The 60948-nt window shown below is 40.2% G+C and overlaps 1 protein-coding gene across 1 annotated transcript; it reads left to right on the plus strand.

The window, feature by feature from the left end:
- The first annotated feature begins 30803 nt into the window (after positions 1 to 30803).
- On the plus strand, positions 30804 to 58659 carry loxl1 (lysyl oxidase-like 1). The gene is made up of 7 exons (XM_028014502.1): positions 30804 to 32487; positions 37344 to 37452; positions 39832 to 39969; positions 53318 to 53474; positions 54371 to 54466; positions 54835 to 54950; positions 56475 to 58659. The coding sequence occupies exons 1-7, from the start codon at positions 31428 to 31430 to the stop codon at positions 56479 to 56481; spliced, it is 1683 nt and encodes a 560-aa protein (XP_027870303.1). The 5' UTR covers positions 30804 to 31427; the 3' UTR covers positions 56482 to 58659.
- The last annotated feature ends 2289 nt before the right edge of the window (positions 58660 to 60948 follow it).

A 60948-nucleotide genomic window follows, 5' to 3' on the forward strand; every position in this document is an offset into this window, starting at 1 on the left:
GGCCAGAGCACCCACTGAGATGCTGATAAGAGAGATTAATGGTGTTGTCTGAGTGGCTGGCGTACGATCAGTGCCTGAGCAACCTAAATGTGTCTGCTATCTGAAGCATCTGTATCCCTGCAAAAGCACTGAGCTGGATGAGGCAAAAGGACGGAATGTCACATGAATAAATAAAGCGACGGGAACCGAGGAGAGGACGGGGTGGGGGGGTGAAACAACCCCGTGCCCACACATTCTGGTCAATGCACAAAACCTGCATTAAGATAACTCATGAGAAAGAGACGGAGACGTGGAGATCACCAGGGTGGGGTGGGGGAGTGGGGCATCGTGGGTTGCAAGATATATAAATATAAATAAAACAAAAGGTTAAGAAGAAGAAGAAAAACAGAGGATTTCCATTACAGTCACGCAGAATATTTAAATATTGTTGTAAGGATATTCAAAATTTGCATGGATATTGCATTTTGCTCCCATGGTCCTTTGTGTGTCGGCGTGTATTTGGTAAGTGGGATCAGGGTTTATTTGTAATCTCAGCAACATGGAACTACCAAAGCAGATTTACACATGGCCCAATCAAGTTGTGCCAAGTGCTCCGGATTGTTTAATTAGAGTAAAAGATGTTAGGAATCAGATGATGACTAAACGTGTGGAGATGCAGGCTGCTCTTAATATTTCACAGTTGACGTCTGTATGAAAAAGCTGCAGACTTCTGTTGTTAAAACATGCTGGTGTAACAGCTTCTATCTGCGTTTAAGGTTCATTTTCTGTAAAATTATTCACCTTGAGCAACTTTACTTGTCGCTTCTGCCCACTCCCCCTTTCTTCGTGCGTGCCAGACCTGAAGGACTCTGCTTTTTGAACGTTTCCGTGACTCATAAGGTGAAATCCAAGGAACAGATGACAAACGACAAAACAACACAAATTCCATGCTAAAATAAACGAGAGGGTCCCGGCAGCATTAGTCTTTAAAGCGGCCACATTGGTATGCAACTCAATTTCTATTATTTTCAAATTCATCACTTGCTCTTTCAACCTTATGCTACATTGTGAATGGATTGTGCTCCACTCGGTGCAATTTGGAAGATGGAGGTCTCAGAAAATGACCCTTCCTGCGCATTTCTCCTAATATTTATTTCATTTAAATTTCTTTATGCAATATTATTATTATTATTATTATTTCTTTCTCAAGTTGCCTAGTGTCGCCCCATTCAACAGTTGTCCGGCAGGCAACTCTTTATGTGACCAAGACCCAGCCAGGTGTCAGGTTAAAGGAACAGAACACTTTTTTTTGCTAGATTACAACCCTTTTCTTTGGTCATCCCTTACATATAAATCTAGTTCTGCTGCTGGAAACGCCATTATTAAATGTTGAAAGCATTTGGAAATAAATCCATGGGATGTAGGAAAAATAAGTCTTCGATTTGAACAAAATTCATGCAACTATCAATTTGTCTCTCTCCTTCTTTGTGGACCTTTTGCCTGTTGTGACTCCATTTCTCACAATGAAAGACCAGACATATACATCCAAACGACGCTCTTATGAGGCCTGTGCTTGAATTTGAGGTGGAAACTGTGGATGTAGATCAATGTGCATGTGACCAGTTTGTCACTGTCGTTTGTCAGTGTCTGGACCAAACCCCCGGTGCCAGTATGGAAGTAATGTCTGTAGCCATGGCGACGGACTGTCACGGCTTGTAAACAAACCGTGTGCTGCGAGCTCACTGCAACCCTCCGAACAACTATTTGGCAGATGATTGATCCATTTTGCTGCCCTTCTGGTGGCTATGAGTGATGCCAGCGTCAGGAAAACAAAAAGGCCATATATCATAAAGCAATCATTCAAGTTGTCATTTTCTGTTATTCCAGACTGAAGCTAACACAAAGAAAGGGGGCGGAGGGGGGGTAAAAACAACTTCTGGCATCATTATACTGCATATCATTTGTCGAGATGTCTTTAATTAAACGAGATTTGTTTTACGTAATTTTCTATCCCCTTTTTGTACTCTCTCTGTCCTTGAGGGTGGTCAGTGGACTAGAGGTGGGATGAACCCTGGACAGGTGAGCTGTCCGTCAGAGGGCCACAAGGTGACAGATAGGATAAAAAAAACCATCCACACACATGCAGGTTTTGAAGGAAACCTGAGCACTCAGAGAATCCATCGAGATCGCCGTACTTCTCTTATGATCCTGGCTTTACTTTGCTGTTGGGTTCTCCATTTCGCTACTACATGCTTGATGTTTTTTGCGATTAGACTTCCTGCGATGACAGTATAGAAGCTGATGGTAGAGGTGCTTTTTAACAAATCCCTTCAAGAGTAGGCGGTTGACAAAAAGAGCAAAACGTCCGTCCACATCGAAGCTTTAGTCTCATTCAGCGTTACACGTGCAGCATTAAGACACATTTTCTGACATTTCGAAAAAAACAGGCAGTAGTATCTGTTTATAAACCAATTGGTTTTTCAACAGCAACTTGGCAATGCAACTGTTTGCAGCGTGTAGTGATGGTTGTGTAGGAGCCATTGCTCCTGAAATGTGTTGTGTTATTTACCTAGTGCTTAGTGCGCTAGAGAGGAGAGCAACCCATGATATGTTGCCTTAAGTTTTAATGTCAAAAACAACAACAACAAAAAAAATCTCTCGAAAGTCTTCATCATATCAAATCAATGTTTATTCTACAAAAGTTGTTTTCACTGTCTTTGGTATTTGATTAAGATTTCCTCAAACTCAAGGTGTAATTTGATAAAATAATAATGAAACAACTGACCAGGCAGCAGATCTAGAAATATCTTGAAAAAAGTGAATGTTTCTTGTAGACTGATAAGACCATAACACACCGTTTGTGTCCGGCTCTTCATGCTTCTGTCCAAATTTTGAATCCCAATTACAGGCTCCAAATAAAGATGGGTCCTCCATAGACACACACAACACACAACACAACAACTTACGCCAGCTTACATAAACACATGCTGGTCTGGATGTAAACTCAAAGCCACGCAAACAACCCCAAACAAGACTGATGTTTTACTCTGTAATATTTTATTGTACTTCTGAGCTCCTACCACAAATACTCTGCTTTTATTACAAGTGAAAGACCACAGTTGGTATCCTTCCCCAAAGTGGACACATTTCACTTTGCCATTGTGGCTCACTTCCAGTCTCACTCATGAGATTCTCGTCGAATTGCTCCTTTGTTCAGACCAAAATAGACCCCAGATCTACCTTGGTCGGTCAGACTGAGGTACCACTGGCGGTCTTTGAGTCTCCATTAATTTTAATTTGTTCTAAATTCTGCAATTTCCCATCAGATCGCATGCCAAAACATCTCCAGTGTGTCTTGGCCTTTAGGATTACCCAGAATAAGTTTGAGAGTGTCGCTGAGGAAGGAAGGAAGTAGAAAGTCTGGTCTCTCCTCCTGGACATGTTACCTCTACAACTCTACAGTTTAATTTACACAACAGTAACTGATCATTTGACTGAAGTCATAGGACTTTTTCAGTCATACTGTCCACAAAATGCACTTTACATTGAGGACAGTCAACATTTTTTGTCCCACTGCATACTGGGAACATAAAAATCATAGCAACATTTGTAGACCTTTTCCAATGTTTTAATATACTTAAAAAGATATCAGTCTCAGTCCCTATCAGAAACAAAGTTCTTTAAAATTTAAATCTGCCAGGGGTATGAATAATTTTAGTCTTGATTTTATAAAGGATCAACAACTATCACAGTTAAGGTTTAGCAAGTGTTGAAAATGATTGTTGTTTTGCATGCTGTGGATTTTTTGGCGAGGTATAAGTGTGGAGTTTAAGTAAGTTATGTACATTTTCTTTCCAGTTGTGAAACTGGTTCCTAGAATGAAGTGCCTATTCATAGGTTTCACTGTATATTTCTGATAATCAGTTAAATTTCTGAAAGTAACTCAATGGTCACTACATTCTAATATTTAAAAGTCATTCACATTTCAACCGGAAATATAATTAGAGCAAAATGACTCGATGAAAATCCGTTCAAACTTTGCGGCAGATCTAACATAATAGAGTGGCTACTCAGATTTTGTTCAGGCTGGTTTGTTTGATAGATTGGAGGTTAAACTGGCTTTATTTACAAAGACAGAAATACGGTGGTGCTCTGTGATAAAGCTTCCTCCTCTTTGGCATATCTCTGTGTTGCTCCTCCTCTATAACTGAACTTCTAGTTGCACTGATAAAGCACTGAAGTGGGGTTGCAGTAAGATGGCTTCTGAGCCTAATTTAGCTTCGGGGGGAAGACAGCAAGTGTGCCTTTGGAAACCCACTTCATTGGTCCAGATTGATTACTTATCAATTATTTACTCATTAGACTGACATTTTCAGAATATTTAGTGGCTCATGCTACATTAGAAAATCAGCCTTTTTGTTAATCACCTGAATCCAACATTACTAAATTACATAAACGTTTAGGTTTTTGGTCTGAAAAAAGGAGAAAAAATAAATGCATGTGTGATACTCTGAATTTATTTCTCTTTTCTTTAAGACCTGATTAATACACCTGACTTATTGAACGGTTGCATATTTCCCCCCCCCGAGCGAATATAAATTATTTTCACCATTTTAATCATACAGCAAACAGGAAGCGAATCCATACCATATTTATCCATTCTTTCCAAGTGCATTCATTGAAAGGTCCTGATTATCCTTATACATTATTCATAGACCATGAATAACCATGGTCCATGGTCCATGGACCATGAGGTGCAGGGGGGGGTGTTCTGGGTTGACTGTGTGAAGAAACAGGGTATAATTTAAAAGGCAGGGAATAGAAGCTTGGCCTGTCTTGGAGTGCTGCCTAAAGAGCACATCCAAATGAAACCACCGGTTTTTTTTTTTTGTAATCTGGCTGGCATTTTTCAGCTGGATTGCTTTAATGGGGATGTCAGCAGAGGAGGAGAAGAACTGTCTTACTGAGTGTCACAGGAGGACCCACGATAGAGATGGAGAACCATGTAAAGATTCCTCCCGTATCTCCAAATTAGACCCCCAGTCATAATAAAGGGGGGCAGGAGGGTTTGTGCTCTGTTATCTGCGCCTTGTTTATCACGTTATACTAATGGCTTTATCCAGGTCATAAAAATTGATGGCTTGTTCATCTCACTTACTAACTCATACAGGATCAGTCATCATGAGTGTCCAGTGACTCAGTGTGAAATCACAGCTGGAACAATGCAGTGATAATGATGACAGATTGAATTTTGTTGACTTGACAGCCAAAACACTCTTACTGGATGGCTGTGCCACATGGGGAAAAAAAAAAAAAAAACTCCCACTGCTTCTATAAATGGTATTTATCTAAATATAAATGTCATAAAAAACACATTAGTGTAATCTGATCCAGATAGCCCACCTATGACCAGGTATAGAGGTGACAAGGATGCAATTGTTGAGTCCATGAATGATGAAAGCGTCATCTACTATAAAAAAGTTTGTAGATGACCAAGATGCAGATATAGGTTGATGATATGCTAACACAGAGAGTGAGTATTCCTCAATAATACTGAGCCTTACTTGAAGGATTACATAAGTATACTTTGAAAGGGATTATCACAGGGTTCTCAGTGGGTCTGACTGGTGGATCAGGCTGTTGATTGTTGCTTTAAACATCGTGTGAATAAACCAGCTTGTATTTTCCTGGGCTCTTTCTGGGAAGCTACCCAGAAAGAGCCCAGGATGAGGAATCGCTCTCCATGGAGATTCAGAAAAGGTTTATGGGAAACAAGTAGGGAGAGCAGTCAATAACAAGCAAGTTCCCAGTTGCCACAACACAAAATCTGACAAAGAACTCTAGCTCAGGACAAGGAAACATGTAGACAGGGCTGATTCCTACAGTGGCCCTGAGGTGCAAACCACTTCAGCAAAATCAAAAAACACAACAACATTAACGAAAGCACTACGTTAACAAAACAGAAAGGGTATGTCCCAGTTGGAGACCTGAGTAATCGCTGATTGGACAATAGTCATGAATACGTATACGCTGAGTCCTACTTACGTCACCGCCATCTTGAAAGTGGCAGTGTGGACTAGTTTCAACGGTTTTTCAGTGAACTGAAATCTAAGCACACACACATATATGACCGCACTGACCGTGACTGATGGTGAGGTTCATAGCTGGTGAGGCACTACTTAATCATAATCAAATATACAAATGTAGACCACCTGCATGTCATTGTTTACATTAGGAAATTTCGCGCATACGGACAACGCTGGAGGGCAAAAAGACAATTCTTTTACATGCCATCCATAGCCGTGCTGCTGCAGTAGAATAATTCCGTTAACTCAGTTAAACTTGGACATGTAGATGTTACTAATTTCGTGCTGTGCTCCACAGCAAAGGGAAAAACCATTGAAGTACAACTCAAAAGCTGTTAGTTCCCCTTTTTCCCTTAATCTTTCACCTACCATCCACCGCCAACATATCAGTGATCTTTAATTGCAGTTACACTTCTTTACACCATTTCAAGCTCAATGTCAAAATCACATTTATAATTTCTGTAGCTTCTCTGATTTAGCATTCATTTATAATTTTATAACCATAACTTATTAATTATACTTATTATAATCTTAATGTGAGTTATTACAGATGTTTTCTGAAAAGAAACCAAGAATAATCCATGATTCTAATTATTTGATACCAAAGTTACAGTTACTTGTTTTTCTTGTAAGTGTTCCCACAAATGTAGCTGTAAGTATTATTACAAGTAAACCAATATTAATATAAGTATTTTACTTTGAATCTTATCCAATTACTCAAAATGTTTAGATTTCATTCTTTAAAACTTTCATGCTTTGAAATAAGGAATAGTCTCAACTATTCTTATAAATCTACAGGCTGGAAACTTACTTCCTCTTTTTCCAGGAAACCTGCTTTTCCTGTTTCATGACTCTCTCTGACTGACTATGATTTCTTATGATTAGATAGAAAAAAGACGTAGAATTAAAGCAAAGTTTGCTGGAGACAAAAACAACACACACAACCAGGTTTATTTTATTGATGTTTAAGTCTACTGTAGGGCCTAGATGTCACTTGTGTGATTTAATTTTAAAGGTAACTTTATGTATTGTTACTGTTAAACTAAAATCTCCAGCATGGGGAAGTGGGATGAGCTCGATTTCCTTGACAACAGACAAGAGGAACATGTTCTCATAGAGTGGCAGCCAGTGCAGTTAGCGAGAGGTTGATCAATCCCAGGTGAGGCTCAGTTTGCTGCTGCTTCGCCAGGCGCTTCCGAGCATTTGAATGGGAAAATGCGAAAATTCAGCGATTTTGAAGAAAAAATAATAAAATGTGTTAAGCTAAATTAAAAATAAATAATTTACAGTACAAAACACAGGGTGAAAATAGAAATATCAATTATTTTATCATTATATTTTTTCATTATGACAGGTGAGGCTATGCCTGACTTATCACTTACTCATTTTGTTTTCAAGTTAAAAACAGAAGCAGAACCCCTGTCCCTTCATATCTAGCTTCTGCAGCCTGATGCAAATTATTTGTTTTCGAACCAAACCTTCTTAACATCTAATTTTATGCTACAGATATAGCATTTATACAGCATTCACCCTCTTTGACTTCGACTGTCATTTTTATTTAAGCCACCTTCCACAACCAAGTCTGCTTTTATGTTGGAACTTACTGTTTATCAGTGGGAACAAAAAAGCGTGGAGAAGAAACAGCAGTGGTTGAAGGGAATTGAAAATTATTCATAGTTTTCTTTAGAAGTAGCTGAAACTCCATGGGTTGAGAACAGGTCCACAATGCATGCAAACTAGAGAACAGCAAATGGATGTAGCTCAAGACCAGCTAGCATTTTTTTCTGTCCGACAAGACGTGACAGAAATACATGATGAGATTTTACGACATATAAAAACACATAGTGAAACCGTGATTATCTATCTGCCCCAACTAGATTTAATTTATTTTGATAACATTTAATCTACCCCAACTAGATTTAATTTATTTTGATAACATTTAATCTCACAGTCTCGTTCTTTGTTGCCAACTGTCAGACAGCTAGACCTCAGTATTTGCAGTTCAGGAAGTCTTTATGTTGTGGTAGTAACAGGGGACTACCACAGGAGACTTTGCTGTGCACATTTTGTCTTCTTTTACACTCACATTTTTTTTTCATGGTGTGTGCACAGCTTCTCTAATAACTCTGCAGTGGTGGAGCAATGGACAGAAGTCAAAAAAACAAAGTTACACTGCAGCAGTGTTCACCTAAGTGTCACAGAAAATCAGGGATATGGTGGCTATCTATATTTTACTCTTGGACTCGTTTCCTACTCAGAGTTATGATTGCGGTGGCAATTTAATACTTTTGTTAATGTTTCAGTTTTAATCTTACTGTAACACCAGGCGGAGGGAACTCAAAACAATTCCAATGCTGAATACCAGGGTACATACCAGTCATGGAAAATCTGGAAAGTCATGGAATTTAATTTCTCCATTTTCAAGGCCTGGAACGTCATGAATTTTCATTTCAGGTCATGGAAAATCATAGAATTTGCAAATAAGGGCAAGAAATTATGCTTTTTTTTTGTGTTGTGTGTATTTCTGTGGTTCTCTCTGGGTCTCGGACTCGACCGTATTTGGTCCCATCACGGTCTCGTACATTGAGGACTCAGGATTTTATTTCAAGACTGGTCAAGACCACAACTGTGCAAATGACACTAAATTGCCAGTATATCGTCCAGCTTATTTGCCAACATTCTTGCTTTTACTGAATGCAAAAACATACCCACTCAAATCCAAGCAATAACGCGACTTACTGATTACGTGTTTCTGTTACCGCTGTCACCCATCGCCTTCCCCTTTAACTCTCACGCAGCACTCCAAGCAGTGTTTTCCTCAGAGCAGGAGAAGATGTCTATCTAATCGCCGGTAATAAGCAATAAGCATCAGTGAGTAATTTTTCACGATGGCGGACAACAGAAAGAATGGCAGCAGAGCGCAGGAAAGAAAGGAAGGCATCTTTACATATTTTGATGAACATATTTAATACGTTCATCAAACGTATTCATCAACGTATTCATTGTGTGATGATGATGAATACGTTCATCATGATATTTTGATGAACGTATCTAATATGTTCATCAAAATATGCAAAGATGCCTATCAGTCTTTTTCAATAACAAACTCAACCTACCGCCTAACACAGACATAGCCAGGCTGTTGTGTTTCTTGTATTAAGCCACTCCTGAACCAGAAATCGAAAGCAAATTGTGCAATTCGTCAAAGCGAGTCGGTGACAGTCGCCCAAAGATTTGGGGAGCCTTGCTATCTGCTGTTTTATCAAATCCAAAGACAGCACAACCATCCAACAGAATGCTTTAGATCACAACATGCTTTCCTCCACCGATGACGTTTATGGGGATACTGATTTTATTTTCCAGCAGGACTTGGCACCTGCCCACACTGTCAGGAGTAGCAACGGTTGGTTTAATCACCATGGTATCACTGTGCCTGACTGACTAACTGGCCTGATCTGAACTCCACGCAGACTTCAAGTGGTTTTGTCGAGAAGAAGAAGAGAGTAACCAGAGTCGGCAATGCTGATGAGCTGGAGTCAGTTATTAAATCAAAGAGTTCCTGGATGCAACATTTACGCAGAAAATCATGGAAAAGGATTTCGAACCAAATATTGAGTTCATTAACTAAACTGTGGATGAACATAAATAACTTTTTTCTTTCTATCTTTCTTTTATTTTTACATAGTGCAATTTTAGGTTTTCATCAGCAGTTAGCTGCATTTAGGCCTGCTGATATATCAGTTAATCGCATAATAAATTATAGCGAGCTCAATCATTTGCATTTGCATAATTTCTCTTTTTTTTCTTTCTTTCTCTCTCTTTCTGCCAAAAATGGGATGACAAAACATTTCAGTCTGTTGGTTTGGTCTTAGCTAGCCCCGTTTTTTGAAGGACAATCTTGTTTGCGCCAATGTTAAATGTTTATTAGAATTTATAGTTTATTGACATTTGAGAATTTGTTCTTGCTGTACAAATTACCGTTACCATTATACTACTTGAAAATAGTCTCAAAACAACAATATTATTGTTTATTGCAATAACTTCTGGTCTAACTTTGATGTTAAAAGTTAAGAGAAATTAATACTTAAAATGAACCGCACTGTATTTGATGATTTGAATTGATAGCTGAAACACATGAGCTTTTCTAATATGCTACAATTTATTGGGATGCACATTCAGTTTTTCCACAACTAAGCTTTTATGCAATAAATAGGAACTTCACTTTTTTTTCTCTCCTATTTTTTTAAAATAACCTTGAAAAATACGAAACGGAGTCGCACAGCGGACAGCGTTATGACTTTACAACAGAAGCATGTTGTAAAGTCACGCTGCGGTCCAGAGACGATAATTATTTGTCGGGTCGGCCAACTTGACCCGAGAACAAACTTCTAAGCTACACGTCACTGCCAAGTAAGAATTAAGAGCGAAACAAAGTGGCCCTGCAGAGTGATTAAAATAAATAAATAAATAAATCTCGCTTGTTTCACGGAAACCAACAGCTGTTTGCTAAATCACCTGTTAAAGAAAGTATAGTGCCAAAACTCTGTTTAAATAGCACACACTAATGCCTCTCATATTTAATCGCTCACTGAACAGATGCTGGGGGCTTTTAATTAGGCAACTTTGTAGTTTTCTTACTTCTCATTGAGTGCTAATCTCATCTGCTTCATGAACCTGCGGTCGGAAATACTGAACATGCTATTTTCCACATTGCTGAACTGCTTCTAATGACCAGTGGATAATGGCCACTCAAGCCTTGAAGTGGGTAGAGCGCCAAGTCGACAGGTTCAATGCATGGCGTTCTGCTGGACTCTCAAAAAAAACAACTAAACTTTAAAATGTAATTTAAAAAAAGGAGGTAATGTCTGCAGATTATGACTGTACTGATGATGACCAAACAGTGGGCGTCTGTATAAGTCATATTTTTAAATTGCCTGCTAAATGGTTTTTACTCCATAAATTGTGATTACACTTCAAAAGGTGTGACAAATGTTTATCAGATTAAAAGGCAATAAATGCATGAATACTTGGGGAAAAAAAATTCACTGAGCATTACAGAAACAACTTATTATATTCTCTATTTTGATATTTTAAATGTTTTTTAATCAATAAATTGTACTTTTCTGAGGCATTACAAACTATGACATATGTCTCTGTGATTAAATTTGAAAACAATTGATACATATTTACTTATTTTCAACATCATCATGATCATAGTGTATGGCATGTTGGAATTCCCCTTGGTTCTGGAGACCCAGCAGTCCCACTCCCTGCGGTCCATGTCTAATTAATTCAAGACGCTCTTGAGTGAGTTAGGTAAAGTCATGAACCCCTGACTTTGAATTGACCCATTACAGCATATTAACACTGTTGTTTTGCTGAATTTTAAAAAAATGTTTTTCCTTAAAAGACCAGGCCTCCTGGGGTTTTTGCTTAGCTCCGCTGCTGCGGTTGGCACAGCCAGCGTAAGTTCGATCCCTAGTCTACGACCTCTGACCCTCTCCGCCCTCTTCTTGTCTGCTCACTGTCAAATAACGGCCAGTGCTACCTGAAAAATCTTTAAGGTACTGTAAATAGATCAGGAACCTTGAGAAGTAGAACAAATGGTGTAGCAGTCCAATAAAAGTCTTCGAAAGTTTAGCTTTTCCTGGCTGAGAAATGTTTCATTTAACAAATCTGGTAAAGAATGGCATTTTACCCCTTTTGGGGATCTTTCAGTTGAGCATTCAATTTTCCTTTTTTGGTCAGAGACTGTAAAGTAATAAGATAAACTAAACACTGTTTTTTCTGAATATTTCTCAAAATGGAAAAATCAAGGTAACACAAAGTTCTTTATGCAAGTGTTGGGGATGTATGGCTTATGTAGTTATTAATAATTATAACTGTCGTGGGATGAAGGTTAGGGCCGTTCCAGCTTATAGGACTTTATTTGTGCCGCCCTGAACAATGGCGTCTTGCTATGAATGCTGGCAGATGCAGTTCGCTGGGGAAATTTTGTAAAAACGTCAGCAAAACTCCCACAGAAATAAATATCCATTACAGAAGGATTACACTACAATTTAAGGGAGTACCCCCCCCCTATTTTGTGCTGAGATTTTGTTACTGCAATATAAAACAAAATGACTTCAAGGATTTTTACACATCTTCATCAGGGGTGCTAATAACAGACTATTAACAGGTACATTTTACAAAGCACTCTGTAGTTTTATTGTGATTTTTCATCTCATGGAGATGAAACATAATCATCACAAAATATAAAACTGTCTCAGTCTTAGTTTTTTCGTCAGCCAACAAACTCTTGCGTTTTTCCCTGTACAGCAGAGACACTGATTAGGACTTTGCAGCTATTTTTAACTAACTGGAGATGATTTTGACTTGATGCAAAAACAGCATTTATATAATACATTCTCTCACTTACAGCCCATTTAGAACTCAAAATGTCCATCGAACCATGTATGTATTTTTGAACACATTGGTGTAAAAATCAGTGTTTTAATGAATACCTCTGCTTAGCTTACGGAGGAATTGCACAGACAAAAACGTCATTCTGCAGCTGTATTTACATATTACCCTGAAACCTCTCAAACCTGTAATTTTTTTTAGCTGTTTAGCTTTTTTTTTTTTTAACAGTTTATCCTAAACAAGATGATGTGTTGTGCATTCATAATGCCTGTGCCCTCAAAACTTCCTACCGGGGCAATGCATTTTTTCACTCGCTTCCTTTTCTGCAATCATTTGCATTACTAATCTGGTATTTATATTCATCGATTGCCTCATTAATTAGGTCAGTGATCAAAGCAGGATTTCTCTGTCACTCGAAAAGGGAAGGGGAGAAAACGCGGATGTTTTTATTGGCTCTCTGCTACTTGCTCTGCGCAGCAACAAAGGGAAATAAAAGCAGCGAGTTTTGGGCTGAGATCTAAAACATAATTTCTTATGGAGAGCCTGCCGAGAGATACTGCACTCTTATGTAACTCTGTAACATCATTATGATGACAGTCTGAGAAGGCAGAAAGCCCTCCATATTTTTAGCCGGTTACCTCCAGGAGCTCCGGTTTAGGATCGCCTGCGCCATCTACTGGTAGAAAAGCGGAGCGTTTCTTAACCTCTCCTAATGACCACACAGGGGAGAAGGGCCAGAGGCAGACAAAGAGGGAAAAAACAAACAACAACAGTCCTTTAAGGGACTGGATAAGAGGTTTTGCAATAGTGTCGGCATGCATGATCCATTGTGTGAACGTATTGTTAGTCAGGTGAGGGAAATCCACATTGTGAGGCTGACGGTGGCGATCTGCTGCTCCTTTTGTGGACAGCGATATACAATTTTGTCCACCCTCTCGCCATTCAGCCAACTTCAACCTTTCATGAGGCTTCGCCCCGAAGACAGCTTCGAGTTTGCATTCGTGTTGCCTTGCTGACACACGCATGCACACACTGTAACCAGAAAGTACATCTTTGTAGGTCCCAGGCGCTCCTTTTCTCCAATCTCTCATCTGCTGAGGGATTTTAGAAACATCACATAAAAAAATAAGTAAATAAGAAACACTGCAAACAAGACAAGGAAGCAGAAAGTGCTGAACCACCTGTTTTATGCATGAGCAAAGCAAGAATGGTGAAATATGAACAAAATTGAAAAAGGCATGATCAATTTGAAAGGCTTGGCTGCACTGACAAATGAGTGTTGGCTTGCTTTAATTGTGCATATTGAAGTTTTTGCACCTCAGTGAGTTAAGCCTCCCATTCTCTCACTCATTCCCTCGCACTAAAATAAACCTTTCCAAAACACAGGGCTACAAATTATGCGCTACTAGATTTAAAAGTCATTCAATAAATGACCTAAATGACGGAACAAACCATATATTAACTCAGGCTTAAACTGTTGAGCCCCACCAGGTTAATTTTGACTCTGACAGTGTCAAGCAGCACTCATTTAGTGTTTCTAATAGTTTAACAAGAAGGTTTTGGTTTTTTTCTTTTTTAGATTTAACTGAAAAAGACTTAACTTTGGAGAGTTTTGAATTAATATGAGTTGCTATGACATTTTATTTTTCTTTGGGAGTATTTTTGAATTTGAACATGGTATTTACATTGGGTGCTTAAATTTGTTCTCTCCCTTACCAAGGGAAAAAGAAAAATGTGTCCAAGATTTACTCTTTTTTTCATTCTAAAGTGAAACGCGAAAGTACACGCAGACTTCCTTGCAAAATTATGTGCACCCCTTAAGCTTTTCAACGCCGGGTCACATACAAACACACACTTTAGTGTGTTTTACTGGGGTTCATGAAATAGACAGACACAAGAAATAGTGTGTACATGTGAAGTAGAAGCAAAAGAATATGGGTTTCCGAGGTTTTTTTTTTACATGCAAATATCAGAAAATTATGGCAATCATTTATAGACAACCTTCAGGAATCAATGCCTTATTGAACCGTCTTTTGATGCCATTACAGCTGAAAGTCTTTGGGGCTTTGCACTTCCAAAGGTCTCACACTTTTGTCCATTTCTTTTTATGTAAGTAGCGCATTCTCAGACAGACTGCACGAAGAACTTGAAAACAGCAGTTTTCAAGTATCGCCAAATTTTCTCAGTCAGATTTAGATCTGGCTTATGTACCATGATCTAAACTGTTTCCTTGTAGTTCTGGCTCTATGCTTACTGTTATCCTTCTGAAAGGGCTTTGCAGCCTCAAACGAGTTTCAGTTCAAGATTGCCCTGCATGCAGCATGAAGAGCTCTGATCGGCTTCATGCTGCAGACACACATTTCCCACAGCATGAGACTGTTATATAGTACAAGTTCTGTATCAGGGCGATGTGCCAGTGTTGGTTTTCTGCTACGCATTTTGCATCGGATCAGATCACTTTCCTCCACATGTTCAATGTGTCTCCCACAAGACTCCTATTGGCTTCCCTTCAATAACTACCTTCTTTTTGACACACTTCCACGAAGGCCAGACTTGAGCAATGTCTAACTTTTAGATTGTCCCGTCGACAGATTCTCCGAACTAATCTGTGGATGCAACTCTTGGCCTGTCAGTTTGGTTGGACTGCTATGTCTCAGTAGCTCTGCATTTGTGCCACACTCCTTCCTTTTTCAACCTAGTGCTGTTTTAAACTTCTGTTTTAAACATGAAGCTGATTGTTCAGTAACATCCTCTGACAAACCTCCAAGGCCTTAAAAGAGATCCAGATGGACTCTATTGACTAATTAGGAGGTTCTTAATTAGTTGCAATGAATATTATTTAGTGGCGTCAATGTAAATTGGGTGAACACAAATGCACCCCGTACTCTACTGTTTATCATTCTCCTTCTACTAAGCAATCATGTGATCCATCATGTAAAGTTTTAATAGTTTAAAATAGACAAAAGAGGCCAGAAGGACATTCTGTGGCTTAGGTGCAGAGGTGGTTCTTGATATTGGCTGTGTGGGCAGTTGTCCAGGGCGACATTAGAAAGGCATGGGGCACCCAAGAACTAAAAAAAGAAAAAACAGTATGTTTCCTATGCTTACCAGAGAGTACCAGGAGACTAGCTTGCCTGTTTTCTACTGAAAAAAACAAGCAAACAAACAAAAACATTGAATTACTTGCATGTTAATTGGTTTGTGGGAGGAGCATGGAGGGGCTCGCCCAGGGCACCATTCTGCCAAGAACCACCACTGCTAAGGTGTTAAACGGCTCTAACTTGTAAGGTGTTCGATTTAGACCAAACAGAAAGATGCCAATTATTTAGCAATAATGTGTTTAACCAGAACTGACAGTAAAACTAAGCTAAGATTATTCTCCTAGAAGACACCCTCTCACTTCAGTCTCCGCGCCAAATGCAACACAAAGATACCAATTGCAGTTTCCCGAAGACTCTGTCAATGACAAGAGATCCCAGTAACTCTTCTTCACCATGTAGATCATCTCTGCAAGTAAAAAGATGCTCATATTTAGAATATCCCCCATTCACGCTGGTAGATTCCTCTGCCACAGACAAAGGAGGGATTTATAATTCACATGACAAACTGCCATGGATGCAAGTCCTGGATGCAAGATGTAAAAAAGAACTGCCCTCTTTGTTAGCAACATAAAAAAAACCTTAAACTATTTATAAAATATACTGTCAAAATATCTCACATTCACTCAGCACTGCAGCTTTTTCAGTAAGAGCAGCCATGACTAATCCGAGATGAAATGAGCTGGAAAGAGTGTGTGAGGCCTCAGAAACTTAAAAAAAAAAAGTCGGGGCAGAGGGATGATGCCGTTCATACACAGTGGTGCACAAAAATATCCACTCATGGTTCCGCGGAGATTCTTTCACGACGCTCAAAAGAGCAGAAGATTAAATCCCATTAAATCGCCGCTCTTTCAATAAAACGAACAAAAGAAAAAAAAGTGAGCTGATTACACCTTTAGGCAGATCTGTGAATATTTCTGATTGAATGAAGGACTAAATCAGCTGACACTGTAAAAGCGCAAAGAGGGGGAACGCCGACGGAATGGCTTAAAGGGGAGGAATGACGGCTGGAGCAGAATGGCGTGCGGCCGCAGGGTTCGGTCCCACCAGCAGCAGGTTGAAGCTCCGACTGTCAGGTGAGGTGCTGAGCTGTAATTAAACTCATCAAACTCCTGCCACTTTCAAGGTGTACTTAGTTTTGTTGTCCGTCTCCGACCTTTGGGAACAACCTTACTAAAAATTTTTAAAAAAGATAAACAACCTTTTTCTTTTCCTGTTTTTGATAGATTTTTGCCATAAGAGGTACGTAACCCCAACAATGTGCCGACCAGTAGGTTCAGGCTTTCTGTCCAAAGGTTGATGAACCAATGACTGCAGTCACACTACAGACATACACTGACCTGTTGGCTTTCTACATCTTCCTGTAAAGACAATATTAACATGGAAGAGGCATTATGTCACCCTAATAAATAGTTGCTATAACAACTGGTGACACATTTACTGACACCCCTGCCGTTTTAGGTGTTTTGCACATCTCCCTTTTGTCAACAGGACAGCTCTTAAATTCCTGTCACACAATAACACGTGGCTTTTGTTTCAATAGCAAAGGGAAACGTGACTCCAAATGAAATAGGAATTGAACACGCTGGCTTATTGATCAGCAGATCAATAAGCTTGTGAATGTCTGATGGTTGTCCCAGGATACTAAAAGGCAAGACGTGGATCTTTCTGCGTATTTATAAAACTGGCTCATAAAAATGGTACTCTGTGTCATGTCATCTAGACCTGAAAAACTGAGTCATGCATTCAATATGTTAACAAAAAATTCTCAGAATGTTTTTAAAGTTAGGTATAAAAAAAAACTGCTTCAGTTACGTTTGAGTTTGCGGGAATCGTGGCGGTTCGTATAGGCGTGTTTTTTCTTAAAAGCAAGTATCTTAAAACAAAGTGCTTTTCACAATTGCATGAATTGTGTTAAAGGTGAAACTTTTCTTCCATTTTCACTGGCAAGATTCTTCTTCTACAGAAAAAGTTGAATTTATTTGAAATCTTTTTACACATTCCTACCAGGGGTGCCATCAGATGTGTGTGCATCTGTAGATGATTAAAAACAGCTGCCGAAAAACAGCTTTTTTTCCCCACAATGTTTTTCCCATCAGTAAGCGTTTGTAATCAGACAAAATGGAGGTCAGACATTTTGCTTAATGACAGTTCAGCAGGGAAGACCTCTCGCCATCACTCAGCATCATAAGTTGCGAGATAACCTGTGCAATTAGGCTGGCGAGGAGCTGAAAACTGGGTTTGCCTCTGAAAGGGTTTTTATAGGTCACTGATATTCAGTTACATTACCTTTGACCTTTATCTGGAAATCAAAGATAGATAAAATTTTTTTTTAAAGATTTCTAATCTTTTAAAAGTTACATTTTTACCGTTACCGCCAGATTTGTTTTGATTTCTCTTACACAATTTTCTTTTTGCAGATGGGGAGAATTTGCCTTATTTTCCCATGCTTGTCAAACAAGCAATATTTTAAAGCACCTAAACAGAAACTGCACAATTCTCAATGACAGTTTCTGAGGAATCTGGTAAATAATTCCCAGTTAAAAAAAAACAAAACACTGAAAACATAATTTTCTGTGTTTTGTTGACATTTTTGTTTACCACTTGTTTGGGCTTGTATGGAACATATGCACTGAGTGATACACATCCAGCAAGACCTTAAGGAAACAGGATAGGTGAGTTAGGAGAGCGAAAAAGTTAAATTGCATTTGGGGAAACACACGAAGGGCCGAGGGAGTAAATAAGAGCGCAGACGGCTGCGATGCGGCACACTGCAATAAGCAAACACATCACAAACCCATATGATTTAGTACAGGGACAAGATGACATTTTTCATTGCGGATAAGCTAGAAAGTTTTTCTTTTTTTGTCTTTCTCATTATGTTTCTTCATTTTCTTTTTTTAACTCGGAGAGCAAATCTTGGAATTTTCGTCACACATTTCTCGAGCAAAGAAAAAACCGGCGTGTTTATCTCGCGAGAAGAGGAGAATCCAACTGAGATGATGTCCTGAAAGGCAGCATGTTGGAAAAGAGGAGTGGGAGGCGGACGCTTGATAAGGACTCAATAAGGGCATCATAAAAAGAACGAGTCATTTAAAAAAAAAATTATTTACATTTAGTTGAGTATTCTCTTTGAAATTGATTAGTTTTCATCACAACTTCCTACTCAACAGGACGCATGTCTCCAAAGTATGCCTCAAATATTATTTTGGCTCAGCTCGCTGTAAAGACAGAAAGGAAGTGCTTTGAGATTGACACCTTAAAGTACTTAAATTAGTTAGCTAGAGCTGAAAGGATCTGGCAACGCGCGACTCAAGTCAGCGTTCTAGGGTGGTTATGCCTGCCAAGGGAAGCTCGTAATCTAGAAAACGTGAAAGGCGCTAAGATGGGCTAGCATAGGACATCATCCCCATTCTGAGATATTTGCGTGTGGGTAGGAATCTGCAAACTGCGATTCATGTAGTAACTAGGACATAAAACTCAGGGGGTCCAATGAAACTAAATTGGTGGGCTGAACCTTCAGGCTCTTCTTCAGAGGGGGCCTCAATAAGGCAGCGTGCTATCAATCCATCTCAGCTACAGGCTTATTTTTCACCAACAAAAGCAAAGCACTGCGTGCAATTTATAATGCAATTTAAGAGAGCGAGAAATACAGTTTCGGTTACTTGATATGATCTTTACAACAGGAGTCTATTCTTTAAGTCCATGTAAACTATCCATCCATCCATCCATTTTCTGTTCACCCTTGTCCCTAATGGGGTCGGGAGGTGCTGGTGTCTATCTCCAGCTACGTTCTGGGCGAGAGGCGGGGGTCACCTTGGACAGGTCGCCAGTCTGTCGCAGGGCAACACAGAGACATACAGGACAAACAACCATTCACTCACACCTAGGGAGAATTTAGAGAGACCAATTAACCTGACAGTCATGTTTTTGGACTGTGGGAGGAAGCCGGAGTACCCGGAGAGAACCCACTCATGCACAGGGAGAACATGCAAACTCCATGCAGAAAGACCCCGGCCGGGAATCGAACCCACGACATTCTTGCTGCAAGGCAACAGTGTGCAGCCCCATGTAAACTAACTAAGATAAATACTTATGTAAAGAAATGATTCTGAATGTGCAGTTGTGTCATAATCTTTTCTAGATGCTATCAGATAATGTGCGATTTATAAGATAAAATATGTGAAAATTCTTTTGTCTTTGCCCACTCATACCAGTTTCTTGATGTCCTCAATAGTTCTGATGCAACAGTTCTGAATTATACCATGCTACCTGTAGTATAGTTACGCTGCTCCATAAGCTGAATTAACATTTAAGAAAGCCACAGCGAACTTTTAGAGGAGATGAGCACATGGGTGTGTTCCTTTAAGAAACTCTACAGCACAAGGAAAGAGAAGGAGAAAGTATGACCTCATGTCTTTACTTCTACCATTCCACTGCGTGATTTAGACCAGTGTAACCAGGCCAGGATGTTTCTTTTTACATTGTAAATACAAGAAAATGAGGTGTGACGTGTTTGAATGACAGAAAGTTTTACAGTTCCTTGCAGAAGTATCTATATCTCCTTGAACTTTGACAAATTTTGCCTCGTTACAACCAAAACTCACTGTCTATTTTCCGAAGCATAGTGTGAGTATCTTATCCGTACACTTAACTCTGATTACTCTGAAGAAACATTAGCAATCACTGTTATGGCCACCTGCCACAAGTAATTTTACATAACTGCAAACATACCAAGACATGTGACTGTCCACCTTAATACCTTAATTTACCAGCCAGTAAAGGAGAGAATAGAGCTTTACCTTTTAGTACAACAACAACAACAACAACCCTAAAACAGAGCTGCAATTCGATTATTTAGATCCAATCCCATTTCTCAATTTCCCAGTCAATGTCAAGACCAAAATCTGATTGGGAATCTGTGCTGAATATTGTCATTGACAGATGTTCTTCATCCAGTGTAAGTCGGCAAAGATGAAATGTTGCTCTTTTTTTAGGCTCTGGAGGCTGTTATTGAGCAGCAAATAGACAGGAAAGAGGGAGAAGTGAGAATAAGATGTCCAGAGACATCAAGCTTCCAAATGTTTAATTGTTGTTTGTCTATCACATCCTCCCAGTAAAAGACCAAAAGGAAAGTCCAACTTCTGTCTTTTATGGTCTTTCCTGCCAGTATGTTCACATTTTCCTCAGTTAATCTGCTCTTTATAGTAAACACCTTTTACCTTAAAAGTAAACCCAGGCAAAGAAATGTGAAGTCATTCAGATTAAGACAGAAACCTTAAAAGTGCAAGTGGAGCTTAATGGGGTTTTTTCTTAATGTGAAGAGATCTAAGCCAAAAGACTTGGAAGCCTTACACTTCAACTAGTAAAAATATTTAACACCTCTAAAAAAACACAGGGGGGAAAGTACGAATAAAGCAAGCAAACATTTCTCTTTCTATATATATATATATATTTTTTTAACTAAAACAGGGCCACATTTTTAGAAAACAAATAAAGTGGACTCTCTGCTTGCTCCGCACCTAGACTGTCCATTACTGGAAAAAAAAATTATCCACGTAAATGTGATTATTTTCCTAAAATCATCAGATTAGGGACGGGTCCAGAGACAGAGCCGTCACGTCAAATCCCAATAAATAATTTCATGTGTATAGCTGTAATTTAGGTACAAATGCACAAATACGAAAGAGGTAGAAATGCTTTTCTACTTTTGGGTAGCACTGTATTTGGCAGCCCAGGAACCAGCGTTGCAGTCGTTTTGAGCTTTTTTCCTTTTTTTCCTGGGCTGAAATATGCTTGCAACAAACTCTCACTCACTTTTTTTCTTTTTCCTTTCTGCTAATGTTCTTTGGCACTGACCCCCACACGTCAGTATACTGTAAATCCATTGGTCAAAGGCATGCATGGACTCTGGAGCCCTTAATCAATTACAGTATAGGACTGGAACTGGACTGAGCAGTGTGTAACAGAAATGCTACATTTGACTGCAAACTGGGAGATCTTCACAAGGCAGCTCGTACTGTACATATTGGCTCCTACTATACCTGGCAGCTATATATATATATATATATATATATATATATATGTATTGCTATTCCTCCAGGACTACTTTACATGAATGTGAAAGTTGTTATACATTTCTATGAGTTTTTAACCACTCACTCTGGGTTGGCCTTTTGCAACGTTGAGCGAGTTAGTCCAGTGAATGCTAAACTCGAAATGCATTCACTTCCCATAAGGTGCTTCGGTCCCCGCAGCTGCTACCCCTGACCCGTGACTTTAAGCAGCGGCAGCTTTTAAAAAGGAGGAATTTCGGCGAGACGCTCCACATTCAACACCTACCAGAAATGATTAGAATGCCTCACGTTTTTTTCGGCTCGACTGTGCAAAAAAAAAAAACCCAACCCCGAACCATGCTTTGAATCTCAAAACGCGGAGCAGCAGCAGCAGCAGCAGCAGCAGCAGCAGCAGCAGCCGCGGAGCTGAACGGTGTTGTGAAATTTAGGAGCCTATAAAATGTAATCAGTGTGCTGAAGGCTCCCAGATCAAAATGAATAATGATATCTGGCCACGGAGGCTAGTTCTCCTTTTAGAAACACAGCCTCTTGGAGGAGATAAGGGGAAAGAAAATGGTTGTTTCGCTATTCCCTTATCAGTGAGAACTGCATAATGTAATCTGACTCAACAGCGTATCAGATCAGTCACTCAGAGCGCGAGAGAGAGGCAGAAAGGCGGGAGGGGGAGAGAAAAAATGGGGAAGTGTAGCTGATTAAAAAATAAAACTTTTTTTTTTCTGAAAAATGAACTTTGGCAGAGAGGAAGTAGGATTTCTTTACTTGCATTTTTAGAACTATTGCACTTTTGTCACACGCTCAACAAATTGCAAAGTGACATTTACATTTCACATTTTATTCTGATCTGTGTATTTTTGCTGCTTAGAAACAAGAAATTAGACTAATTTAGTGATAGTTGTCTAAAAAACATGAAACAAAAGTACAATTTTTACCAGAAGTAGTCCATTTCTTTTTCAAAATTCTCCCAAGAGTACCTGAACAACTCATCCAGAAAGTCAGAAAAGAGCCAGCAAAAAAAAAAAAAAAAGAAAAAGTTAGAAAGAAAAAGGTTGACATAATGACCGGCCAACCTTCGGCTTAGTGACGATTAAAATTCATGTCTCTACAGTCAGAGGCTCTGGTATAAAATGATATCCATTTAATTACTGTGAATACGGTAGATGAATGTCAAGGCTCATTGCATTTTTTAAAAAACTATCAGGAATGAACCCGAGTCATCATCTGAAGAAAAAAAAAAATGCTGAAAACATCTGCATTAAATCATACTCATGGTTACCAAACAAAAACGGGGAGCAGGGGGAAAAAATCACTGTTGTATGAAAGCAATCATGTAATATTCTCTAAATCTCAGAGAGCAACATGAGGTCATCCTTTTATGAGAATAAGAAAGCTGTCACATATGTTCAAAATATACAAATCCTATTGAGGCAATTTTATTACTCCTTAGTTTGCCTTAGCTAACTTAATCAGCTAGTTTGTTTCAAACTAAAAAGTTGTGAGTTTGTAATTTCCTCTACATGTGGCGCTTTTCTGTGACCATGTAACAAACACTCTACCGCTCTGCATTCATGCATCCTCTAAAAGCCCTTCTCTCTCGCTCTCTATTTTTTTCCCCCCTCTCACATTATTCCACATCGTTCTGATTGCGAGGGAGTTTGCGCTCCCTTTCGCCTGTGCAGAAGAGGGTCATGGGTGACTCCTCCTTTTCTCATTGAACAATATCAAGTGGGTGTGTGAAAATAATTTCATATTCAGCTCCGTTGTGGTGCTGCGCGTGCCGGCTCAGCCAGGATTTGATCGTCGAGACCCTGTTGTGTTGTTCACAGAGGAGGCAGCGGAGGGACTTAGAGGTGGGGAGGGAGGGAGAAACAAAGGCATATTCTCTGGACTGCGAAAGACGACAACAACAACACGCAGCACATCTGTGGAGATAATTCCCCCGGTGACCAGCTGTGGATGTTTTGGAGCTAATTGGAAAGGCAAGCAAAGCGTACAGGCTTCTCTATCTATGGGAAACATATGACAATGGAATCCTCCGTCTTGCATCACCCTCACTACACCTACGTCTCCTTACATGTCTCCACTTTCTCTCCCCACCCACCTCCACCCCCACCTATTTTCCCTTTGACTCGATTTTGTAAATGTGCTAGGGGAGCCCGGAGAAAAGAAAAGGGAAAAAACACACACACACACACACACACACACACACAAGGTTCTTGCTATGCCAGTCACTTCTTTCCATCTTCACATTCCTGAGAGACCTAATTGATATTCCAAAGCGGAGCCAAAGCCGCATCTCAGGCTCACCTTAGTCATTAGTGAGCCCCACAGGGCTGTTTGCGTTACAATCTTCTTGATTTAAGGTTTGTGCGTCGCCTCGGCGTCCTTCCCTCGAGGTTGAGCCGAGCCGCGCGAAAAGGCCGTCGGGATATTCGAGCTCAAATTAGACGCTGCGTCTAAAACGCGGGGGTTACAGGTTGTAGGCTCACACCTAAAGGATAGAAAAGAAAAGGAAAAAAAAAAAAAGTCATACCAATAAGCTGAGCAGATTTAATATCCTCGCCCTCACCCGCCCGAGTTCCTTCACAATGTGCGAGGAGTGAAAAGGGCCGTCTGAAAAGGTCCACCTGGACATTTGTACGGTAACGAGGGAAGTGAAAGCGCTCATAACTCGTCAGATCTGGCTTATTTATGGAGGGGACGTGAAAAGAATGCTAAATATTTCCGATCCTCACTTGTTTTTTATTTTATTATCCGTTGTGCAGCCACATAGATGTAAGGCAAACAAGGTAGCCTATATTATAGGTTAATGAAATTTTGCCGTATTTGTGTTTCTACCTTCGTCTACCTTTTGTCAACAACACCGAACTTGCAAATATAACCCCTCGCCAACTGCGTGTTGATGTGGTAAACGGAGTCCCAGTGCTTACATACAAGCTGGTCACCAATTACAAGGAGGGTTTGGTTTTATTATTGAGAATGGTGGAAACAATAATCAATAATTGACAGGTTTTATTAAAATATAATAAAACCTGAACAATTTTTATACCGTTTTTTTACATTGTTTCGTTTGCTTTTGAGAGATGCGTCTCATCAGAAAAAAACCTTCTTGAATTAATGATAAAAATAATAAAAATAAGTATACCAGAAATATACATTTGAGTGTTTAAAGACATTGTGGTTGTAAAACTGGCGGAAAACACATCGTGTTTTTTGAGCAAACATGCAAACTGGCTTTCTTAGTATTGCAGTCATTGCATTCGGGTTGTTGTATGTATTCTAGAGTACAGAGGATTCATTTACCTGAAACTAAGCAAAGTTTTGTTGTTATTTTTTCCCCCCAAATTGCAATATTTGGTTTCATCAGCCCCACACCATGTTGTGCCAAAAAGGTTTAGAGATTCCAGACAAGCCTGGATGGTTTCAACGGGAGGGAAAGATCTTGTCTTTGGGAAGAGAAGGATTTGTTCCAACATGTACAACACAAACAGTACTTTCCTACAGTATTTCTGTTAGCCCCTTAGCAGCCTCCTTGCCAGTTTCTGTCTTGTGTTTTCATTTATTTTGGAGATACATACAGAATATTTTTTTTTATGCCGTATTGTAGTTCTCTCACATTTTCTCCATCTACGGATAACTGTCTGAACTAACACCTACTAGTATTAGGGGGTTCCCTTTCAGAACAACCTCAGTTTGTCTTTAAATAGACTCCACAAAAATATTGGGGAGGATTTCTCAAAGTTTCTTTGACTTAAGGTTAAGGTTTGGTTTAAGAAATCAGTCAGAAAAAGGTTTTATACACCAGATATCTGAAGGCCCAACAGACCCACATATTGCCAACAACATGTTCACTTTAATCCCCTTTACTTCTCCATGGGTCTTGATGACGTTTAAATGGGTCAAGATATGATTCGACTGATTTCCTGTGTTGACAAGCAATTGAATTGGTTTATCTAATAAAGTACCAGAGAACAATGATTTTTTATTACCTTGAACTCCTCTTCTGACTGATTCCTTTAAGAGACAAAGTCATTTAGACCCCACGAGTTTTTACTCTGTGTGCAGTCCAGCGCGGTCGCACTCGTAAACTCGCTTTTACGAGTTTTTGTTGTTGTTTAGCGGTTTTGGAAATTGACAGTCAGGCAGGACAACTTATCTGTTAAGTGCAACACGTTTTGTAGCCTGTCTGTAGACAATGGTGAACTAAATGAACAAATGTGCTTCACCAATAAATTATTCCACATTTTTTCCTACTTATACAGATTAGTTTCTGTCTCTGCTGAATTGCAACATAACAAACAGTGTAAAAATTATTTTTTCAAGATTTGATTCCCCCCCAAAATGTAACAAGGATTTGTACTTTTTGATCAACTATATCTGTTTATGCCCGAAGGCGACCACCGACGTTGGGTTTCATCCGACGATGTGATCAAATCTCACATTAAAATGGAACCTTTTACATAAGAAATGCTATTTTTAAAATACTCTACAGAGAGAAACAGATTACAAAAAGGATTTTTTTTTTCTTTCTTCTAATCACAATCGTAATGTTCAACATGTGTGAATAAATTCCTGCAATCCCGTGAATGGAATTATTTTTTGCGTTGTAGGTATGTTTACCCCTTGTATCTGACGACGAGCCAAGTGGAGAGTGCAGGTGTCTGATGATTCTCCTACAGTGAAAATTAAATGAATAAAAAGCAGGTGGGTACTTCAAAGGCTGACTGCTCCGGCAGCATTACCAAACGCCTGCTCAGTCGCTGAGCTCAGCTGCCGGGTCTCTGTCACAGGGACGCTTTGAATGGAAATAATTACCTAATGTTGGAAGCGCTGAGAGTGAAGATGAAAGAAACAAACGGAAAGATCTGATGTGCTCCGTAAGAGTCAACAGTCTTTACAGGGTCAGGCTGCAGATACAGTGTGTGGCCGAGCATTGTCGCCGACAATTTATGAGCTTTTTATTTCAAAGCTATTGGGCCGTAAGTCTCTAAGCAGTGTGAAAAAGGGTGTGTGTACTGTGTTGCTCCATCACAGACCCGCTTTCAGTGTCCCAATAAAACCCCCTTTTACTTTTTTATTGCCGCACCATTTATACAATTTCACTGACCTATTCCAACACCTACATCACAGATCAAATCAATGCTCCCGAAACAACACGGGCCGCAAGTCTTCTTTAATGTTTGGATTGGATAACAAAGAAATCCCCAGCATGACCCAAAAGATTATAAACATGTATATAAAAAAAATAATTTGCAAAGTAGCCGGAAATGTGCCACAGAAAATGCAGCCGCAGCAATCTTTTCTGTTTCTCCAGCAGATTACAGATGGAAAGGAAAGCTGCGGGACAACAAGTTGCTGAACTTGTCAGATTCTTGGGCAACATCAGGAAGTGGCTTATTATCGCAACTGGTGTTAAAAACATCACTTCAGCATCACAAAAGGTCTTACTTCATATCAGACACACTGACAACTAGTCTACATTGTACGGTTGTCGTTTGGTTTCAATTTTTTTTTCTTTTTATGTAAGAGATTCTTTTTTTCTGCTTCAGTAGACGTTTTTGTTTGGAAAAGAGGAAGCACTAAATTAGGATGATGCAAGTCCAAGTATTGCAACATATGACAGCTGCAAATGTAAACTTTCTTAAAGAAAGATGTTTTTCAGCACAATTATGAGATCGTCTCATTTTGATCTTCTATACTGTCCTGGGCAAAAACCTGCCTAAAAATAATCAACAAATCATCGATTGATGTTCAGTCTAGCAGAAGTGATAGAACTTTTCCCATGTTGATGTTGGAAGCATTTTTGAACAGCAGATGCATCCTTTACCACAAATGATGAAGTGTTCTCTAAAGGAATGCGATGTCATTGAATTTTAGGCAATACAATGTTTTTTTTTTTTGTTTAATCTCATTTAATAACAAATTTGAATTGTTTGTTCATTTGCATCTCTGGTAACACTTTATTTGAAGAGGTGTGCATAAGACTGATATGACACAGTCATAAACATGAAGTCTACTGTTGTCACAAAGTGTCATTTAGTAAATAATGCCACTTTTATTGGAAAATTGATGCTTTAAATGGACCTTTGAAAGAAACTTTGCATTAAAAGTGTCATTATTTATTGAAACATGCAGCGTTACCAATTTATTTATTTTTTTACCCCTCCAGGGGGTCTTTTGTGGGCTCTATACGAAAGTAGGCTGACAGGAAGGGGCAAGTAGAGGGGGGAAGACATGCGGCAAATGTCGCCTGGTCTGGGAGTCGAACCTGCGCCGGCCGCGTCGAGGACTCAAGGCCTCCAAACATGGGTCGCGCTATCCCCTGCGCCACCACAGCACGCCCAGAGTTAACAATTTTAATGAAAGTTTTAGTTCAGCTTTGAAATAGAAGTGTAATTATTTACCAAATGTTCAAACATTCATGAAGTCTCCTTCACGTTCATGATGGGTGCTTTGTCATGTTTATGACACCGTCATGTCCGCCTTATTCACGCCCCTATAAATAAAGTGCTTCCGCATCTTTTAATGCATTTCCAATATTGTGTAAAAGTCCTAAGTGGTTAAATGGAAACTGCATAATGTGCCAAATATTTTAGACAGATTAATCATCAGAATAATTGCAGGATTAATTGATTACTAAAATAATCATTAGTTGCACCCCTGATACAAAAACACATCCTCTTGTGACGTCGCTATCTCAAGAATGGGATCAACAGTCTAAAAATAGAAGAGATTTTGTCCACATCTGTTGCCTTGAAAAAGGCATGAGCGCTGATAAATGTTTTGTGACAAGACATGAGTGAGCTCCCAGCTATATACATTCACTGACTCAGAGAGGAACACCCCTGTCTGACAGCTCTGATTCTGTGCAGCTGAAGGTTGCTCTCTGCAGGGAACCCACTCCCTCAGATTTCCGTCTGTGCTGCATCCTCTCTGAGATCAATGCAATCCTTGCTTCACAGGGTACATGGTGTTTCCAGTCGGTGCTGCGCACACACATATAGCCGTCGCACAAAAACAACCATCTTTGACTTCACAACTTTAACTAATCTCAGGGGAATGTTTCACTGAAAGACTTTCAAGGCATAGAGGTACTCTTTTGGTTTGCCTCCCTCAGGCAGCACTTTTGGTTCCCGAGAAAATCCCTTGGGATTTGCCTGTAATAAAAAAAAAAAAAAAGGAACAAAACAAAACACTTTGAGCTTGATGTAGCCAAACTACTGGCCGTGGTTATTTAACAGACATACATGAAAGCAAATTTTAAGTAGGACAGATCATTTTCCGATGTTACCTCAAGAAAGAACAGAACAGAATAGAACAATGTGAACTTACGTTTCTTTTAAGAAAAATCCTGTATGTCAGTGCAAGACAACGTGTCTGTGACATGTTTGACTTTTCATTTTGCTGTGTGTATTTCTCAAAAGTTGCACAAGTGAAGAATTAGTTCTGCAATCCGTGCTTTTGATTCATTCCCATGAAGTTGAACGGCAATGTTTTGGCCCGAGTTCCTCTCTTACCTCTGTCCTGAGATGGGTCTGAGAGCAACTCACTTTCCTGCAGTCTCTTGAAACGAAACTTAGGCACTTCACACCCCGGACCCTCCTCCAGGTCGCAGACCCCGACCCATTCTGACGTTTTTGTAGTTCGATAGCAGAGTTACAAGACAGCCTCGGAAGACTTGTCCGACCACTCTTACAAGTTCGAGCTAGAAAATGGTACCGTAATGTGAATGAACACGTCTTGTAAACAAGGCCTTGCTGTATTTTACAAGATAGCTGACGTTATCGCCAAGAACATCACTGAACGCATTTGGGTCATGTGTTTCCCCAAAACAAAAATAGCAAAATCGATACCAACCTGTTCATGTGTACAACCTTGTGCACTACATGGTTGTACACATGTGCTTTCGTGTATTATTTCTATTATACTACTTTACAAGATTTATTATTGCGTTTTTTGTTCTTCTCATTTACTACCCCATTGTTTCCTTATCTACAGTGCCCTAGATGCCGCACTTTAACTAGGAGTATTTTTCTCATGGTATTATGGACACTCGCAGAGGCTTTTGCAGAGCAAACTAGTATCTACAAAGAAAAAATTTGCATTTGGTTAAATACAAAATAAATAACTGAATGCACACAATGAACTATAGAAAAATAAATGAGCACAAAATTAGCACTAGCTTCTACATGAACAACAAAAATAGTACATTCTTTTTCATATGTATTGTATCTTGTTTCTATTTTCCCCTTTAATACTTCCATTTTGTTAGCATCCCTTATTCTTCTGAAAACTATGTTTCTTTTAATGCTGTTTTGTGAGAAGTTAGTGAAAAATCCATTTGCTATATCCTTCTTTTATCACAAAGGGTGCTGAAGTTCCAGCTCTTCCCTTGTTCATTCCTGGACTGATGGATCTTTTTGTATGCAGATATTTTTTTTTTATGATGAAGCTCTTTTAAACTAGTCACTTTCCAGACTTTGAAATGAGTACGTTTTCTGTTAGAGCCTGTTCCACCGAGACATTGTCATCATTTATTCCAATAAGGGTGCAATGCTTGTTCAACTGCTGTAGCCCTGGAAGAATGTTGCTTTTTTCTTGCTCTATGGCACAGTGGACACTGCCCTGACAAGCCATGCCAAGGAAAACACAATTATCAACTGCTGAGTTTGATAACAAAAGGAATTCTGATTCTATCTAGCATTACCATTTACATACACATAAATAGTTTTAATGTATGCACAGATTAAAACTCACAGTATAACCCCATGTGATTAAGGAGTTTGGGAAATGAGAAGGGCGTGTGCGTGTGTGGGGGTTGGGATGGGCAGGGGCATATGTGTCTCTACATGTGTGTTAGTGTTTGGTGAAAGGAAAGCACTGTGAGCTCTTTTAACTGACCTTGGTTTGGTATTTCTTAGGGTGGAGTATCCAAATCACATTTTCCAACAAATTCTTTTCATAAACAGAGAACTGTGTTTGAGCAATTGTGTTGTTGTTTTTTTCTTCGTACACTTAGGTGCTTCTTGCTTACATTCCTGGTTTCAATTAGACAGATTGTCACAATTAACTTCTATTTCATGGAAATTGTGAAATAAATCTTTAAAACCCCTGCTGATGACTCTGCGAGAGCACACGGCCAGAGAGAAGCCGCTGAAAGTCTGACGTGCATTACAATATTTTTGTAATGCCTTTGCAGCTCGTGGTGTTGACTTTGGAAACCTCATGGAAGCTTGGCTGCTGCAGGCCAGGAAACATCACTAGCACTAGGGCCATGTAGGACCTCTCCTTTAAAAGAAAAAAAAAAGTTTGAGTTTTTTCTCAGCCCATTGTAAGCAATCAGGCAAATAGAAGCTTGCTGTTGTGCAGTGAACAGGCACTTCTTTCAAGAAGGCGGAGAGCAATGCTTACTCTACTGAAGGAAGAGCCAGTAGACCGGCAAGAAGTCAGGACATATTCTCGTTGCACCAGCAGACGGTTACAGCAACAGTGGGTCTTCTGAAGCCAACTCCACTGGATGTGATTGCCTCTGAATGCAAATTCAAGCTCCTCCAATTGCTGGCAAGCAAAGAGCAACAGATGCATCAAACACAGGCTTACTTCGGAACCCTGTCTCAACACGCACACCAAAGTTGTGCCCACGGGAAGAGGATACACATGTTTTATTGACAGAACTGCAAGTGGCTTGAACCCGTGGCTGACTGGATTTATTTCTTTAAACCATTCCACCTTTCTTTTTCTCTCTCTCTTTCTCTCTTGGGGTGAACCCCTGAATCGCTTGAGCCAATATGATGTCTGTTCCTGTGGTATGTGTGATGTTTTTTCTTGTGGGCTCAGGGGAGGCTCAGGTTGCTTCACAAACTCAGGGGCAAAGCCAGAGACAGGGTCAAGAGCAGGACAGTTCCGCTACCCCTTGGAGACAGGTGATACAGTGGGAAAACAACGGACAGGTGTTCAGCCTGGTGAACAGTGGAGCTGAGTACGTTCCTGCCGGGACTGGAGGCCAAGAAAGAGCTGCCAGGGTCATTTTGTCAGATCCCCGTCCTTCACGCAGACGCCAGGGAGGCAATCTCCGTAGGCAGGCTCCACCAAGGGGGTCCTCCGAAACTGTTCGTGGCCAGGCAAGGCATCCTTTCGGTTTTGGACAAGTGCCTGATAACTGGAGGCAAACCACGGGCAGCACAGGAACCAGCCAGTTCCACGGTTCCTCGAGCAGTCAGCGTCGTCCATCGTCGTCGTCTTTTTCCTCGTCTTCATATAACATACCATCCTACCCACAATACCCATTTCCCCAACCGCCTCCCTTCCAGCCTTTTGAAGGCGGTTTTCCAGACGCCCCGGTCAGAAACTACGAGCCGCCTTTCCAGCCTGTCCCAGGCGCCGGATACAGCGGAGGAACATTTGGGACTGGACAAGGGTTTGCTGCAGGTGGATATGGAGGAGGTCTGGGCTCAGTGTTCCCTGGTTCTCCATCTGAATTCCCCGAAAACGGTTACTATTATTACCAGTCGTACGGCTACGGACCCAATCCAGTGGTACCCGCAAGTGCCCCCCAGCCACCTTTTGCAGATGGTCTGGATCACAGGTACACCCACAGCCTTTTCAATGAGGAATCTGCCCCTGCCAACCCAATCCCTGATGCCAACCAAGCGCTTCCTGTTGTGGTGGATAGACCAGGAGCTGCTGGGCAATCAGCAGTCCGAAGCCCACAATATGAGCAGTTTCCTCCCTTTGGAAGACCTCAACCTCCTTTCTCGCAGCCTTTTCCTCAAGGCAGAACCTCTCCAAACTCTGCCGTAGAGAACTCTGGTACCAACGTTGGCAATGTGTATCGAGGAGCCCAAAGAGGTATGTTACGACTTGGTTAGTGAATTACAAACCACAACACTTATCAAGTTATTTTGTAAGCATAGTTGGGCAAGTATTGATAGAGAGCTGAAGTTAATGACTAATTTACGTTTTTGGGAAATCCTGAAGCATTTTGTTTTACATTTTAAAAAGAAACAAGGTTCACGCCGTCTCTTACAGATTTGCTGAAGGTATTTCTGTCCCGAAGGAGAAAAGATGAAACGCTTCTCATCTGATCTCAGTTGTTGCTGTGCATACTAATATGAAATATGCCAAATCCGCAGGGGAGTAGGAATGCCCACCACACCCACCTTCACCCCTGCCAGCGCGCATTTGCATTTTTTTTTCTGATATTCTTGTTTTTAATTTTTGTCAGCAATCTGATGTAATCAAAATGAAACAGCTGGTTGAAAGTAAAGCCTCTTCTTTTTTTTCCCCTTTTGTTCAATTGCAAATAAAGTGAAGCTGATCCAAAGTTCATTTTCCCCTGCCAGTGAAGTTATTGAAACCAGGTGTTGCGCAAAAGCCTGTGAACATAGAGCAAGCAGACACAAAAAACACTTTGTTTTTGGAGGGGGGGGGAGTACGGAGTTACAAGAAAATTGACTGGTTCTTGAGGCATTTTGATTCTGGTAATGGCTGTGGTGACCTCATAAGTGGGCTAGTGTCAAGGGGTGTTGGTGGCTGACGTCTGGGCAGGAGAGAGGAGAACAAGGGAGGGAGAAGCGGTTCTACCCCAATCCTAGAAAGGAGGGAGAGTGGAAAGTCCCTGTAACACATGGGGTCCATTTCTTCAGCTACAGGAAATCAAATAAATATTTAGTCAGGGTACTTGGAGGAGAAAAATGAGCAGTGTGGAAGCATGCAGCCTGCTGTCCCAAAATGTTTATTGAACAAAGCAGGCACTTTCTGTGGATCTCCAAGCAACCAATTTAGATTCCTTTGAACAAGCGAGATGAAGACGTTTCTCTTGTCACTGGTAAAGATTACCACACGAGAAAAGATTAGAGATCAGAAAACAACAACATGGGTGCTTGAGCTCAGAGTGCCAGAGGCTGCGCATGCACCGAGTGCAGAGCAGATTCTCGAGCTCTCTAATGCAGGTTTATCATTTTTGTTTGTCGCTACAACCTGTTGTCCTGCACAGCAGCCGCTCTGGTGCGCTTCCCAACCATGGTTCATTAGCCGCTTTAGAGCTGTGAGCCATTTCTAGCATGCAGCACAAAAAAAGTCATCATCATGTGCATAAATGCCTTGGTGCTCTCAGTAATCACCGCAGTATAGATTCTGCTGTTAAGAGCTTTTGAAAAGCAGACATCTTTATTGTGCTACTGCGCAGTAAGACATAAACATTTTTACAGTGTTGTTGTAACTTTTCCGATGTATACTTTTAGAGTGATATCAAGAGGACAATTGTGTTTACAGGCTTTAGTACTATTTGTTTTAAACAAATAGTATTCAATGTATCCTTGAATACTGTATCCTGGACTGGCTTCTGATGCTTGTGACTTCATTTAATTTACGGTATTTTGAAGGTCTCAAATATTTTTAAATATTGCTTCAGTAATTCAAGGATGCAGCACAATACTCTTGTATTTGCCACTAAAATTGAATCACAGAGCAAAGTGATAAAATAGATACATAGCCACTTGAACACAAAGTCATCAATCCTTGGAAATTTTACATCTTCCCATCTCAAAAGCTTGTTTTATTTAGAAATTAAACCCAACAGGATTTTGAATTTATAAGACCTGAGCAATGACTCAAAGCAGGCAGTGTCCCTTAAAGATAAATAAAAACTATGTGCTGTTAGGCCAGAGAAAGCTGACGTTACCAGGATCCCTGTGAATCACAGAATCTCCACAACATTGGTGTTTGGACACCCCTGGATAACCTAACAATGCTGAAACAAACATTAAAATACCACTGGCTTTACTCTGTTCCCTTCAGCTGTACTGAGGATGACATTTGGTGTCAGTTAAAGCCAAGCAAAGTAAATGTCATGTAGAGGATGTTTCTACAGAGGAGCTCAATGGGTGGAAATTAAAGAAGTCAAACTGCAAACTGTAGTGCAGTGAGCGAGGAATAGAGACTTTCATTTCCTTCTGAAGTCAGAATCAATTACAAAATCGGATTCTGTAATTGATTAGTTTAGCGACCCAGCTAACTACTACTACCAGTGCATACTAAAAACAATGTCTTTCTCAGATTTGTACTGCACAGATGTGTAGCTACATATTCGCTAAGTGAGGTTTTATGGAGCTTTGTCTAAATGATATACTGTTAGAATTAAAATTGGTTTTGTTTCGTTACTTTACTTTAGTTTTTGAATGAAATTTCTTTCATTTCCCAGGTGAAATTCCCACTTCAAGGAAACTTGCTGCCAATTTTTCAAATTGTAATCTAGGAGATTTCAAACTCTGATTAAAAAAGGAACACGTGATTAAATGGCACTCTTTAAATAACCATATGTCATATGCTGGTTAGCGCCATGCCATCAGTCAATGGATTTACTTTGACCTTTCACTCTAAATGAAATCCTCCCCTTGCACATCAGTTTTGACTAGGCTGACCTGACAAATGGTCACAAGTTCAAAATCTGTCCTGTGAAGTCAAATGTGTATTATTTACTACCATCTAACAGGATGTAGTTAAAGGTATAGCAAAAAAATTGGAGAACCCCTGTTCTTCCTTTATCTCATATAAGCCAGAAACCCTGCCAAGACTTCTTTTCTCTGTGCCCCACTTGGAGAGTAAGAGGGTGTTGTCGCTTACAGTTGAGGGCTGATCAGCTTTGGCTTCTCGATACACTTTATACTCCTAGAAAAGACCCACTTTCACATTTAAAAAGATTAGAGGGCAGAGAACAAAGCCTTTTAAAGGAGAGGAGAAAAAAAAACAAAGTTGGACTGAGAGTGATGCTCTCAGTCCAACTGAGAAACCTCAGTCTTTCACACTGGTTTACAGTCTTTACATTGTCTGCCCCAGGAAGCCTCCCGCTGCCCTACATGTCAGCCTCAGATAGACATGTCAGATTGACAGTTTGCACAGACCGCGCAGAGGGCAAAGGCTGCACTTAAAGTTGCAGCTAAGGTAGGAAGACTCACGTAGGTGTGAAGTGCCAGGCAAATGTAGCAGGAAGTTTGCTTTCTGGGGGGTTTTTGGCTCACTTCTGTTAAGCAGATGGAATTGGAAACCGAGCTAAATTTTTGAGATGGTTTGAACAAATTCACATCAGGACTATGTCTGGCCTTCGTAAGTTGGACAGAAAAGCTTGATAAGCCTCGACAGAGATCAAGTTGGCATAGCCTTTTTAGGTAACGTTGCAGGCATACAGACCTTTACTCTGGCAAGGCGCAGTTTTTAAAACCTGCTACTGCATCGCTTAGGCATGGGCAGGTTTCCACAGTCAACATACTAGCTCCTATGGTTTAAAGTTATTTTAATGAGATGCCAGAGAAAATATTGGTGCAACTAGATTTTTTGTTTCAGCTTTATGGAGCATAGAATACCAGCACTCTCCGTCTTCCACCTGTTAAAAGAGTTGAATTTGTCTGATTTTCAGTATCTCCAGTGAGACCAAAATCGGACAATAATGGTATGGAAATTTGCTCTTATTAAGGTCAACATCTTTTTTTTGTTTGTTTGTTTAAGCTACTGACTGGACTGGCTACTGCAGCAGGCAGCCTGACCAACTAATATCAAGTTGTTTTAATTGCATTACTCTTTAAAAGGCAGAAAATCAATATATTACCAATGTTAGCAAAGTTTACTCAAATGTATACTTTAGTATGAATCCCAATGAAAATAGCAATACTTGCACGGCATGAATAGAAATATTACACTAGTCACCTGAAAACCCATTCAGTACATTTACTTTCTTTATTTTAATCATAATATATAGATTAGTCAAGCCTTTAGTTCCAGCGATTATGATGATTTTCTTCTCACAGTTAATAAAGATTATATTATTAATGTCAGACCACTAAAAATATATTTTATACAGGAACGTGGCATTAAGCATCATGAAAAGTTTAATACCTGCTTAAAGGTTGTTATTTTTTTATTAGCCCTGGTGGAAGCCTATTTTAATTTATTGAACATGATATATATACTTTTAACAAAAGTTGGAATAATTGTTGTGTTTTGGTTTTGAATAAACCAAACACAAAAAATAAAAGCAACTGAATAATGGTATGCTCGTTTTGTAAATACAGTGTGGCTTTTCTATTGAGAAGAAATTACCCCTCGCAATAACGAGCTACATGATGTAAACCAAATGAAAGCGAAGCTGAGAATGAGTTTATTACAAGCCTTTTTTTGGTCCAGTGATTCTGCAACCACAGACCTGAATGCAGCTCTTGTGGCCTCTCTCGCTCTCTCAATCAACAACTCTTATCTAGTGGCTGAACTGAAAAAAAAAAAACACAAAAAAAAACATAACCTCTTATTATAAAGTGATGATAAAATTCTGAATAGCAGAATAATTAGTGTCTGAGTCTCCCTGATGTGATCCAGACTTGAACTTGTGGGTCCTGTTGCTCAGGTTTTTTTTTTTTGCCCCTCACATCCTCAGTCGGCACCAACATATTTCACAGATCACAAAAGATAATGACCAGCATGCTAACAAGCACTCCGACAGTGCTGACCTTTGGATCGCTTCGGATATACCTGGAATGACACAGCAGCCCCACGAGTAAATTTGGCAGGTTAAATAACGTTCACTATTTTAAGGCCTAATTAACTCTTTCTTGATTATGCGGTAGCTTGAACAAACATTGGAGCATTCTGTTACAGTGTTGAATATGTTGCAATGAAAAATTAGCTTTTTGGGGGTGTTTTTTTCATCGTTTCAGGTTTGCCTGACCTGGTTCCGGATCCGAACTATGTCCAGGCTTCAACATACATCCAAAGAGCCCACATGTACTCCCTCCGCTGTGCTGCAGAGGAAAAATGCTTGTCGAGGTAAAGCAAAGTCTGCATGAGTTTCAAATGATAGACTACACATTAACTTGAAAGAAATTTGTTAACATGATTTCTAGACTTGCTGTGTTTTCACACCTGGTAGTCTGGTAGACTCTGTTCGATTGGGGAGCAAAATCGCTTTCATACTGTGCTGTGTTAAATGAATTAAATGCTTTTAAAAAAAAAAAAAAAAAATTCACCTCCTCGCCTGTGGTGGCGCTGCAACAATAACCACTGACGGAAACACCAAAACGTCTGAAGAAGAAACTGAGCACAAGTTCCTTCTTCACAAAATGAAAAAAAAAACGGAATGGTATCAGATTTTAGCTGTTATAGGATTTTTCTTTTGTTTTTCTAAGAAAAATAAAATAAAAAAAATTACTGCTCTCATGAAATTGTGTTTGCCCCTTTAAAAGGGAGTTCCTGGGGCGTGCCGTAGTGGCGCAGGGGGTTAGCACGCCCCACGTTTGGAGGCCTTAGTCCTCGACGCGGACGTCGCGGGTTCGACTCCAGGTCCCGGCGACCTTTACCGCATGTCTTTCCCCCTTCCTGTCTGCCTACTGTCGAAAAAATACAAGCCACTAGCACTGCAAAAACTCTTCGGAGAAAAAAAAAGAAAAAAAAAAGTGAGATAGACACAAGATTGCCCAAATAGCCAGAATGCTGAATGTTATAGCCAGATTTGATTGCATCTTCCAGAAGCGTTCAAAGGGGCTTGTCCAGGACCTCTCGCACCCTAATCATACCCAAAGACCAACAAGCCTCTTGTAAATGCATCCTACAGTTTATCCTACAGTTTATAACCATCTCTTAAAACACACCGTTTCAACATGAAAAACACAAAACAAAACAAGATACATATTCTTTTGTGCAAACTGTTTTTTCTTGCATTTACAAGAGGCTTGGACTAATTGGCTTGATGAAAAAAGCATGCGTGCTGACCAATCTGCACAAGAATGTCCTGCTCTCACACACTTGCAGGTTGCCAGCGGATGGAGGCTCGTTGGTCTATGGCAGGGGTGTCAAACTCCAGTCCTCAAGGGCCACTATCCTGCCGTGTTTAGATGTGCCACAGGTACAAAACACTGGAATGAAATGGGAGTTACATACACAGAAAGACACTTTATATACAAACACTTTTTTACCATCCAGACATACAGAATTATAAATAACTGGAATAGTTGTGTAAGTTAAAGACAAAACTTAATTACTTGTAAGTTTTAGACCTATGCCGACATACATCCATGGATAAAATACCACTATCGTTTTCTTCAGGTTTATTGATATTTTTTATGTCCTCTACAATTAATAGTTCATAACCGTTTAATTAGAGAACTGATATGTAGCCATTTTACAATGATGGAATATCATGTAACAAGAGAAAACTCCGACGCAACCACAGCAAAATGAGAAACAATCGAAGCACGTAGATTCACGCAAAGATAAGACATAAAAAACAAATGTAGGGAAACATGCTGTACAATATTGGCATTATTTAGAACTGAGGAATATTGAAATGCGAATATTCTTTAATTTTACGGCTTGCTTGTATCTTCCATCACTTCCGTCTTGCAGCGAGTTTCAAACGTTGCGCCTTCATTTTTCTTCTCTCTTTGCTGCTCCGTCTGTCCACGCCCACAGCCAATCAGTGGACAGGAGCGCAGCTTGCGTCACCCACCAAAACAGGGCGGCCCCGGCTGGCCCTGCTCCAAGGCAGGACCCTAAAATGCAAGGCCAGGGCCGGAAAAAAAGCCGGAAAAAAAGCCGGTAGAAAAGCTCCGAAAGCGAGCCGAGCCGGTGGAAAAGGGGCATAAGTGCTTATTTTTTCTGGGATGAAGGTTTAATGTCTGGGTTGGTGAAAAGCCTCCTCTGAGCCCCAGGCCGGGCTCTGCTGAAATGAAATGTGTTGTCCCTTTGGGTGTTCACTTTGCCCTCTTCCCGTCAGAAGCACAAAGGCCTGTATATCCTCTCTGAGTTTGCTGCAATCACCCACAGATGGGCTTTTGTAATTCGCCATCCACTCCAATGTGAACAACAGTCACAAGACTTACATCTTCAGTGGTTGTGAACTGAGGGTTATGCCTCCTTTTTCTCACAAAAAAAAAAAACAGTTTGCACAAAAGAATATGTATCTTGTTTTGTTTTGTGTTTTTCATGTTGAAACGGTGTGTTTTAAGAGATGGTTATAAACTGTAGGATAAATTATTCAGTAGATATACTTCTGGCTCGTAGTTTTCCAGTTCTGCCTCTTTTTTTAACATTTCTTTTTTACTTCCGCTGTTTTACTTATGAGAAAAAGACACGGAGACATTCCTCTCGCAAGACGTACATGTTCCCTTATCTGATTTCTGTCCCTCCATGCTTGTCTCCATCCTGTAGCTCTGCCTACCGCCCCGAGACCACCGACTATGACGTAAGGGTCCTGCTCCGATTTCCGCAGAGGGTGAAGAACAAAGGCACAGCTGACTTCATGCCCAACAGGCCTCGTCATACCTGGGAATGGCACAGCTGTCATCAGTAAGTCTGCAACGTACTTCCTATAATCTATGTAGTCAGCTACAAGTATGCAGTAGTATAGAACTGTTCACCAGTTTATGACATATTTGGTAAAATTACGTTATTATTTCACTTCAAAAAATGCAATCGATTAATGTGTCTGATGTTCAATTGTGGTTTCCAGTGAAATGTAACTCTGCTGAATTGGGATTTTTTTTATTATTATAATTGTTATTATTATTATTAGTGGTTCAAGCAAAAGTGCTTTCATTGAATTATTCACTCCCTTTGTTTTTACACCATCTTGACCTGCTACCAACTTTTCCAGCAGACAGTTTCTCTCAATGCTTTCTGTTTTTCAATTAGCGTAACGTGGAACAGTTCTGTTAATGATCTGTGAACTTCTGTATAAATTACCGTCAGAAGTAAAAGGGATGGCAGGGAAAAAGCAGCAATCCCCCATTTGGAATTGGTACAGCTATTCCATTTTACAGTTTCATTTTACTGTCTGCGAACAGTAAAGTAACATATTTATAGTTAACGTACAAAACCAAATCCACCATCGCAATATGAACTAGTTCTATCCAGGTCAAAACATTATTTCCCTGTTAGTAATATAATTTATGTCAGCTTTAGCACCCCGACCTTGGCGAACATATTTAAATGTTTTTTTTAAAATTACCATTTCACTCCAGTTCTTCTCCCTCATACATATTTTATTATGGCCAAATTCCAAAAAGGGTACTCCTGATAAACTTTATTTAGCAAGGTGGTTCACAAATGATTTGTGAATCAAACTAACTACTCTGCAAACTGTGGCCAAAGTGTGTTCCTCCAGCCAGTTTCAGGAATTCCTACCAGCACAGCTGAACTTCATATCAACTTTATCAGATTGACTATAATGCAGAACACATGTGGACTCAAGATGTCTGAACGCTCAAGTCAAATCAAAAGGTCTTTTAGTATTACTTTAATAGTGTGCACTCCTGCAGCTGCAGTCCATGTTATTGGAGCCTTTTGGATACTGTACATACTTCCTTCTGACAGCCTTGTCTGTTTTTAGTTGAATTTTACATGAAAACATAGTTAGATTTTTTTTCTTTCAAGTCTCGAAACCTAAAATTGGAGAGTGAAAACAACCAGCGCTCATGGTTTTATAAACTTCAGCGCAAGTCCGCGCCCCGAGCTAACCTAAGCAAAACACTCACATTTAGGCATCGTGGCCACAGAAGACGCACATTTTCCCCGACATTACACAAATGGCGGGGCGACTTTTATCTCGTGTCCAAACAAATCACCCTCTAAAGCCGAATCCAGGCTCTCTTTTCCTGTTCTCATCTCGGAGGAATGTTGAGTGGCCGATAGGAAGTCGGCAATGTTGTCGCTGCCTGACAGCAGTCTGACATCTACGCGGCGGTTCCCAGGAGACGGATAAACCGAGCCAATCGTTCCACTGCTTGTGCGATCAGAATCACGAATCAATACTTTTCTTCCTGTCAATTCGTCACAACAGACCGGGAGGCTGCTAAAGTATGGTGGAGTGGATGTGGGTTTCTGGGACAGTGTTTTGGTTACAACGAAATCTCTTTTCACGGGGAGAAATGCACTAGCCCAGATTCTTACAATAAACTTTGCTGCCCTACATTTTTGTCAAATACGCCGTGTTGCTTTTCCCGGCGTTCACCCCAATCTTCTGCACTGGAGCAACAAAACCAGGGAAGTGAAGCGGCGCTCTCCTGAGAATCGAGGCCTTTGAAATGTTGGGAATTGTGATTTTTTTATTTTTTTAAAACCACCAAAGACAAACATTTTCACACACTGCATATGGCCCGTTTGAGTAAGAACGGAAAGCATGGGTTTTTATTCATGTATGTGTTTTGGGGGGTTTTTTAGTCTTTTTTTTTTTTTTTAAAGTTACAAAAATATTTCCTGAATCCTACACTGATTCGCTCTCTTACGAAAGCCGTCTCAGTGTTTGTTCGGGTTTTTGGACGTGTGTCCCGCTTGCGCATTTCTGATCGCAAATGTCAGGACACTGTGAAATAGTTCTCTAAGCAACATGTTATTGTTAAATATGAATTATTAATAAAACTGTGTTTCATGCGGCCCTGAAAAAACAACAAAAAAACCCCAAAAAACTTTAAAAGTCCTGTTGTATTTGATGTGACACGAGTTGAAAAATGCCTTTGGACCATAAAAACGGAGTGGATTTATTTATTTTTTTTGTACATTACAATTACGAGGCGTTCTTTGAAATCCTGTGTGTCCTGCCAGCACTACATTCTCAGCAGGTTACGTAGGCAGTGAGGGGATCCAGGATTCCAAGGAAGCTGGGGACCCATCCAGGCAGCTTATCGTCTTTCTCATCCAGCTTTCTGCTTCTATCTCTCTTTTGTCCCTGGAAATGACAACATAAGTTATAAATAATAAACTCAGGGCAGCCTTTGAAAGGTAGTTTCCGGAACGGAAACAATGATTGTACTTTAAGCCTTTTGGGTTTTACAGACACACACTTTTTGAATGACTGTATGCCATATGTTTCTCATTATGTCCAGAGTCTCGCAAAAGTAACACTGGATTCATATTGCAGGCTTTTGTATAGTTTTGAGATCAGGCCTTTTGTTGATTCACCTTTTGCTATTGATAATAAAATTTATCCAGTCTTGGTCATATCTGTTGAGATTTTTTGCCATTCACTATGATTCTGGAGATAATGTCTAAGTTGCAAGTATCTGTAAAAATCTGTTTTTTGTGGATTAAATTCCCTTTGGATTTGTTCAAAAGATTTCATTATTGATCCATTAAAAAGCTGTGCTATAAATACCAGTCCCCATTTTGTCCATCTCTCAAACCCTGTATCCATAGTAGCTGGGCTAAAATCTGGAATCTTTGCTATTTTTACAATTTTTGATATAGAGTCAGGGAAATTAAATTTCTTTTTTATTCTTGACCAAATGTTAATCGTTTCCTTAATCCAGCAATTTTGAATTTTGAGATTTCTTTGAACCCTCCTTGTTGTAAAGGGCAGTGACTCTAGGGACAGATTTGGGCAGGCTCTTTGCTCCATATATACCCATATTGTCTCTTGATCCTTTGCTAACCATAGAGCTATGGCTCTCAGTTGAGCAGCTAAATAATAATTCTCTACTTCCGGTAAACCTAACCCTCCATTACTCTTTGAGGACTGAAGTATTTTAAATTTGATTCTTGCCTTTTTATTTGCCATACAAACCTTGATATTCTTTTATCCATCTCTTTAAAAAAGGAGTTAGGAATGGAAACTGGGAGTGATTGGAATACAAACAGTAGTCTTGGTAATACATTCATTCTGACTGTTTCTACCCTCCCCTGAGGGTCAGTGGTAGGATCTCCCATCTTTCTAGGTCTTTTATAATTTCCTTCTTCAGTTTCTCATAATTTGCTTTGAATAATTGTGAAGTTCGAGGTCTGATAATTATGCCCAAGTATCTAAATCCTTTATCGGTCCATTTGAACTTTACTTTATCTCTTAGCTGTGCTGAGCATTCCCCTGATACCATCATTGCTACTGAGTTACTTTTGTTACTCGCATACCCAGAGATATTCCCATATTCTTTAAGGCTTTCTAGTAGAGCTGGTACTGACCGGAGTGGTTCTGTTAGGAGTACTAATAGATCGTCGGCAAACAGTGATATTTTATGTTCCACCCCTCCCTCGTCTCTTATTCCCTGGATTTGTTTATTCTGTCTTATTGCTTCTGCCATCGATTCAATATTAACCGCGAATAGTAGAGGGCTTAGACAATCCCCCTGTCTAACTCCTCTCTTGAGATCAAAAAATTCTGAACAGTACCCATTAATTCGAATTTGGGATTTTGGATTTTTATAGATTACTTTCACCCATTCAACAAATTGCTGTGAAAATCCAAATCTCAATAATGTCTGGTATAAAAAACTCCATTTTACCCTGTCAAAAGCCTTTTGGGCATCTAAACTAATTAAAAGGGAGGATAATGATTTAAATTTTGTATATGACATTATATTTAATATTCTTCTAATATTGTTTGCTCCCTGCCTCCCCAGAATAAATCGCATTTGGTCTGGTCTAATCAATTTAGCTATATATTTTTGCATTCTTTTTGCCATTATACTTGTTAGTATTTTTAAATCGTTGCATAATAAGCTCACGGGTCTGTAGCCTTCACACATAGTTGGGTCTTTACCTTCTTTATAGATTACCGATATAATGGCTTCAGACCGTGATTTAGGGGTCCCCCTCTGTTAGTGCATAGTTGAATACCTTACATATTGCTGGCGTTAGTTCTTGGCTAAATGTTTTGTAGAATTCCCCTGGCAGTCCATCTGTCCCCGGAGGTTTGTTGTTTTTGAGGTTTTTAATAACATTCATAATTTCCTGTGAAGTTATAGGTCGGGTCATTTCCAGCGACTCTTCTTCTGACAAAGTTGGGAGATTAATCTTTTTGAAAAAAGAGGATGTTACATCTTCCTGAGTGTTTTTGTCCGTATTATCATATAGTTTTTTATAGTATTCTGCGAATGCTTCAGCTATTTCTTTGAGTTGTGTTTTAGTCTGCATTGTTGAGGGGTGTTTTATTTTGGGGACATGTCTATTTATTTGGGCTTTCCTAAGTTGAAATGCCAAAAGGCGACTCGCCCTATTGCCCGACTCAGAGGTCAGTCCTGACTCGGAGGCCGGTCCCAACTCGGCCCCGAGTCAGAGGCCGGCCCCGACTCAGAGGCCGGTCCCGAGTCAGAGGCCGGACCGGACTCAGAGGCCGGTCCCGAGTCAGAGGGAGGTCCCGAGCCAGGAGCCGGTCCCGAGCCAGGAGCCAGTCCCGAGCCAGGAGCCGGTCCCGAGACAGGGGCCGGACCCGAGTCAGGGGCCGGACCGGACTCAGAGGCCGGTCCCGAGTCAGAGGCAGGTCCCGAGCCAGGAGCCGGTCCCGAGCCAGGAGCCGGTCCCGAGACAGGGGCCGGACCGGACTCAGAGGCCGGTCCCGAGTCAGAGGCCGGTCCCGAGTCAGAGGCCGGCCCCGAGTCAGAGGCCGGCCCCGACTCAGAGGCCGGTCCCGAGTCAGAGGCCAGCCCCGACTCAGAGGCCGGTCCCGAGTCAGAGGCCAGCCCCGAGCCAGGGGCTGGACCGGACTCAGAGGCCGGTCCCGAGTCAGAGGCCAGCCCCGACTCAGAGGCCAGCCCCGACTCAAGGGCCGGTCCCGAGTCAGAGGCCGGTCCCGAGTCAGAGGCCGGTTCCGAGTCAGAGGCCGGTTCCGAGGCAGAGGCAGGGCGACGCTCAACATTTGGTCCATTGTTAAAATCATCTTGACTTTCTTCTAAATCTTCTCCACAGCAGATTGCCTGTTTAATCCACTTCCACGCCTTTCTAATATAATTTTTCTTAAAATGAATTTTTCTTGGACGTGCCAGGGTTCTTCGGAAGCATTCAGTGAGTTTATAAATGACCAGCGGGTTTTCACTTTTTATCATTTTAAACAATAACTCTTGTACTACATCATCATTTCCGCTGAGCAGTTGAAATATGTCCTGGCTGAGTTTTGTCTCCATCTCCTCAAAAAATATAAAATCTATGTCTTTTACTGCTTCCCAAAGTTTTGGACCAAGCTTCTTGTGGACGGGGTCGGTGTCCTTCATTTTATAACCACCATAGCTGGATCTGTAACTTGATATGTAGATCAATCTCCAAAATATTCTTTCCACCATATTTTTCCTTTGAGCTTCAGTTCCCCGTTTAAATCCCATTTCATTTGCGTCCTTTAAAAACTGTTCTGGATCCATTTCTGCCTGAGTGTAAGACTCACTCAGGCAATTTTCATCACTATACAAATCTTCATTGGGAAACAATGTCCTCCTGATCTTCATTTTTGTTGTCGTAAACATTTTCTTTTTAGGAACCGGATCCTCCAAGTGGCGTTTGAATTTTCTCACGATAAATGCATGTCCTTCTGGGTAGTCAAGAAGGGCAATTAAATTAAGACCTGAAGCATAGTGGAACGCGTCCCTCGCAATACTTTGAAAAATTCGTTCGCTCAGTTCCTCTGCTACATCTGAAAGTACGTCCACGTTTATTTCACCTGTTTTCCTTAGCAGTAAGGCCAAAAGTTTTTTGTGCTGTTCCGAAAAGATTTCCCTGACGAGATGCATGGTGGGGCCGTCTGCCACTTTCTCTATTATTTTCCAAAGGAGTTCTCCAAGAAATTTCTTCTTCCTATAATCTGGGGTGGTTTGCCCAGGATGAACTCTGTTAGAACACGTCTTTCTGACTTTGCTCCAAAAGGAGACCTTGGGTCTCACATAAACGTCGCTTTCGTTGCTCATCTTTATTCCGTCAGCTAAAGTGTCCAAATGAATTTTATGTTGACTGACCGGAGACTCAACTGATCAGTTGGTGATGTCATGGACTATGACATCACAGAGGCATCCTTAGAAGGGCCTCGGTGGCACTGACATCATTTGAAATCAGGCTGATGACATCATTGTCAGCAGCATGGCAACTGTTGCTGGGGTACTAATAGCTCACAGTGAGCATGCGCTATGAAAATAAATTATCTGTGGGCACTAAATACCAGAGGTGGGGACTCGAGTCACATGACTTGGACTCGAGTCAGACTCGAGTCGTTAAAATCACGACTTGAGACTTGACTTGAAAAAATGCTCAAAGACTCGGACTTGACTTTGACTTTTATGCCATTGACTTGGGACTTGACTCGACTTGAAGCTGTTTACTTGAAAAGACTTGATATTTTTTACTCAAAGTCTTAAAATTTAAAACACATTATTTATAAAGTGGCGTCATTAATTAATTTCACTCATTCCGTATCAATATGCGCAGACCGTCACTATGGTTTTCCTCTCTCCTTATGTATGTATGTGTACGTAGCTGCAGCACAACCAATCAAATTAACAGGATTTGGACGTTTAAAAAAACGCGGCAAAGCTACAGAGCTCAGGGAACGAAATACGAAATAACCGCTCGAATATGCTTCCGCGAGTAATTTCTTTTGGCTACGTAGGTTATGAACTTTAGACTAAAAAACGAACTGCAACTTGTAAAACATGCAAGAAGAGAATATCGGATGGAGATGCCACGACGTCCAACTTTGTCCGGCATTTGAAGCTTCACAAAGATCGGTAGGTGGCACTTTTCTTTTGCTGTAAGATAGCTGACTTTAGCTAACTTCGTGTTAGCATGTGTACTCCGGGTTAAATTGGTGATTATTTACCATAAATCCGGTCCTTCAAATGCCTCCACAAATAATGTGCACCGTGTTAGCTCAGGAAGCCGGTGGATAGTGAGCGGGGCTCTGGAACAGAAAGCAGATTCTGGACCTGAACACAGGGAACAAAGTCTCTCTGTCCCATCATGATGATGAGCCGGGTCTAGTATCATCTAAGGATGGTTGGTGTATTTGAAGACATCTACGTTGGGAAATTATATTGACAATATATTGTTTTGACAGGTCAGAGAAAAGAGGAAAAAACTGCTGTTATGGTTCTTTGTATTGTGCTGTGGAAATGTCAGCATTTTCCTCTTTTTTTATTGAATATCAAGTTTAACAGAACTGGGCAATAAAGTGGTCCAATTTAAAAATGTTTTTATACTTTGTGTTCAGCTACACATGTTCTATCATTTGAGATAAATACATATTTTAAAACGAACAAATGGTCTATTATTGGAATTTTATGTATAATTGCAAATAAAAAAAAATAAATAAATAAAAACGACTCGAAATGACTTGAAATTAAAGGTTCCTGACTTGAGACTTGACTCGACTTTTGCCTGTCTTTACTTGAGACTTGACTCGGACTTGAGGACAAAGACTTGAGACTTACTTGAGACTTGCAACACAGTGACTTGGTCACACCTCTGCTAAATACATTATTCCCACAAGTCTGAACTGGAAGTGACCTGCGCAGCTTCGCCAGAACAGGTTGGGCCAGGGAACCATTGGTCCCTCCACTTTACCCCCCTACACATTTTTATTAGTGTGAATGCTGTAGGCATTCATTCACACTATTGAGTTCCACTTTCCTGGTTGCTCCGTAAATTTCGCCACGCTTCTTCTCCTGCATACTTTGTGCTATTTTCACCATTCAATTTTTATACTACTCAGCTTGCTCTCCTAATGCCGGCTATATCTCTTGACTCCTCCCTTCCTCATTTCCTTAGTGTAAAGCCCAGCGCACACGACACGATCTTAGAGCTGTCGGCCGATTGTCGGCCCATTTTCAAAACCTGACAGACCAAACATTAGCCGACAGAAATCCTAGGTATAACGGTTCGATCGGGTTCGTTCCTGCCGTGTGGTGTCCAACAATGGGCACAAAATAATGGCTACAAGTCCAGTGAACTAATTTTAAAACCAGGCATTAATCAATGCTTTACTACAATCTACCTGCAATGCATGTGGCTAGTGTCAGCGTAAAGTCCTGACTGAATGAAAATCATTAGAACCTATTTACGTCACGTTAACGAAGAACAGCTGAAACGTTACCGGTTTCGCTCCAACTCCTCCCCTTGTCATTTCTATATTCTTTGCATGTTGAATAAACATTAATGTTGTTTCCACATATCATCTCCAATGTCTGCTGGACTTTGGGTTGCGTCCGTAATTTCCCCTCACAAAAACACGGAGGAGAATCCGCGCTTTCTGATTGGCTGCCTGTCACATTCAACAGGCTGCATTAAGATCCCAGTGGAGAAAAAAACATGATTTAGATCAGAGCTGCAACAATGATCTACCATAACACACCACACAATCTTAGAAAGACCAACGTTTTAAGATTGTTGTAAGGGGAAAAATAGGAGCAAAAAATCGTGTAGTGTGAACTATTGCATCAGGTAGTCGATGTGCCCATCTTCTCTATTTAAATCTAATTATTACTGAAGGGCAACATGATATACAGACTTCATAATCTGCCCTCTTTTGGTTGAATGCAGTATTTATTTACACTTTGGCTTTATGTTGTTTAGTTTTTTTTCCAGTACATTTTTTGTTAATGGAGACTGAGAATCCATTTTATTTTTGTTTTTGGTTGTTTTGTTGATTTTGTTTACCAGTTCCAGTGTTTAGTGTTCTTTTGAAAATAAAGTGTATCTAACTTTGGCAGGAAATCGCAGGCATTATTACATCATTTTCAGTGTAAAAAGGTCTTCAAACAATATTATCGTTTATCGCAATAATTTTTGAGACAATTAATCGTTCAGCAAAATTTGCTATCGTGACAGGCCTAGTACTCATACATTTTAACATTAATGTAATTTCTTGGGACTTTATGTTCCTCACCAGCACAAAGCAGAGTATAATTGTGAAGTAGCAGGACAATGATGCAAGGTTTCCAAATGACTACAAATAAAACTCTGAACATTGTGATGGATATTTGTTCAGCCATCCTCGGTCAATACTACAACAACGGTGCTCACATTGAAGTCTTTTAAGTGCACTTCTGCCAGATTTTCCACCAGACTGTCGAGAGCAGGGCTCTCAAACTCGCGGCCCACGGGCCAACTGTGGCCCTTGGGACGATAGTTTGTGGCCCCCGCCTTAATATGAAAGTTTAATGTTAGTGCGGCCCGCGAGTTTGATATAATTGGCACTTTTCAGTATTGTGTGCGGAGCTGAACGAACTTACCAATCACGGTGGAGTATATTGCTCTCGGGGGCGGGACATCGGCCGGGCCTATTTGCATTGATGCTGTGCAGTGTTTGTTTTACACCAAACATAGAGTTCTGCATGTTCACCAAACGGTTTTATTTTGGTCCAATAGGAGGGAAAGGTCCGCAATTTGTAGCAAATTGCAAATGAGGCCACAAAGTTAAGTGCATGACTAATAGTTACCCTTCCATAAAATTCTGCCTCTCCAACGTACCTTTGACATTTTGACTAATTTTGTGAGGAATATTCTCTCTCCCAGGCCTTGTAGGGTTGGGTGAACAGCCATGTGCTGGTAGGTTTGTGAGGCTGTTTCTGTTTTTCGGTGAAGAACTGAACAGTTTTCTCTAATTACAGCTATTTTCTACGGAGCCGCTTAGGGGAAATGGGGAAAAATGTTTCTTTTGCGTTACCTCGCAATACGCTTAATGTAATGTTTGCTGGTCTATTTTGTATACAGTCACAAATGTCAATTTAAAGTGTCAAATGTATACACATTTAAAAGGCCTCAGTGAAAACGTGTTTATTATTATTAACTCTTTGGTGCAAAAAAACTGATTGATAATCAATTTATTCAATGCACTACTGTTTACTACTATCCTACAATTTTCAGCCGCAACCATGCTCCACATACAGCCCAATCCAATACACAAATTCTCCGATTGACAGTCATTCAGCTCTACAGAGGCCTGGCAACAGGCCATTTATCTGATTCAGATGTACTGAAGAAGGGATGCATCCAAAAGCTGCAGGATAGCAGCTCATACGGACTGGACTTGGGCACCCTTAAGGGCTGTGAATTCTTAAAAGCACTATGAATCTTTAAAAAGACAGATTCAGGACTGTTAGCGTGTCGGCGAGAGGATAAATTACAGACAGCCAGAACCGTGACAACACTACGGTGTTCTGTATTCCATAACAGCAGACAGGTTTCTACCTGGATGTTATTTTTAGTCAGTCACCTGTCTCCCGAAACATATGAGTCCTTGAATGTTTACTTGTTCCAATAGTGGAACGTGCACACTTTCCCTTAAAAGTCAACTAACAATCTTTAATGACTTTTCCAGTAAAACTGGAGGCTGTTTTGAGAGTTGGGAGATGAAGTAAGGCAAAAAGGGCAATATTTTCATATTCTGAGATTTTCTGACAATAAGAGACTGTAGGAGCTGCTTACCTCACCGACATATTTAAAGCCAGCAGCACTGAGTCATATGTGGAATATGTACAGAGTTACAGCATGATGGGGAAGAAAAAACGCACAAAAGTAGTTGTTACAGCAGTAAGTTGGACTTAATTTAAGTAATACTTAAGTTTATCCGTAAGTATGGTAGCATTGAGATCAGCATTTCTTTCATTTTCACCCAAATGATTGGGTTAACAGTGAAACCCAACAATATGGTTGATGATTGGGTTTCCTTCAGTGTAACCCAATCTCAGTGTACTTTATTAAAGTAGCCATATTAGTATGTAAGTAGCCACTACCAGGTAGTAGGTGTTTGTCTGAATAATATGCCAACATATTATTTGCAAAAAACCAGCGATCAGGCCCAAAACCTGGGAGTAGTGATGGACTCTGACCTGAACCTCCAGAGTCACATAAAGACAGTTACAAAGTCGGCCTTCTATCACCTGAAGAACATTTCCAGGATTAAAGGACTAATGTCTCAGCCAGATCTAGAGAAACTCATTCATGCGTTCATCTTCAGTCGTATTGATTATTGCAACAGCGTCTTCACAGGTCTGTCCAACAAATCAATCAAACAGCTGCAGCTGATCCAGAATGCTGCTGCTCGCGTTCTCACTAAAACCAGGAAGATAGAGCACATAACACCAGTTTTAAAGTCCCTCCACTGGCTCCCTGTAGCTCAAAGAATAGACTTTAAAATACTGTTGTTAGTTTATAAATCACTGAACGGCTTAGCACCACAATACATTAAAGATCTGCTGTTGTTGTATCAACCTTCCAGACCTCTCAGGTCTTCTGGTTCTGGTTCTGCTCTGCATCCCCAGAACCAGAACCAAACGAGGAGAAGCAGCTTTCAGCATCTATGCACCACAAATTTGGAACAAACTTCCAGAAAACTGTAAAACAGCTGAAACACTGACTTCCTTTAAATCTAGACTGAAAACCCACCTGTTTAGAATTGTATTTGAAATGTAATCAATTACAAATTTATTGATGGAACTTAACTTAATGTCGTGTTTTGATTGTTGATTCTATGTTGCATTGTGTTTCTGTGTTTGTAATGATGTAAAGCACTTTGAAATGCCTTGCTGCTGAAATGTGCTATACAAATAAAATTTGATTGATTGATTTTTTGATTGAACATCTCCTCTGATGGCTGATGAATGTACACTAGCGCCATGGCTGAATTATGAATATATATTTGTAGCTGTTTACATAACATTGCTTAATTATTAATAATTAAGCAATGTTTCAATGACATAATTTTCAATGACTTATTGCGTATACAAGCTTATTCACACTTGATTGTAATTTAATTTCTCATTTAATGGAAACACCAAATTTACAAAATTGTGTTTTTTTTTACATTAGCAGAAAACAGACAAAGAATCGCGCACATTTGTAATGGAAACACAGCTGATATTGTGCATAAAGTCGCCAGTAGCAACAAATAAAAGTAGAACTTTTCTCTTCTCTACTGAATTATGTTGCTGTCATTCCCTGCCAAAACGCACACTCGTCACCAAGCGGCGTAATTATGAGCACGGCAGGCTTGTGAAAGTGAAAAGCAACCTGGGGGTCACTTTAATACTTGGGAGAGCACCAACGCATGCAGCAGTTAACACCTCAGATGATTTCAAATGGACCAGCTCATTGACTCGGTCTCTCACCAAGAGTAACTCCACGATTCACGCTACGGTTCGGCTGAGAGTCGATCAGTGGCCTTGTGTATCCAGGCTTGCCTAAGCTCCTACAGCTGTGCAAACACGCATCCACAAACAAACAAACGCACGCCGCGACGTGCACACCCCGACCCTGCCACACACACACATACTTGCCGAGGCAAACAAAGATGTGTGTGCATGCTCTTGGAAGCAGCGACGCGCAGGCCTGTGCGCAAATTCCCACACGCAGACGGCTCCGATCTCGTACAAGCTAATTAACTAAAAATGTATCCAACGTTAGGGCGGCGATGCCTTGCTTCAGCTATGCTTTAATAAAAGCATTAATTAATATCCATTATCCTCTGATCAGTCATGATGATGTGCTGTCAAGGAGCAGCTTTGCTCATGAAGACGTTACCTTCTGAGGTCAACAGTTTCAATACACACAACATAAATCTATTACAACCACAAGTTACATTGTGAGCTGCTTGTGTTTTATTTAAGGTAACTATCATTACAAGTGTATTTTTAAAAAGTACTAAACAGTTTGGAGTTTTTATATTTGATACACATGACAGTGTGACCTGTTGAGTAGTTGAGTGGCTGGTTGAGAAGTAAGTGGAACATTACATCTATGATATCAATGTATGTTTCGGTCTTTTCAGTCTGTTACAAAGGTTCAATAGAAAGAAATATGAGAAAGAAACAGTGTAGAGTTTCTAAATATCCTAACGTATCCATACTGTAACAGGAACATGAAAGTCCCAGAGCGATGGAAATACACCGGATTTGAACCCATGACCCTTCTTGTTCGTTCCCCCTCACGTGTTATGAAATGTGTATTTTGACAGACATTACCACAGCATGGACGAGTTCAGCCATTACGATTTGCTGGAGGTCGGCACGGGCCGCAAGGTGGCAGAGGGACACAAGGCCAGCTTTTGCCTGGAGGACACCACCTGTGACTTCGGTCACCTGAAGCGCTACGCCTGCACTTCTCACACTCAGGTAATGTCACAAACTAAAGTAGAATAATCAGCTGTAAAAGGGAATTATATGTCGGTATTTTTTTTATTTATTTATTTTTTGCTGGAACAAACGTGCCCTTCAAAAATTTGACAATTTTATTAAATTGGGCGAGAGATGGGGTACATCCCAGATAGCTCGCCACTGCAACGTCACAGGGCAACACAAAGACACATATAACCAACAACCACGCATACAAACACTCACAGGGCAACTTAGAGAGACCAGTTAACCTAGCAATCATGTTCAGTCAATGTTTTTGGACTGTGGGAGGAAGCCAGAGAACCCAGAGAGAACCCACCATGCACAGGGAGAACATGCAGAAAGACCCCGGGCAGGGAATTGAACCCAGGACCTTCTTGCTGCAAGGCAACAGCTCTACCCACTGTGCCACTGTGCAGTATATCCCACTCACACTCAGTATGATATACTGAGATGAAATTACGCACAGGTTGAACTCTAGTTACAAATTCTAGGGAACAAAAAAAAAACAAATTATTGGATAATATTTTAGGGATAGTAGGTTGTCACCATTAGCGTATAAATGTGTACGTGAATGGATGAATGAATGTAGTGTGAAGCACTTTGAGGTTGATAAAGTGCAATAGTAGTACAGGTCATATCAGAGTAAAGAGGGGGTCAATACAATTATACTTAGTGGCACATTCCTCAGTTATTATATTTTTTGTTTTTGCGGTTGGTTAATCCAATAAAATCAGTATAGAATGCATTGAACTTTTGTGCTTGCAACATGAGAAACATGGGAGACGTTCACCGGGTAGGAATAATTTAGCAAGGCACCTGCGTTTGACCTCTGGAGCTTAGTCCAATCAGTATTCTTTTCAAAGTCTCTCCTCCTTCCCCCGCTGCCTCTTCAGGGTCTGAGTCCAGGCTGCTACGATACCTACAATGCTGATATTGACTGCCAGTGGATCGATATCACCGACATCAAGCCTGGAAACTACATACTAAAGGTGAGAGTCTGCAGAGAACTGGATGTGCATTGAAACGTGAAGTTTGTAGACCGCAAGCGCGGCTGCATTTCATAGAAACGGGAGAGGGTCAGGGCCACAAAAACAAATTGATCCGATTCATAAAGTTTTCAGCTTCCAGGTGAGAGACGGTGTTTTTTTCGGGCTGCAGTTCGCTTCCTTCCTGAATTGTTTGTCTGGTCACATTTTCTGTGCCTTGGAAAAGGAAAAAAAGATGGAGTTATAATTAGTTTGAAAGCAGTACCAGGTCGTGCTTGTGCATGTGTGTTGTTTGCCCCCCGAGTTTTGACATTATTCTGAACGGCTTCACCTCCTTTCCTTTGTGTGTGTCTTTTTTTTTCCCCCTCCAGCTTGTGGTGAACCCCAAATTCTTGGTGCTCGAGTCGGATTTCACCAACAACGTGGTGAGGTGCAACATTCACTACACCGGGCGATTCGTCACAACAAACAACTGCAAGTTAGCGCAGTGAGTAAAGTACTCTACAGAGCACTTAAACGAAAATGGTAGATTTTAATCGTCTCTAACTGGTAGACCTCGAGCTACAGCTGTTAAATCTTTCACATCGGTGTTTGTTTTTGTAAGTTAAACCAATACTCTACCAATCGAATCACTGACGCTCGTCTTTATAAGAGAGCAGAGACTAAATACCCTCATACAGGGAGCCTCATAATGTTTTGAGACATTTAAGGAACTTAATAGGTTCCTGACTAAAATATTTGATGGTTTAATGTATTATGCTCTCATTCTCCCTTGAAGATTAACAGCCTCTCAAAGTTTGATATTTTCCCTCAGAAGGGGCGCCAAGGGTATTGAACTTGCAAATAGCTCTACTAGAAAGTGTATCACTGCAGTAAAATTAGTCCCAGATCCTCTCGAAAAGAGCTATTATAGAGGTTCAAGTACTACAGCCAGCCTCTCTTATGCGTGAAATAAAGACTTATTTGTCAAAGCATGTCTAAAATTAGGTGAAACGCGCTAGCTCGGTTTAAACGTTGACAGAGAGAAAATGGCATACTTTAAGCAAAGGCTTAAAAAGCTGCCACCAAAATCTATAAATGAATTAAGAATGTATTTTTTTTCCCCCACCTTTACCTGCTTTTCAGTGATATATGGGCACTGACCTTGAAATTTTAGATGCGTGAAAAAGAAGTCAAACCAAACGTTGACGTTTAGAAAAGTATCAGAAATATACAGTATGTATTCTTTAAATATGACCTCAAATATGTATATGAAGGCCAAGACTATTGTTGACGGCTAAAAATATACAAAAAATACACGGCACAAATTTAGTACCGGTTCTTTCCAAAATTCTAACCTTTTCAGAAAGGTTTGAGAATCTAAATAAATATTTTCTGTAACTGTAAAAACTGACAACGTTGTCTCATTTTCTGACTTTTTTTTAATCTCATTTTCTCATATTTCCAATGTTTTTTCAGAACATCAGAATACAGATCTTTTTTCGTTGTACAAGTAAAATTGATCAAATTTCATTGATTTCTTTTTAGATACGGTAAAAAACAAAAAGCTAAAAAAAAGTATCACAATTTGTTATTAGAAAATCTTGATCAAATGTTTTTCACACTGTTCATTTGTAGAAGGATTTGTCTTGAAGAAAACAAACATTTAAAAAACAATCCCTAATGGAGTTTAATCCATAGGCCCTATTTCACCTATTTGTATCAAGTCCTTCAGATTTACAGCCTTCTCGCTCTGATTTAATTTAAAAGTCAAACTGTGGACAGCGGTATAGGACGGCATAAAGGTTTCAAATTCTGTTTCTTTTTCTCAAACATCCTATAAATAACAAATAAAGAGTAATTCCAAAATTGAGCATTTACAAAAAATTTCATACTGTGTCCGTGTATGACGAAAATTATGTGGAAGTGCAGCAGGCAGATTTTTGTTTTCTTTTTCAAATGGCACTGAAATGTTGCACTGAGTGCTAAACTTCTAGCAAAAATGTAAAACATTTTCTGTTTTCCTTCGCAGGTCTTGATCCAGCATAGGAGTTCTGCCACATTATAGTGATATTCCACTGAAATGTGAATGGAATCCATTTGTTCTTGGATAAATCTAATTTTTTTTCTGTTTGATTTTTCTATTTTTTATTTTTTTAAATTCTGTTTAGTGTGGTGCTTTGGGATTCATGAGCCAACAGCAAACCAGAGTTTCGCTAGGTCTAAAAACACGGAGGTTTAAACATCCACACTTTACCTTTTATTTGCATAATGCATCTCACACATTGGCATCCCGATAACGCGCCAGCGGCTCGCGCAGCCCCACATTTCCTGCTAAGAGCGCTTTTATGTGTTTCAAATGACAGCGTTACCAGCCTGGCTCGGCTACGTGGTATAGTTCACATCACTGACTCCTTGAAAAGCCGTGTTTACTGTATTTCCACGCAGTTGAGGCTCATTTCAGCCACAATTCAACACACGAAATTAGGGAGAACGACGGTCCGCATTCATCCGTGCTGTGTGGCAACACACAGAAATGCCCAGTGATTCAGAAGAGCTATAATTTGTCAGTTTGTGTTCGTCTTTCTCTCTTAACCACCTTGGCAGACCAGCATGGGATCTTGTGATTTTTTTTTTTTCTTTTTTCCGGCCACATCCTGTTAAATGTGTTGACGGTGAGAAGAAGACAGCAGGACTAATTTGCATGTGTTAACATCAAGACATACCATTCGTTAACAGGCCACGGAAAGCCAGACTCTCTGCAAAAACAAAACAAAAAAGAAAACAAGGGAGTTGCATATCTTGGCAGAAAACTGTGCTTTGAAGAAAACGAGACTTGCGGCATTCTTTTTGCTGAATTATTATTACCCTTTTTTATTTGTATTTCACACTCCAACACTGGTCAGATGGCACATGGGTCATCTCTACCTTTTTTAAAGAATGTTTATACAGATATTCAACCAACGTATGATTTTAGTGATGGAGATCATTTTATGTAACTGATTGTAATTTGCTTATTCACTTTTATCTGTTACTGTAATTGCTCAGTTTAACTTTGGTATGTTTTTTTTCTCAATTATTCAAAAAACCCCAAAAAAACCAATAAACATAAAAGAAACCGGCGCTGCAGATACTTTGCGTACAATGCAGGCAGTGTAGAGTTGCAGAAAGCCTTCTCTTCCTACCTCTCCCATTGAGCGAGTCGTCGCTTCCAAGACCTTTCATCCGCAGACAGTTTTAAGTTAGAAGCGCGAAACCCGAATGTGTTTGCTGAGGTAATTATTTAAATGATTCCTGCACGAATCAACTCTAATTTGATGGCAAAACTGCATCTCAAGAGGAACACCAACAACTGTAGGATTTGACTTTTGCTAATGCTTCCGACTTCCTACAGAAAGCACTTTCTGGTGACAAGCTAATCCTTGTATATCAATAATGTATTGGTCAAATAATGCAGCGACGTGATTTTTGGAAGCATATTTTATGTCAAGTTCAGAGCAGGTATACTCATTGTTACTGTAGGGCTTTCATTTAGTACTGTAAATGATCAGATCTTTTGATTTGATATTTAGTAGCTTGTAAAAAAAAACAACACATTTCTTGGACCTTAAATGTCCCATTGTAACATACAGAATGCTTGGAAAGGAGAGCATGTGTCACAGCTTACTGGTGCTATTTCAGAGCTGGACTGTGGATCTTTTGGTTAGCTTAGTTCACACAAAGCTAGAAGCTATTCATGTCAAAACTTTGCTTAGACCCTTAGTGTGAAGTTTACCTGTTATTACATGAATTTGTACAACCTATGTCCGCCTTCCCGGAGCCCTGAATGGGAAAAGTGAGTGAAGTGTCATTTCATCTGGTTAGCTCAAGTCATTATTATTATTATTTTTTTACATCTGAAATGACAAGGAGAGTAAACCAAAGACATGGGATTTTTGTTTTTGTGCCGACAAATATTTACAACTGTGTTTGATATTCCCATGCGATAAGCAGATGTACAACTTTTTACTTAAAAAGATGTAACTTGTACTGTAACATTAATTGAAAAGAGGTCCCGAATTGCACACCACATTGTTAGATCACAATTTACATAGACAAAAATGAATACAAACACCAAAGGGTCTGACGTTCAAACCTTTTGACATGTTTTGATCCAGTGTTGTAATTTTCTAACAGTGAAATGAAAAAAAAAAAAGCCAATAAATACATTAATGTCTTCCTTGTGTACTGACATTATGAAGTTGTGTTGTGGTGCAGTTGTACTGGCATAGAGTGATGAGGATGAGTAGGAAAATTCCTAACCTATCCTGTCACACAAAATGTATCTTCATACAACATTAGGTATGATATCTGAAAAATCAGAATGTCATACCTAACCACTGTGTGACTACAGTACATTATGTTTTAACAAAAACTTTAAGCCTTGAAGGAAGCTCATCTCTTTACCACAGAGGACTGCAATGGTAAGACATACAAGTGCGTGAAACCCCCTTCTTTGTTTGCGGGCACTCGGTCCAAAGTAAATATTCAGTCTACCTTCTGGGTAATGGGTGACTGCATTCCAGCTGAAGAACTTTGCCATAACCATAAGAGAGAAGACAGCTCCGCACTTGGTAATTTTGATCTAAACTACCACTCTGGTAAAAACCCGCCCCTTGTTCTGTGTTTTGCTTCGTACAGAGGGTTTGGACCCTCTGCTATGGACCTTACCAAGCTCCGCCCACAACCGACCCACGTGACCGCAAGTCTCACAAACACAGCCTCGCAGCGCGTTGTTTCAATGTAAACATGACTCGATTAGTGCATCATTTCTACGGGATTTTCACAATATATCAGCTACTACAATGGACAGAGGAACTAACAAGTTCATGTCATCACCTGGGAGGAGGTTACTGGTTTCTCAGTCACAAACTGGTTGCAAACCTGAGGCCAGCAGGTGTCAGTCAGTTATGGTAGATCTGACATTTGGTTTGATGACGTCAATAAGAGAAGCTACAGACTGATAGGAGGAACCAAAGAGCTCTGTAAAGGTAAAGGCAAATCTTCTTAAGTTGAGATATAATTAATTTAATTTCACATAATTACCACGGTAGAAGCCATTTGTTGTGTATGAAATATATCTGTTCTATTGGATGTTTGTTGTGAATGACGTAAACTCACAAACGAACGAGGTAATTAGTCCAACGTTTAGAAACTACAGCGGCTGTATTGAGCCACAGCAAAGGTAAACAAAGGTAAAATAACCCGAACAGGTGATCAACTCAAAACCACTCCTACCTTTTTACTCTCTCGCTCTCTCTCTTTGTAGTTTAAGCACACCTGTTACCGTGGCAACCGCCTGCGCCCCGCAAGACAAGCAAAGATTACTTAAAAACATAACATTCAGTCCGTTACGATATCAAGTTTCCAGGCTTGATATTTATTTCTCGATTATTAATCAGCGCTTCCCTGAACACAGCGATGGTTGATTGATTGGCTGTACTTGGTGCTAACGTGGCTAACACGAGTAACAGTTTAGTCCAAAGCCTTTTCTGCTAAAATAAAATCTTTAGTGTATGTCAGATACAGACACATTGCATATTGATCTGTTTAGCTAACGTAAGACTGTGTAGCAGACAGGCTTCAAGGTGTAGAAGTTGTATCAGTTCTGCCTTTATGCTGCACTTAGCTAACGGGAAGCTAAGTGTGTTTGTGAGACGGCCACGCACGTGATCACGTAGAATGGGCATAAGCCAATGAAAAGCGGCCCCTCTGGTAAGGTAACATTGAGAAACAATTCCTTCCTGGAGGCGTGGACTCTGTTTAGGTTTTAAACTTTCTCCAGTGGCTAACTTTGGCCGGTCTACACTATGACGCTTACCGGAAATTGCCTGCGCCGCAAACAACCGTCCTCCACTGCAAACACAGAAGTGCCAAGTCCGAACGAGGCGGCTGTTAATATTAATTCAATATTCGGAAGCCTGGCCAACACGGACTGAACCGCTTTGTTCGCTTCCTCCGCTGCTATTGCTAAAGCTACAGGCAGACGGCAGTTCCAAAACGGCGCAGAAAACTGCCGTCATCGTTCACAACTTCCCGTTCGCCAATCCGTTCGGTAGAAAATCTACAGGAGAAATCTAAGCCCTGACTGAACTGTAAGTGACATTTGAATCGAGCGGAACTGCGTAGGAAGGCAATGTCCGGGCTACTGCATGACAAGTTTTGTTAATAATTGCCTATAATTTGCTATTCATAGTTAAACTAAAGGTATTGTTGCAGAACACTCAGAAAAACTTGAAAAGAAAGTTTGATGTAGAAATAAGTGGACATTCCATGTTAAAATGTGAGTTGGAAAGCAGAATTACAAAAACAAAGTTTGAAAAAGCCTCAAAAAGCAACAGCAAAGGCTTTACGGGGAATATCTGCTAATTCTCTTAGTGGCAAAAAAAGACAAGATGAGGGTGGAGGGGTGGATGCACATCTGCTCTGAGGTACATTGCTCATGGCAGTTGTATTTGGGTGTATCT

This window comes from Xiphophorus couchianus, chromosome 4 (assembly GCF_001444195.1).
Source record: "Xiphophorus couchianus chromosome 4, X_couchianus-1.0, whole genome shotgun sequence".
Taxonomy (NCBI): domain Eukaryota; kingdom Metazoa; phylum Chordata; class Actinopteri; order Cyprinodontiformes; family Poeciliidae; genus Xiphophorus; species Xiphophorus couchianus.

What these genes read in the sequence shown, in the direction of transcription:
- loxl1 (XM_028014502.1), top strand. Translation starts at nt 31,428, where the DNA reads ATGATGTCTGTTCCTGTGGTATGTGTGATGTTTTTTCTTGTGGGCTCA. An exon ending in GAGGAAAAATGCTTGTCGAG is followed by an intron (nt 37,453 to 39,831) that starts GTAAAGCAAAGT and finishes TCCATCCTGTAG; the next exon opens with CTCTGCCTACCGCCCCGAGA. An exon ending in CCTGCACTTCTCACACTCAG is followed by an intron (nt 53,475 to 54,370) that starts GTAATGTCACAA and finishes CTGCCTCTTCAG; the next exon opens with GGTCTGAGTCCAGGCTGCTA.